At 40.6% G+C, this 72,089-nt stretch overlaps 1 protein-coding gene across 2 annotated transcripts; it reads right to left on the reverse strand.

The window, feature by feature from the left end:
- Positions 1 to 252: 252 nt before the first annotated feature.
- On the reverse strand, positions 253 to 24,749 carry LOC126092085 (kxDL motif-containing protein CG10681). 2 transcript variants are annotated; one of them, XM_049907506.1, is made up of 4 exons: positions 24,533 to 24,749; positions 24,247 to 24,446; positions 625 to 764; positions 253 to 548 (listed from the first exon to the last, which is right to left on the reverse strand). In XM_049907506.1, the coding sequence occupies exons 1-4, from the start codon at positions 24,736 to 24,738 to the stop codon at positions 507 to 509; spliced, it is 588 nt and encodes a 195-aa protein (XP_049763463.1). In that variant the 5' UTR covers positions 24,739 to 24,749; the 3' UTR covers positions 253 to 506. The 2 variants fall into 2 exon arrangements, with proteins under 2 accessions (XP_049763463.1, XP_049763462.1); XM_049907505.1 differs by having other exon boundaries at positions 630 to 764; positions 24,533 to 24,746.
- Between the last annotated feature and the right edge of the window lie 47,340 nt (positions 24,750 to 72,089).

The following is a 72,089-nucleotide window of genomic DNA, read 5'->3' on the forward strand; positions in this document are numbered from 1 at the left end:
TTTCGCTCTTTGGATAAATTTAAAGAACTATTGTGTGTGTCGTGGCACAGGTACAATATCATTCATTTTACTTACATAGTGCTTAAAACATGGCACTGTTCAGCTCTCCAGTTTTAGCTCCTCACACACAACAGACTTCAATTTTGTTAGGTACTCACTTTCATCTGTCAGAACAAATGTTATATAGTTCTTGCAGGTGTTAATACATCTTACTTCACATATGTTTGCTATGTGGAGTTACATTATATTTTATTATCTTATTATTGGTATGTACAATAAAAATTGACTAGAATGTAATGCCCTTTTGTTCTTCATAGCTCCAGTAACACTATATACATTTGTGACTCAATCCAAAAAGAGTAGATGTTCTTGTTAACAGATCGAAACCATTAGAAAAATATTTCTTGCAACATATAGCATAAATCATCCTGTATCAGACGTGCATGGTGATGTGTCATTGTTACTGTTTCCATTGGCACTATCTGTAGAAGAACTGTTGCCTCTCCTTATCCGTTCTCTTCTGTGTGTCTCTTCATCCTCATCATCGTCTGCAAATATTACAAAAATTAAAAACAAAAAAGGTGGTCATAAGCCACAATTGAAATACAAGGAAAATTATTGTACCTCACCATGGTCAGCAAAACTACTGGAGCATGTATCTCCAGGCTCAGACAAACTTCCAACATCAGGTAAATGTTCAGGATCTTTCAGGTACGTAGACTTATTTATGTTCTGATTCTGAGCAGTTTGCTGTTCAGCTGCAGCTGCAACAGTCCACAAAAAGCGAATGAGAACTATAACTTTGTCTTCACTTAAGTGAGTTACACAAATATCCATTACATTACTTATTGGTAATATCTCACTTGTCAGTTACAACATATGAACTAAAATGTGCACACTTTGAATAAGATCTTTTTGAGAGTTAAACCAACATTTTGTCCATCATTTGTAGTGATTCTTTACAGGGTGACTAAACCAAAGTGCATATAAAACATGGAGCACATTGCGAGGAGGAGATGCAGCTGTCTATCAGGAAGTCGACAGTCTTCATATGTGAAAAGCGTGGGACACAACGCATATAAGGGAATTGACAGGCAAACATACACTATGGGAGTAGTCAGGAAGTCATCAGTGGCCAAATAAACTCCATGATCATGGACTGGGTCTAAATTACAGAGCCATAAACCTAAAAACCATAGTCCAGCCAGGAGGAGACCACGGCCCAGTAAATACAGAGAAGAGTAGCACAATATACACACACACACACACACACACACACACACACACACACACACACACGTGGGCAAGGAAGTAATGTGTTAAGCTTGCACATACAACTAGTCTTCAGTTTAATAGGGGCATCCAACACAGCTTTTTTTATCAAACAGGACTGTGCAATAACTTCTAAGTGCTTAGTTCTGGGTCAGGCTGGACCATAGTATGACAGAAATGTGTCTGTCTTTTGGCAGGAGAGAATTGGAAACTGTCCAGGCAGAGATACATTGGATTGTGGCTTGGAGCTGCCATTCAGCAGAGACAAACAGTGCAGGGGTGACCAGTGGTCCAACAGAGGGCACTAGCACACTGTCACTAAGGAAGAGTGTGATACTTAGGACAGAACGCTGTGGGACACCATTCTCTTGGACCATGGAGAGCTGAGTGAACTCTAAAACAACCAGTGATACAAAAATTGGTAGAGCCTCAAAAGCCGCAATCATGGAAGATCAGAAAAATGTGATGACATCAAGCCTTGTCATGTGTTCTGTAGGTCAATAACTGTGACGAGGTGCTGTCATTTAGAAAAAGCCTGTAGGATTGCTGTTTCCAACCAGACCAAATGGTCTGGTTGTGGCTCATCCCTCCCACAAACCATGGTGACAGGAGAACAAGGGGCACCAAGATGAGAACCCAGCATAATTTCAAACAGTTTTCAGATAAAGTTGGTAGCAGACACAGTGTGTTTCTGCCTGGCTTACAGGTTAGGATGGCTCGCCATCGTGAAGGGAAGACACCTTCAAACCAAACACAGTAAAGATCATGAGTAGATGAAGCCTTTGAGTAACATACAGATGCTGGATTATTGGAGACTCAAAGCCTGAGGCCATTCTGTCAGTGAAAGGTTCCTTATGATTCGGCTTGCCTGGGTGGTAAACTTATGGGGACATCGTCAACTTGTCATTTATGTAACAGAAAGGAGAAGAGGATGCCACTGGTGTCAAAGTGAGTTGCAAGGTGTCAGCAAGAACTGACACATCGATAAAGGCCACCCCCAAAGGACAAGACCCAGAACAGTTTTGATTGCTGATGGCAATAATACTATGGAGTGGGCACATACTTAAGATGAAGAGGCATATGTGCCCAGAGATGAGACAGCACTCCCAGCTTTCCTTCTTACTGTGTTCAGTTAAACATCTACAGCTACGTGGTTACTCTGCAATTCACACTTAAGTGCCTGGCAGAGGGTTCATCGAACCATTTTCATACTACTTTTCTACCATTTTGCAGTCGGAAGAGAAAGTTGGTGTCAAAATTTTGTTAATAGATCTTGCCACAAAGAAAACTGCCTTTGTTTCAATGACACTCTCACCCTTATTGTGCGATAACACTAAACTAGCTGCCCTTCTTTACAATTTTTCAATGTCCTCCGTCAATCCTACGAGGTAAGGATCCCTTACTGCGCAGCAATATTCCTGCAGAGATATAGTGTAGGCTGTCTCTTTAGTGGGTTTATTGCATCTTCTAAGTGTTCTGCCAACAAAGCGCAGTCTTTGTTTCGCCTTCCCCATAATATTATCTATGTGGTCTTTCCAATTTAAGTTTATCATAATTGTAATTCCTAGGTATTTAGTCGAATTGACAGCCCTTAGATTTGTACGATTTATCGTATACCCAAAATTTATCTGATTTCTTGTAGTGCCCGTGGATGATATTGCACTTTTCTTTGTTTAGTTCCAATTGCCACTTTTCGGACCATACAAATATTCCCTAGATCATTTTGTAATTGGATTTCATTGTCTGATCATTTTACTAGACGGTAAATTACAGCCTCATTTGCAAACAATCCAAGGGGGCTGCTCAGATTATCACTTAGATCATTTATGTAAATCAGGAACAGCGGAATGCCAGATAGACGGTAAATCATCAAATAGAACGAAGTGCTGTCACTACGAACTGTGACCTCTCCGAGAGGAAATCATGAATCCAGTCACACAATTGAGTCGATACTCCATATGCGCAAAATTTGATTAATAGTCACTTGTGAGGTACGGAATCAAAAAGCCTTTTGGAAATCTAGGAATATGCAATTGATCTGAGATCCCTTGTTAACAGCACTTACTTCATGGGAATAAAGATCTAGCTGTGTTGCACAAGAACAATATTTTCTGAATCCGTGTTGGTTATGTATTAATAAGTCATTTTCTTCAAGCTGATTCATAATGTTACGAGTACAGTATATGCTCCAAAATCCTACTGCAAATTGAGGTCAGTGATTTGGGTCTGTAATTCAATGGGTTACTCCTATTTCTTGAACATTGGTGTGGCTTGTGCTACTTCCCAGTCTTTAGGAACAGCAGACACACAACTACCAGCTGGCTGTTTGAAGCACTCAGTGTGGTAGTTGACTCATCTGCCAATGGCAAAGAAGACACAGGGCCACTGGAAAATGGTCACTGTCCTGAATATCGTCACATAGTAACTAATGCAGTGAAGCTATGAGAATGTAATAAGAGAATATTATCTAAACAGCTGAAAAGGTGCCATGAGCAACACAGAAGTGTGCAGGAATACCAGCATTGAGGGAAACAGATCAGGGTCAGTGAGAAGCTGGACAAGTACAAGGTGGCTACAACAGGAAGTGGTACTCCGCCACATATGGTGGTGTGCAGTGGTATCCGCCTATGGTGGCGGGTGTTCTTGTGCAATAAGCAGGCAGCCCTTGAACCCATGGGTCAGTTCCTTCAGCCTTTGACTAAGCATTTTGGCTGGAAAACTATCAGACTGCAATCCTAAATATATAACTCATGCAATCCTCTCTGGTTGCATCTCTACTAGCTTTTATTATGCTGCTATAGAGTACCATATCAGCACAAGATCAATCCATAATTCAACAACTTGTGCATTACTTGTGCTGTCTGCTTGAAGGAGGTCCAGGGCTTGACAAATCTCAGACAGTTGTTGGAAAAGATGGTGCTTTTATAAGACAATCTAAGATTTTGCTGAAGTTAGGAGTTCAGAATACTCTTATTATTTCTACATATTTTGAATAAAGTAGTTGTAAGAATACGTTTGTGTTTTTAATAAATTAATCATAATAATTACAATTTAATTGTTAATACCAAAAAAGTCCCAAAAACAAAATCCTGATACTCCTAAAGAACTGAAAGCCATGGTGGCATTCACAAAAAAGGTGCCAAATGATTGCAATCATCAGATATGGCACAAATGAATTGTTTTCCTTTTTTATATTCCCGTACCAAAAAGGTCAGATTAAAACCACAATAAAATTTAACCTTGGATGGGGTATGGCCATTTTTTCCTTTATACAAAATCATTAATACATGCATGCACATTGGTAATAGTAACCATAATCCACAAAACAAAATCTAAATTATATTTTTAACATTAATGACACTACATTTCAGTACTGAAAAAAGATTAGTATGATTATTTTTTGCTAGAGTTTCTTTTCTCTAGATATCACCTCCCATTCTTTCAGTCTCTTCTACTCTGAAGATTTGTGGACTCTCAAACATACCTAATGGACTGGGAGTCAATGGGCACAAAGAAAATGGAAGTATTGTCCCAAAGCATCCCTACAGTCAAAATCGTTTAAAAAATCTTTCCGTCATAGCTGCCTTGTCTTATCCTAATATGGTGCTTTGAAATGGAATATCTGCATGTCCATGGGGCAATGTAAGAGAAGCCTTATCAAGTTTTGAAACATACGGATATTTTAACTCAACACGTGATGAGTCTTTTTGAGCTGTACTACTGACAGTTAATTGTATCAATGCCAATAACTGTATAAAAGCAGTATTGACTATGCTTGAAACAAAATGTCCATTTAGTGTTCGCACAGATATGACAATCATAGTCATATCTTTGTGAATACAAAATGGACCTTTTGTGCCAAGCACAGCTGATACCACTGTAAGGACAGTCCTATTCTCTGCTGCCATGGTGAACTTTGCTGGTGTGATTAATGCCCACCTCTCATTCTGCAAGACTAGTGGCAGATCGGTTTTACATCCATGTACTTTAAATCTGATGGTGCCATGTGTTATTGAAAAATAATTTTGCAACCTGGACTGTTTTACATTCTGAAAAATGTGTAGAATGGGGAACGCATAGGTGAGCAAGAGTTGGTACCATTGGAACTGAAGAGGGAAGATCCCCACTTGGTCAAGGAGACTATCTACAAGACTAATCTAGAAGGTGCCAGTGGCCAGTTTAACTCCATAATGATGGACTAGGCCTAACCAAACCAGAACTAGCGAACACTGTCCAAGTGGAACTGGACCACAGATACAAAGGAGGATCGTGCAATCTGCATCCCAAGAGGTGGGGGAAAGGAAGCAGAGTGTGTTTGGATTTTGCATGCGTTGTTGAACATGGAGCAGTGAACATGAGTTCCAAAATAAGGACTGCAGCAACATCCAAGCAGTATGCACCCATGTGAATTCTGGACTATGATACGACGACCTAGAGTATTGGAAACCATGGGAAAGGATCCAAACAGAAGCCTGCTGGATGGCACCTTGGAGGTGGCATTCAGCCAAAGCTACAGAGTGGGAGCAGTACCAAATGCGAAAATCTTATTCATACAGTGCAGGTGTAAATAGTAGCCTGAGAAAGGGCACTAGCCTGTTGATGGCAATGAGGAAGAGACATTCAGCACAGAGCCTTGCAGGATGCCATTCTCTTTGGACCCATGGAGAGCTGAGTGAAGCACAACTTGAACCCTCAACAAGAAGTTTGATAAAAAAAACTGGCTAATAAAAATTGAAGGGAGCCTTGGCAGGCCTGTCATGGAGAGTAAATAAAAAATGATGGTGCCAGGCTGTATTGTATCAACAACCTCCAATGAGGTGCCAGTGTTTGGAAAAAGCCTGTCAGACTGTCACTTCCAACCTAATCAGGTGGTCTGTTGTGGAGTGCCCCTCCCTGAAATCAGTGACAGAGGGACAAAAGGTGCAAAGATTCAGGAACCCAGCATAATTGGCAGACAATTTCCTTTCAAGCAGTTTGCAGAGTACATTGGTGAGGCCAGTCACCCAGTAATTGTCAATGGATGCTGGGGTTTTGCACAGCTTAAGGAATGGAACACTGGTATTGTTTCACCACTGCGAAGGGGAGACACCACTGAGCCAAATACAATTTAACCCCTTAACCTACAACCACATGTGAGACTTGTGTCTGGTATTCAGACCACATGTGATTGTCACAAGCCGGACCTGTGGTACGTCAGGTGGGGAAAATGTAAACTTCATGGGTCTTGCCCACAGTACGTTGTTCAGGTGAAATGTAAGCTGCACAGGCTCAGCTCATGGTACGTCAGCCAGGCAAAATGTAAACTTCATAACTTGTGATATACCCGACCACACACAGCACAGGCCAGGCTCCTGACAGATTCTTATTATCTCTTTGTACCACACTCAGTTACAAGTTATTCTTGGTCACATCCACACACTGAAATGTTCTTAAGTATTACGGACATATCCCCACAACTTCTGCTACAGACAGTAACAGTAGTGTGACATTGTACAACAAAATACAGGTGATCAGTTATTGAGGATGATATCACTGACAAAGATTAACTACTACAGCCCCGGATTTGTAAGAAATAGGAAATAGACCAAATATATAGACCTATATAATGACTACTGGCATGAAAGAAGCAAGCTTACATCAGGTACCAGTAAATAATATGGAACTACATATATTAAATATAATATTTGACAATGTGTTCTGGAAGAACTACCCAGTTCACAGAAAAATTAAGAACGAGGTCTTACTTTGCTCAATTTGTCTGCCTTTCTAAATATGAGAGTTTCTAGAACAGCACTCTTTGACCAATTCTGTTGAATTCTTGTTTTTTTTCCTTCACACATACTATTATTAAGAACAAAGCAAAATATCTTAATTTCAATGCAATCCACAGTAAACCAACAGTTGATTCCTCATAGTCTGCTTCCATGGGCCTATCTGTGATGTGCATGGAACAAGTGAAGAGTGGGCAGTTTTGGATCTACAGGTGGTCCATCAACTGCTGGCTAGCATAAGGCCTACGATCTGTGGGATTCCGGGGAGACGTGTCCTAAGAGAGAGCCCTGTCACCAGTAGACGTTGGAGAAGGAAGTTGCTTCTCTGGTCGGGTGTGGGAAGTGGTTCCTGGAAATGATGCAACAAGAACCACAAGAGACAAGTGCGGGGGGGGGGGGGGGGGGGGGGGAGAACTAGTTTGGAAGAAACTGAGGTAGTGGAATGACGACTGAGTTTTGTGTAAATTAGTCATCATACTGTAAATAAACATTATGTGCTTATACGTTTATACTTCTGTATTGTCTTTTCTTTTTTGAAGACTGGGCAAACTGGTGAACATTGAGTATGGTGTTATGCCCAACTGATCCACAAAGGTGATTGTTCACATTTTTGGTCCGCTATGCAGTAAGATGACAAACTTAAGCATCAGAAGCGCTTCATTGGTGATGAAATGTATGGTTTCAAGACACACGTGTACACCATAACTCTAAATTTTTCCAGGAGCACACTTCCTTCTAAGCCTAAGATAAATGTGCCTGTGCCTGTTCAATTATCCTTGGGACCTTTTTGGATGCATGCCTTGCCATTCAAAATTAACCCATAGCTCCTTATCGGGAATGTACAATCCCTGTGGAAGTTGATTCCTTGGACCATATTCAAAGTTTTGTGTGGGACAAGGGTCACTGGTATGACACATTGACAATCATGGCCTGAATATTTATAGTTTGTGCAGCAGAAGATGATGTAATCAGTAGCAATACATCGAGCATTTTTCCCCAAATCCATCCTCAGTATCTTCCATAAAAATCAATGGTTAATTATAAGTTCACATTGAAATGTCTAGACCTGTCTTATGAGAGGAACAAATCATATATGTTATATGTTGAAAAACGTCCCTCCGATCGAGGGCTCTCCCCATGGGTGCTACCTAGCCACAGCAAAAGCGACCGGGTATGATGGCCATTGCTAAGAGCCCTTGTGCTCCAGTGAGAGTCATTTAGTCTTCGGTACATGTGGGGAGCAAGCAGTTAAGGCATCAGCAATGTGATGCCTGTGTTATTGATGATGATTACTATTATGATTTTGGATGTAGAGCACTCAACAGCTTGGTCATCAGCACCCTAATGAAAAGTCAACATGTCATTCTTACAGGGGAAAGAATTATGAAAGCTGTCCCCACAACTCCACATCATAATTTGTAAACTGTTCCAGAAAGTGCACCTTGTAAACCCTATCAGGAACAGCAACTGAAACACGGGGCTGTATGAACAGTGACAGAAATGTGGTAAGTACTTAAAACTGAAGAAAATAGAATTATAAAAACGTTGTCTGGAGTACAAGTTTTCTTGTTCTCAGTCAAGCTTAAAATTACTTTAAGTATTTGAAGACACCAAGGCAGCAGTTTGTGCCATCTCAGGCTATGTTTTCAGAGGTTATATATAGAGCCAGAATCTTGAGACAGTCAGTGGCAAATAACTATATCACATGAGGCCTATTCCTGAACAACCACTCAAAGTTGAAGTCAACTACCACACTAAAGACTGAGGCAACACTCAAGTTTTTCAGGGCCTGTTGAGGAGGAGCAGCCATTGACTCCAGAGTAGTGGTTCACCAGGCTCTGAAGTGCGCTGGTCTGAAATCCTCCAGTCGATATCTGAATACCCTCATGGTGGACAACGTATATCATAAGATACGAAATACAGGATGATCCATAAATCACATTGCCGTAATCTAACCATGATCTGACAACTGCCCTGTAAAACTGCAGGAAGACAGGAATTTGTCCACAAGTCTTTCAGGTGTGGTAGACAGGTTAATTTGGAGTCAAACAGTAGGCCCAAAAAATGCACGGTGTCTTTAAAATGTAAAATATTGTTCTCCATTGTGGTTGGTTAAACTTCAATGAGTACAGTTAAAACTGACACACTTGGTCTTCACTGGTGAGAACCTAAAGCCAGTGTTATAGGCCCAAGCTTCCAGCCTCCTGATGGTCAGCTGTAGTTGCCTTGTTGTCATTGTGAGATCTGGGGGAAGAGTAGAAGACTCCTAAATCATCCACAAACAAAGAGCATTTAATAGGGGTCCTGACTGCAGAGGAGATGCCACTAATAGCAGTTGCAAACAATGTGACACTGAGTACACTGCCTTGAGGGAACCCACAATCGCCCAAGTCATCACCAAAAATATTGAAAGCATTGATCTTCAAGAAATGATTGGATAAGAGATGGCAGATGTCCATGTAATCCTCATTCATAAAACTGGTGAAGGGTATTGTAGCTCCAAGTGGTGTCATATACTTTTTCAATGTCAAAAAACACACCAACCAAGTGGTTTTAGCATAAGGAGGAATTTCCAGGTGACTTACGTTGTCAAGGACAGAACCGCAGAGGTTGCCCACTAGATTTTTTTTTTTTATCTTAACAGCCTATTACCTTATCAGCACATAGCACACATTGAGGTTGAGGTGTTTGTTATACAGGTGTGTACCTTCCTCACATTCCAGGCAGTGAAGCTAAGGCCCCCATCCTCCGAAATACACAATGTTCCACTGCCACGCTTAACGATAGTTTTTGAAGTATGCTCAGAGTTTACAACAGAATAGGCCTGGCGGTGCTGGACAGACCCCAGCTTGGTAAACCTATTGTCGACATAATCGTATCCAACCACTGCTTTTGGGGCTTCCTGGAAAAAACACAGTCCACCCTTCCCTAAGTTGTGGGATACATGTCATCAGGCCCCTTCGCTAAGGCCTGTCCAGATTGGGTAAGACTGACAGTAGCTTTACTACCACCACAGCTGTCAGTGTTATTGAGGCATGCAAACTCATCTAACCACCTGGTGCTAAAAGTGCCTACAGTAAGACAGTGTCCCCTGAGAGGAGACCTTGTGTTTTCAGGGGGCTCGACTGAAAGGGTACATGATGACCCCATATGTCAGATTGACTACTACGTTGGCTTTGAAGTACATAAAAGAATCTATTTAGGTATTGTGCACAGGTGATCTTTAAGATTTGCATGCATAAACCACTATTAAAAATGTTCTTCCCCATGAAGTCCACGCTACAGAAAAAAGTTTGGAAAATGAAGGTCAAACCCAGGAAAGGACCAAATGTAAAGTAAATGAATGAATATTCCGAGAAAGGAAAGCACAACTAGGTAATAGTTGAATCAATATCAAAGGCTACCAATACCAAACAGAGAGTAAAACCAGGAGGATGCGAGATTGCGTACAGGAGAGAACATAAGTGCTGCAATAGCTGGGGCCCCATGCTCACCACGCACTTACACAAAAAAGGAGTTGAGAAACCCCAGAGGGATGCAATATGGGGAAGAAGGCGATGCTTGAATACGATACTAGATATTTTCTGTCTTATTCCATTCACTTATGGAGTGAATGAAGACTGGCCATCTATACGTTTCTGTGTTTGGTGTAATCTCTTACCACATTTTATTCCAATGAGCCCAATTTCAGTTTCCTGATCATCTATGAACACTTTCATACAGACTGTACAGACATGTTACAGCCCCACACTTTGAATTCATTTTATTTCTGCTGTAATGGGTGATTGATATGGATTTTAAATGTCTAAAGCTAGCCCAAGGTGTTGGAAGAGAAGTGGTGATAACAAACAGAAGCAAGGGAATGACAAAAGTCTGTGGCTGTTGGAGGGCAGGAACTAGCAAAGATTCTAACCCAGAGGTTTGTTTAACCAAAGGATATATTAGAGGAACATGTGAATAATTCACGAAAGCTAGTGTTAGGGATGGAGACACATGTGGCAGGAGCAGTGAAGTAGGTGTGAAGTTTCCCACATTGTGCTGAATAACATGCTCTGCAGCTTGGTGGCTTAGTTGTCATGCCACATTAGTTTGGCTGAGGCCATTCATATGAGTTAACAGTTGTTTTGTAGATAGATAAAGAGTACTAGTTACAGAAAAGTCAATTTATAAAAGTTTTTAACCATAGAGAAGGCCTATCTCTAGTTGGATAGAAGATGCAAGAGTCAGGACAAGACCAGTTTGTAAGTAGATGCCTGGAACAAGCTTAAAGCTGAATATTTCAAAAGAATATGAAACCGTGTGTAAAGGTGAGGAATTAAAGTTATGGCATAAGGACAGACATGGGATTTTGTAGGTCAGATGTGCTTTTAATTACACTCATTTGGGAAGACCATTCCACAATTCAGGGTGCAACAGCATGGAGTTGAATTGTGATTCTGCTGTTAAGGTCCATGCATTAACATATAATGTGGACAATGGGGTATGTTATCTACTGGCATTTCTTATCCTTTTCCTCTCCCTGTCCAGCTCCATCCTTCGTTATTTGCATTTTTATCATTCCTCTGCCCTTCTCCATTTTTGTTAGCTCCTGGTTCCACATTAATGTGTGAACTTGTCTCATTCCTCAAACTAATTTCTTGTAACATCTGTGACACTTTAAAATTACATAGCTGCACTGTGACTTCAAATTGTGTGAACATGGACCCCCTAAATAACACCTCAGCCCAAGAAAGAAATGCAAAGGGAAAGCTAAAGGACACCTTTAGTCAATTATATGTGTATATACACCATTCAAAACTTCATTATTAAGATGAGTAGTTGTCTCTTCTTTTTGGATTTTTCTCTTTTTCATCCACCCTTATCCCCTCCTCTCTCATTCTGATGTAAGGGTTACTCTTCCATTTATACCATTCCTGGTTTTGGTTCATTGTTAATACTGCTTATTTAGTTCTTAAACCTTACTATTATTTTGTTATCGTATTTGCCTGAACTGGGCTTCAGCACATTTTCTTCTTCTCTTTCTTTCTTTTGTTCTCTATGACAAAATTACCTATTCTAAAATCTTGATAGCTATTATCTTTGTTTGTCTGACAGAATTTTTCTTTTACATAGCTTAGTCTGTAACACATTGACTTATCATTCTGTTGTGTCTTGTCTACAGTTTCTCCAACATGTAGTTCATGTAATTACACTAACTGCTTGGCTTGGTTACATATAAATTTACAGTGTTATCATTTCCTAAAGTCACATGGTGTGTGTATGCATTAAGAAAGCACAGAAAATTTACTGAGGAAGCTATGTGTGATTACACCAAGACACAACTAACCGCACTCTTCAAAGCAGATTATTCTCTCTTCAGGAGAAATGGGATGGAAGGATGCTCATATGCAACAAGTTAGGAATTTTTATCAAACATCAATTCAATTGTTGAACCCTGTGCATCCTAGAATGAAAAGTGCATATTCCAACAGTTATCTTAGAGTCCTTTTGTAGAATAATATTTAGCACCACATTTCATCTATATCAAAATACACAGAAGAAGAGTAACAAATGCAAAGACACCAAAGGGAGTGTTTGGAAGCCAGATCTCTATTATGATGACCATGTTCAAACTGCAGAGCCATTTTATCTGGAAGACAAATGCACCTGCCTCACCATCAGACTGTCAACAAAAAGACACTACCATCATAAAAGTTGCAGGAAAGACAGTGGTGAAAATAAATAAATACATGACTTGTAATATTAAAGAAACTTTCACCATACAGGAGAAGAAACATTCAATATTCCACACTGGAAGATTGAAATTTTATACTCTATGACCTATATGGGAGGTTATGCACCCACCTATACCTGTGTCAGAATAAAAAAGAAGGTACGAGATGAGATACTGGCGGAAGTAAAGCTGTTAGGACGGGTCGTGAGTAGTGCTTGTGTTGCTCAGTTCGTAGAGCACTTGTCTGCGAAAGGGAAAGGTCCCGAGTTCGAGTCTCAGTCCAGCACACAGTTTTAATCTGCCACGAAGTTTCAAAAAAGACAGTGACCGACTGATTCACAAATGAGTGGTGATGGTTCACTGTTACCTGCACGCACAATATGGTCACAGCACCATCAGCTGTTTGTAATTCAGTACTGGATTACTTTGTACATTTTCTGTTAATCTACAGTACTAAGTTCGCCTTGTGGAATCATAATAGTCTAGTCACTGTTGCTCACTCTAATAGCTAGAGACATTCTTTTTTATAGAACATAAATATCTGCACTAAGAAACAAAGCATATGATGAAAACTATCACAGCAGTTAGATCAGTGACTGCAGTTGCCATCTGAAGAGCAATATAACAGCAGGCTAAACAGAATGCGCAACCTCAGTCATTCTCTAGTTGGTGTTTCTCTGCCATCTCTCTTAAAATCAACTAGTTATCAATCACTTTGTGGGGTGATCTAGGTACCTAGAGATTTATTGCGTAAATTATGAAATATGCATGGTAACATTTAAGAACAAGAACTTCCTTTGAGCCGAGACATGTGATGCCTTTGTTGGATGTATCAAGTCATTAGTACGAAGTCATGTGGAGTGAATCTAGTTCATTTAAAGAGTGTGGTAACTGCCCTAGGAACAGGTGACTCATCTTATTCACAGTCCGTGAGACAAATATAACACATAAACAAGTCTTCTGAAGTTGCATATGGAACATTGAAGGAGAATAAAGTCGTCATAAAACCTTCATTGACAAACTTGGCAAATGGACAGTGAATGCATTAACACCAACATCTGAAGAAACAGAAGTGAAAGGCAATGCCGAAGTTGAACAACTTCATGGTGATTTTGGTGAGAACTGGTCTGCGACTACCACAAGAAGTACAAGAGAATGACAGAGGATATGACTCAGAAGATGAATTGTCAGTCATACACAAAAAATTTCTATACCTGCATTAACAGCTCATTATTTCTGAAGGTGCCCTTACTCAATTAAAAAACTTCTTTCAACTGTTTGAATTCATGGTCACCTGTGCCAGTAAAATGGGTATATTGTGTTATTCAGCACAAGAAGATGCTTAGCAATGATGTAGGAGGTCTGCTAGAGCATCACCCTACAAAGCAAACTTCCCAGTCCAAGTACAGCTGCAGTTCAGAATACTGAGAATTTTAGATAAGTGATGAAGTCACACACATCAACAGGCCTCCTCATGTCACCCAAACTGGAAGCTGAATACAGCCAGCAAAAAGCAGAAGAATGCTCAACACTACTCTTGTCAAAGGAATTGAGAAACTTCATGTCTGGATGCAAAGTAATGGGCATACTCATGTTGTTGTTGTTGTTGTTGTTGTTGTGGTCTTCAGTCCTGAGACTGGTTTGATGCAGCTCTCCATGCTACTCTATCCTGTGCAAGCTGCTTCATCTCCCAGTACCTACTGCAACCTACATCCTTCTGAATCTGCTTAGTGTATTCATATCTTGGTCTCCCCCTACGATTTTTACCCTCCACGCTGCCCTCCAATACTAAATTGGTGATCCCTTGATGCCTCAACAAATGTCCTACCAACCGATCCCTTCTTCTGGTCAAGTTGTGCCACAAACTTCTCTTCTCCCCAATCCTATTCAATACTTCCTCATTAGTTATGTGATCTACCCATCTACAGCATTCTTCTGTAGCACCACATTTCAAAAGCTTCTATTCTCTTCTTGTCCAAACTATTTACCGTCCATGTTTCACTTCCATACAGGGCTACACTCCATACAAATACTTTCAGAAATGACTTCCTGACGCTTAAATCTATACTCGATGTTAACAAATTTCTCTTCTTCAGAAACGCTTTCCTTGCCATTGCCAGTCTACATTTTATATCCTCTCTACTTCGACCATCATCAGTTATTTTGCTCCCCAAATAGCAAAACTCCTTTACTACTTTAAGTGTCTCATTTCCTAATCTAATACCCTCAACATCACCCGACGTAATTCGACTACATTCCATCATCCTCGTTTTGCTTTTGTTGATGTTCATCTTATATACTCCCTTCAAGACACCATCCATTCCGTTCAACTGCTCTTCCAAGTCCTTTGCTGTCTCTGACAGAATTACAATGTCATCGGCGAACCTCAGCGTTTTTATTTCTTCTCCATGGATTTTAATACCTACTCCGAATTTTTCTTTTGTTTCCTTTACTGCTTGCTCAATATACAGATTGAATAACATCGGGGAGAGGCTACAACCCTGTCTTACTCCCTTCCCAACCACTGCTTCCCTTTCATGTCCCTCGACTCTTATAACTGCCATCTGGTTTCTGTACAAATTGTAAATAGCCTTTCGCTCCCTGTATTTTACCCCTGACACCTTCAGAATTTGAAAGCGAGTATTCCAGTCAACATTGTCAAAAGCTTTCTCTAAGTCTACAAATGCTAGAAATGTAGGTTTGCCTTTCCTTAATCTTTCTTCTAAGATAAGTCGTAAGGTCAGTATTGCCTCACGTGTTCCAGTATTTCTACAGAATCCAAACTGATCTTCCCCGAGGTCGGCTTCTACCAGTTTTTCCATTCGTCTGTAAAGAATTCGTGTTAGTATTTTGCAGCTGTGGCTTATTAAACTGATTGTTCGGTAATTTTCACATCTGTCAACACCTGCTTTCTTTGGGATTGGAATTATTATATTCTTCTTGAAGTCTGAGGGTATTTCGCCTGTTTCATACATCTTGTTCACCAGATGGTAGAGTTTTGTCAGGACTGGCTCTCCCAAGGCCATCAGTGGTTCCAATGGAATGTTGTCTACCCCGGGGGCCTTGTTTCGACTCAGGTCTTTCAGTGCTCGTCAAACTCTTCACACAGTATCGTATCTCCCATTTCATCTTCATCTACATCCTCTCCCATTTCCATAATATTGTCCTCAAGTGCATCGCCCTTGTATAGACCCTCTATATACTCCTTCCACCTTTCTGCTTTCCCTTCTTTGCTTAGAACTGGGTTTCCATCTGAGCTCTTGATGTTCATACAAGTGGTTCTCTTATCTCCAAAGGTCTCTCTAATTTTCCTGTAGGCAGTATCTATCTTACCCCTCGTGAGACAAGCCTCTACATCCTTACATTTGTCCTCTAGCCATCCCTGCTTAGCCATTTTGCACTTCCTGTCGATCTCATTTTTGAGACGTTTGTATTCCTTTTTGCCTGCTTCATTTACTGCATTTTTATATTTTCTCCTTTCATCAATTAAATTCAATATTTCTTCTGTTACCCAAGGATATCTACTAGCCCTCGTCTTTTTACCTACTTGATCCTCTGCTGCCTTCACTACTTCATCCCTCAAAGCTACCCATTCTTCCTCTACTGTATTTCTTTCCCCCATTCCTGTCAATTGTTCCCTTATGCTCTCCCTGAAACTCTGTACAACCTCTGGTTCTTTCAGTTTATCCAGGTCCCATCTCCTGAAATTCCCACCTTTTTGCAGTTTCTTCAGTTTTAATCTACAGGTCATCACCAATAGATTGTGGTCAGAGTCCACATCTGCCCCTGGAAATGTCTTACAATTTAAAACCTGGTTCCTAAATCTCTGTCTTACCATTATATAATCTATCTGATACCTTTTAGTATCTCCAGGGTTCTTCCATGTATACAACCTTCTATCATGATTCTTAAACCAAGTGTTAGTTATGATTAAGTTGTGCTCTGTGCAAAATTCTACCAGGTGGCTTCCTCTTTCATTTCTTAGCCCCAATCCATATTCACCTACTACGTTTCCTTCTCTCCCTTTTCCTACACTCGAATTCCAGTCACCCATGACTATTGGATTTTCGTTTCCCTTCACTATCTGAATAATTTCTTTTATTTCATCATACATCTCTTCAATTTCTTCATCATCTGCAGAGCTAGTTGGCATATAAACTTGTACTACTGTAGTAGGTGTGGGCTTCGTATCTATCTTGGCCACAATAATACGTTCACTATGCTGTTTGTAGTAGCTTACCCGTATTCCTATTTTCCTATTCATTATTAAACGTACTCCTGCATTACCCCTATTTGACTTTGTATTTATAACCCTGTAGTCACCTGACCAGAAGTCTTGTTCCTCCTGCCACCGATCTTCACTAATTCCCACTATATCTAACTTTAACCTATCCATTTCCCTTTTTAAATTTTCTAACCTACCTGCCCGATTAAGGGATCTGACATTCCACGCTCCGATCCGTAGAACGCCAGTTTTCTTTCTCCTGATAACGACATCCTCTTGAGTAGTCCCCGCCCGGAGATCCGAATGGGGGACTATTTTACCTCCGGAATATTTTACCCAAGAGGACGCCATCATCATTTAATCATACAGTAAAGCTGCATGCCCTCGGGAAAAATTACGGCCGTAGTTGCCCCTTGCTTTCAGCCATTCGCAGTACCAGCACAGCAAGGCCGTGTTGGTTATTGTTACGAGGCCAGATCAGTCAATCATCCAGACTGTTGCCCTTGCAACTACTGAAAAGGCTGCTGCCCCTCTTCAGGAACCACACGTTTGTCTGGCCTCTCAACAGATACCCCTCCGTTGTGGTTGTACCTACGATACGGCTATCTGTATCGCTGAGGCTCGCAAGCCTCCCCACCAACGGCAAGGTCCATGGTTCATGGGGGGGGGGGGGGGGGCATACTCATATTGTATGAATTTTAAGGACTAAGGAATTTCATTTGTTCAACCAAGATCTCAGAGGAAGCAAAACATTCAGAGTCACAAGCTATAAAAAAAAGAATGTTTGTGATCTGTGTATATGGCACGACTAATATATTGCAGAGTTTATAAATATCAGTTGTGAGTTAAATGAAATATTGTGATCTGCCCACTGAATATAGATTTCCAACTACAAGACAGCAACACTAACATATGGACTCACTTCCAGCTCACAATGTTTAATGTGTTGTGGGTACTCCGGTTCCTATTTATATAACTGGAAATGTCACCCAGTAAAAAAGGAAGATACTGAATCACTCTAACACATTTAGTTTGTTGAACTGCTAATTTCATTTCTAAGTATTATCCTTTGGAACGTGTGTGGTGTGGTGAATCACAGCTGCATACTACTGCAGCTAACTGTTGGCACGATGAAGTTTAAGTCAGTTGTTGGTACCTAATCAAAATGTTCATGTGTAATTTTGTATAGTTTGTAAATAAGATCAGCTGGTATTTTGTTCTATTAGGTTAGATTTTAACCACATCAACAGAATTTTCAGAAAAATAAGAAACAACACTTGTCTTTAGGTTACTGCATTGACAAAAATTTGTATCTCAGGCGCACTAAACATTAATTTAGGATATTATTTTTCCACATAGAGATCTGATGGCTTTGCCAACTCTCACCCAAATTGTCACATGTAATCTCTTCAACTTTACTGGTGTTTCATTATCTCATTGAGACTGGGTATTCTGTCAATAGTCTGCATCTTCCGAAACTATTTCTAGAGGACCCTGCTTATAATCCACTAGAATGTAACTACACCAATAGGGTGTACAGAAGAACCAACCAGCATCACCCAGAATATATGGGTTACCAATGTCCCACATAGAAAGTGTACCAATGTATCCCATCATGAGCAACATTGGTGCAGCCACCTACCCAACAGCCACTTACCTTGTGGGGACGTCAGCACCACATGTGGCAAAGTGCATGCACCACATCTGCAACCCGGACACATGGCACTTCTCAAAAAACTTGTGTACCTCAGGTGCAGACATCAGGGTCAGTTAGTACATGGAGTCTACTCACCAGGGTACCACTCCAGGACAAACTTTTTGATCAGTGACAGGTTTGCTGGATCTTTTCATCCATATTTAAAAAATGCTGAAGTGATCCAGCAAAGCTTTCCATGTGGAGGCCAATTCTATAAGGAGACTGGAGGAGTGGCAATGGGTAGTTGCTCGCCTCTGGTAATGGCCACTCTCTTTATGGAGAAGTTTGAGAATGAGGCCCTTGCAACTGCTATCAACCAGCCAATGTGTTTCTTCAGTTATGCGGATGACATGTTTGTCATCTGGCCCCAGGGTTGGTAAAGACCCTTGGACCATCTGAACTCACGACATCCCAACATGAAGTTCACCGTGGAGGTACAGAAAGATGATAAACTTCCATTCCTGGAAGTCCTGGTGAAAAGTAAGGCCGACGGCCTTCAGCCAACGTGTATCGAAAGCCAACACACACTGACTCATATCTACAGGCCAGTAGCTGCTGTCAATTAGCACAGAAGACTGGGGTGGTTAGAACACTTCTACACTGAGCCTAGACACTGACTGACTGACAGCTTGATAACAGAATTAGAACATCTACATCTACAGTGACATTCTGGAAAGTGCATGGCTGAGGGTATGTCCGATTGTACCAGTTATTGGTGTTTCTTCCTGTTCCATTCATGTACGCATCGCAAGAAGAATGATTATTTGAATGCCTCTTTACATGCTGTAATTATTCTAATCTTGTCCTCATGATCCTTGTGTGAGTGATGCATAGGGGACAGGGGGTTGTATTCCTAGAGTGACCATTTAAAGGCAGTTCATGGAACTTTTGTTAGTACAATATCTCGGGAGAGGTCATGCCTGTCTTCCAGAGTCTCCCAGTTCAGTTTCTTCGGCGTCACGGTCAAACAAACCTTAGACCATTTGTGCTGCCATTCTCTGTATACATTCAATGTCCCCTGTTAGTCTGAACTAGTATGAGTCCTACACACTTGAGCAATATTCCAGAATGGTCACACAAGTGATTTTTAAGCAGCGTCTTCAACTTATTTTCACAGACAATAGATATTCTGGGACATCTGCAAAGCATTACATACCACCAGACAGCATAATACTCTGCAAGAAGAACAATAAGAAGAGAACAGGAAGATAGATATCTTTCCTGCCGTGTGTAGGACCTATCTCTGTCAAGATCAGCAGAATCCTGAAGAAAGACAAAATGGAAAGTGTGTTCTAGGTGCCCATCAAAATCAAATACACCATGGATTATGATAGAACCAGGATACTGGAACAAACTCCCAGATTCTGGGATAGTGTCATCAAAGAATCAATCGAAACCAAGATGGTGGAAGACTTAATCAACTGGAAAGCAGAATACCAACTCAGCAGTGTGTGAATTCCGAGGTTTGAACTGCTACAGAAGCACCAGAGAAAAGTTCCCAACTCCAGTAACAGCAGGTATGAATGACAGGACCAAACCACATATGGAGCACCAGGTGGCAGTGGCTGCCACATAAGAGATGGATGCAACGGGTGCAGAAGTTATATAGAACAACATTAACAACCCAGAGACCTAAGGGGCTGCACAGGGGCAGAACTAATATGGAAAACTGGATGGCAGTCTCCATTGCAAGAGGCTTCTGCAGCAATAATGAATGTAATACAGAACTCCAGCAGCATGTGGAAGACCAGGAAGCAGCTGCTGCCACTGGAGACAGCCGCGATGGGTGCGAACGGAATAACGAACACCTGGAGCAGTGCAGAAATGCGCTTTGTGGGTGTAGACCGATGAGAAATATCCAAACTGAAGTTGACTGCTGAGGGCACTCCAGGAACGACCCAGGTATAAATGTACGACCCAGTCAGCCAGTCTCAGGGAACACCTGTTGAAGGTGTCGAGTGACCATATTGAAATACTATGTAGGTAAGATGTGGACCAGAAGCAGAACACCTAATCTCAACAAGATGACAAAATGTCACAGTCAAACCAAACCATGCTTTGGGCTTTGTTGCAGTTCAGTCTGTCACCAGATTGCTTTCTTGTTGGTCTCCATATTTAAAGCAAATAGATATATAATAGAAGCTTATCGGCTATGACTGATGGAAAAAAAAAAAAAAGTTGCCTACAGAAGCATGCAATGGAAGAGCCTATTACTCCATAAGTACACTTTAACTGCTTTCAGCATGTTTGATATTTGAAAGATATGTTTTGATAACTTTAAAAAGACCAGATTTTGAATTCATGAGATCAGTGTGAGAGAACATGACAATGGAAACTGGTTTAATGTCTGGCAAAAATTTTAGCTGTTCATAAAAACCTGTTAAAATTAAAAACAGTCACTCCTTTTCTGAGAATGTATTACTGTCTGAAATAGTTAAAAAATATCTTTTAATTCTATTTGGAAAGCTATAACAAAATAAGTCGGACAAACTGAAAATAGATTTGCCAGAAAAATTATAATCTTCCAAACACAAAAAGCAACAAAAATCTTCAATTGTTCCAGAGCTAGAGCATTTCTATATTTTGTTCACATGATGAATGTCACCCAGAGGCATTTTTCATCTACTTAGAGGTCTGTATCTTGGGTCAAGAATTTTTTGGTCGATACAGAAGAAAAAATCAGATTTTGGTTTTAACACACATTAAATTTGGTACAACTATGACTATGAAATAACAGTTTTTGATTGCCTGCCTGAATTTCTTTGGATCATACCTTTGATGCTTTCATGGATCTCTGGCAACCATAAAGTGGCAGGAGTCATCTTGGATCAATGCATCTGTTTGCTCAAACAGAACCCATAACATTTGTTCACAAGAAGCAACAATTTGATGCAGAAACTGTTACTTCCTGCAGAATAAGTGTGAACTGAGAAGTAATTTTAGAAGTATGGTAGAGCTTGCACAAAATTACTTGGCACCAGTGCAAAAACAAATGGTTGTTCTCAATACTGGGCCTGTTAACACCTAAGTTCAGAATGGGGAGCCACATTAGTTTGCCATCATCTGTTGAACTGTGTGCTTCATCGTTAGAAGTTGCTATCTCATTGTTTATATGCAGCTGATTTTTCTTATTCGGTATTCTAATAAGAGACTACTGATTTGTCTAATTATTGGTCATACTGTCACAAACTATTAGTAACATCGTTTTCACTCTCAATAACTGTAGCTGGCATGTTCTGCTTGTGCATGAGCTTTAGTTGTTTAACTGCACCTCCCCTAGCATGCAATGACTGCATGCAACAGAACCCCAGCCACTACTGTTATCCCCTGCCATATCACAGCTACGGCCAAAATTATTTTTTGTGCAATCTAACAGTGTGGCTGCTATTGAAAATAAACTAGGGTACAATTACCTCCCAGGTAAACAACCTTGTTGCAAAGTCTACATGCAATTTCAGGGAAGTTGGTTGAGCCTAAGAGTATGTTGGTGGCAGTGTAATTGCATGAATGCCACAGAGGAGGATACTGCAGCATACACCTGTGAGTGGACCTGTATCTTTCAGCACAAATACTCACTGGATTTTTCCATCCAATACAGAAAGGAAGGAAGATTGGGTTTTTAACGTCCCATCGTCCATCCAATACAGATGGGACTGATCTCAAAGATTCTTTGAAACACTAGTGATCTTTTGTGATGGTATCTAAAGGCAAAGTAAGCTGCACTTGAGCAGGAACAATGTCTACTCTAAAAGAGTATTGAAGATATCTCATTTCAGGAGGATTCCTGTGTGCCAACAATACACACATGAACAAAAATAAAAATGATCTGAGAATATTTCCCTCAAGCAATAAAGCGAAACTAAAGGGACAACCATGGGATGTTGAAAATACACCACCATCCCAAAATAAATATTGTCCACAGCTCAATACCAAAATCTGACACATGCAACTTCAAAATGCAGTATCACAAAATTCCCTTTACCTGTAAAGCTCAACTGAACCCAAGAATACCAAAATCCCACACACAAATCAAAAACCAAAGACCCCCACTCACTTAACCAATTAAAATTCAAGCAACAAACTATATACCAAAAAAAAAACAGACCATAAATAATGCATTAGAAACCAAAAAAATTACTACCAACCAAAGCCACTGATGAACACAACTACGCGATACCACACATAGTCAGAGATCAAGCTAAATCATAGCAAAAACTTATCCTCTTTGTCATGTCACTGCTAGGCACAACCCAGAGCAAATCACTAAAAACTTTTCCACGCCATATCCATCTCAAACAGGAAAAACACTATTACATTCCAGCCCCCTCCCTCCCAAAAAAAGAACCCTTATCACATGTAACACAAACGCATAAACTGGCAAAACAATAGATCAACATAACTCTCTTGTGACACAGCACTCTCTTTCAACAACTATTTCATAAAATGATAACACAAAGTCAAATAATCATATAGCACATGTAATATCTTTGAACACGAACACCCACCACAAGAGGGCACCAACAAATACTACAACATGCACACTGCAAACACAACCTTATTAAAAAAACACCATGCTACAATGACATCATATAACACAACACACAAACAGCACAGTTCAAAGCAGACAGACAGGTAGAATTGGATGCTTCCCTTCTCCCCAGACTACAGTCAAGTATGAAAGCAAAAAAAAAAAAGTGATGAAGCTATTTCTGTTCCATTCCAGTAGTAACTCTTGCTCATAAAAAAGCCGAATATTCTTGGGGGGGGGAGGGGGGGGGGGGCAGGCAGAGGGTACATGCTCAATATGAAGCGAAACAAGTATAGTGACAGTGTTATGGTATGTGAAAGTGTCTGCTCCCTCTACACCACTTCTCTCTCCATCATAGTCAACACAATGGACACTGCTCCCACTCTCTATCAGTGATCAAGAACAGGTTCACTCATGGTTCACAGTACTAGATCTAAAGCAGGAATGTAAACAGAAACTAATACCAAAGTGGTAAATCTATTCAAAATAGTTCCTGAACTGGCTCAAGTTCATGACAATAAGGTTCTTGCATCATTGTGATGGTCCGTTTTTCTTGTACATTATTGTCAACACAAAGAATGACTTCAAATAGAGGATACTTGCACATTTGTCATAACTGAACTGCACGAAACTAAAAATAACGTAAGTGCCTTTAATCATATAAAATTTACAAACACTTCACTCTAAATGCTGAAATCAACTTCACGTTAGTGTATGTTTACATACGAACAGCTCATCTGTGATTTTCCACAGTCCTGAGATTATGTCTAAGAACCGCAGCTTCTTATACCACGAAGTAGCTTCATCTACTGCCCTAACATTATAGACTGATTTAAACAGCGTCAATTTAACCCCACGGGATATTGGTTTAACTGTCAAAATTATTAGCGAAATGTTTCACAAGAACTACACTTGGCTTCACGGTATTCCATTCCACTACAGGCACGCATCATCTCCTCTTGTTGTGGCTAAATTGCTCCGCATAACTGACAATCTAATTAGCTACCATCGTGTATAGCTATCTTACTATGTTATGTTTACCTGCAAAGGCCTGCGGATACTGAGCACTCAGTTTAGTTTTTAATATTCTAATGCGTTTAAAAATATTATCTAAGTCTTTTTTCATCTCCAGAAGCAGCTGCGTATGTTTCTTGAATTCCGACCCTGCAGACTTCAGTCTAGTTACTGAGAGAGCATTGCAGTTCGTCAGCATTTCATTTGTCTTTTCAAATCTTTGTAACCTGTAACAAAACAATATTTTTGGTTAACAAATCATTTGATTTAAAACATTATTCGAATGGAAAAAAACGTGTTATTGTCTACCAACATTTGTTTCTGAGCTCTAATCATTGCTTCAACATCCTGTTGATCAACTATGCCAGCCAAGCCCTGAATGAAAACTTCGGGCGCAGTATAATTCTGAAAACATTCTATACTTCCCAGATCACTCTCTGGCGTATTTTCCGCCATATCGTCTGTCACAACTATGTAAAATTGTAAACATTGAATGATCGAAACAGTGGTTTGAAACATATCGATAGCAAAAATTATCATCAGAGATGTAAGCACTACCAGAAATGAAAAATTTTATTTCATTGGTGCCGCATGCTGCTTTGGCCAAGAAGACAAAGAAACCATCCTTATTGTTTTCCACCTGTACTTACAGTTTACGAAATTAACAAAAAAAAATAATAATTTAATGTAGATGCATGCTTTACGAAACTGAACGTCAAAACGTCCTACAACGAATTTCAAACATTGTTTACACAGGAGCGAAAGAGAATTCTCTGTGCTGTAAACGGTAGGCGAGGGCGAGCGTAGAGTATTCGATCGTAATCAGTTCGCATTTTCATTCGCTGATTGTCAGTTCTTTGAACGGACATTACACATGCAAAGAACTGTTTGCGCACTTCACATCTGCGCAGACAGATCGTTGCGTGTTGACAGAAAATTTGCGCATGTTTGAGATGTTTGAACCTTAAAGTTGGAATTGAAAGGCTGAGCTAAATTGCTAAATCTGTAGGTGTAAATGGGTGCAGATGGAGTGTGTGTACTGGAAATACCGCAAATCTGGCAACGTAATCTGTTGAGTCAGCCGTTTGTTCAGTCTAGCAGCCAGAGGTACTAGTCTTAGAGTACACAGTGAATTCTAAAATGGCAGATATGCGTCAGTGATTCAGGGAGTTAAACTGTTGAATTTACTGAAATACAGGGTGTCTATCGAAAGACACCCAGGAAAGGTCCGCGCGGCGTGTTTGTGGGCTGTTGCCGCTGCGTTTGCCGGTTGTCGCTATGCGCTGTTCTCGGACACCTATACTTTGCGCGTGCTGAGTGTACGGTGTTTTCTTTTGAGTTTTTTGTCAAGTTTAATCGCCTCAAATGTTGTTGCTACATGTCATTATTGCAACTGCGCCGAGTCCAGGGCTTTCCCTGCCCATATGTTGCTGGGCCCGGCCCTCAGACAGAAACACCAAACGCTTGTCTTCTATACTGTGCGATTGAGTGTTCAGGTGTTTTGTTTTAAGTTTCCTGTCGAGATTCCAATCGGTATGGTATACACAAAGGATCAACGAGTGTTTCTTGTGTTGAGCTATGCAAAAACTGAATCATATATGAAGTGTCAGCTTGAATTCATACGAAAACTTACCAGTGTGCATGTTTCCAATGATTCAACGATACACAAATCAATGAAGAAATTTCAGGAGACTGGATCTGTGTTACACGAACAAAGGCCTAGAGAACCTAGTGTTTTAAGTGAAAATAAATTAGACGAGTAGGAGAGGCCTTGGAATGAAGTCCATGAAAGTCTCTGCTCCGTTTGGCACTTCAGACTGGTTTGTCAAGAGCATCTGGTCACAGAGCTGTAGACAAACTGAAATTGAAACCATACAAAATATCGATAGTGCATCAACTGAGAAATTCACATACTGTTGCTCGGTGTAGTCATTACAACAGGCTGTTACAGTCTTTGCATGATGGGGAAGTTGATCCGGAGATGCTTTTATTCTGATGAAGCATGGCTGCATTTGTCATGGTACGTAAATTCTCAGAACTGTCAACGATGGAGCTCCGAAAATCCTCATGAATTATATCAACAACCTCTGCACGATGTGAAAATAGGAATCTAGTGTGCAATTAGTGTGCGATGAATTATTGGATCACTCTTTTTCCACTGATGAATATACTGCATCTTTTTTTCGAGAACTAACACGTAAGAAAAGATGTACGGTTGTTTCATGCAAGACCACACATTGCCAATGCTTCTATGGCAGCATTATGAAATGTTTATGATGATAGGGTAGTCGACTGACCTCCTCTTTCTCCAGATCTAAGTCCGAGTGATTTATATCTTTGGGGAATGTTAAAAGAAAACGTGTATGCAACTAATTCCCATATGCTTGAAGAGCTGGAAGACAGGGTTCGGCTAGACATTTCCCAGATTTCGTCAGCCGAAATTCGTCAAGTGTTTGTTAACATGTTCAGAAGATGATGCTCTACCAAAGAGGGACATCACTTTGAGCACCTACTTTAAATAAAGAATAGCATAAGTTAATCAGATGGCAATGTTGTTTATACTTAACTCAAGGGGAGCGCACACGCAGCCGACTAACAGAAGATTAGTGTTTGAGAGTCAGGCGCGGCGGTGGCTGGTGGATGCAGTGTCGGTGGCCAGTGGCTGTGCTGCGTGACCCAGGGACTCCTCCTGTGTGTCTTTCGTGAGATATCTTGTATATTACAATCTTTAGTGAATTAATGGTTTCCACGATAGCCAGGGATAAACGAGCCGTTAGTATCTGTCACTTTAAATGAAATCACTGCAGCATAGGTTACACAAGCACTACCAAAACGAAAATAACACAGCTGTTGGACCACACCAAATACCCCCCGAAATGTGGAGAATACAGACAACTGAGCCTTAAGGCTGAGGTCACAGTGGCATCGATATTTGTGGATTCCGCTGACGACCGACATCGGCCGAAGACGGCAACTACATGCATGGTCACAATGCAGCTGACCTCATCGCCCAAACATGGAGAAAACGAACGACAATCTTTGAAGTCCGAATTAGTTTGTTTTCTTCAGTCATATTGGCGGACGCAATAAGAAATGTGGACTGTAAGAAACTGATAAGCTCATTCAAATGGCTCTGAGCACTAAGGGACTCAACATCTGAGGTCATCAGTCCCCTAGAACTTAGAACTACTTAAACCTAACTAACCTAAGGACATCACACATATCCACGCCCGAGGCAGGATTCGAACCTGCGACCATAGCGGTCGCGCGGTTTCAGACTGAAGCGCCTAGACCCGCTCGGCCACACCAGCCGGCTAAGCTCACTGAAAGAAGTTTGTGGCATCCTGAGGAGAAAAAGATTATGATCGGGATATAGGACCTTGTTCAAAATTTATGGTTTGAAATTGAGGGTTTATTGGATATTAGAAGTGGGCAAAATCGTTATCGGAAATTTTAAACTTAAATTATAATCTCAAAAAATAATTTGTTCAAGTGAAAAGGGTGGAATGTCTTCTTATGCTGAAAGTTACTGTAGTGTATCTTTTCTGGGAGGTGCTAGGTGGGCATTAACTGTCTACAATTATTATTATTGTTGCTGGCGATTGTTACATGAAGTGTATTGCAACTGAGAAGTACATGTTTCCATTTCTCAGTGCTTTAGGTGTTCAGGGTATCTTATTCTAAACTTTATATTTCTCTTTCACGCATACACTGAATGACAGTCATTGAAGGTTAATTGATGGTTGTCTGCACAACTTTAGAAATAGCAGAACATATTATTTGTAATCTTCGTTTCCAAACTTACCATGAATCATATTGAGTATGTAACAGAAAATTTATATTTCTAAAATTTGTGTGGTATTTCCAGTAAGTGAGGACAGAGTCTACAGTACTCGCCACACTCGTTTCGATAGAGGCGTAGCTCACTCATATGCGCTCAGCATCTTTTTAATAGCAAAAGCCACATTGTGGCACTCTTCTCCAAGCACAGAGGCGTTGTTGTATCCATCCCACCCTGGGGGGGGGGGGGGATAGAATAGATTCTAAATTAACCTAAACTCTTTGGCCCCACCAAAAACTGATGAAGAAGACCAGATGCACTGCAGCCAAGCTGTTGACCAATGTTATCGGGCGACCTCTGGCTACGGTGTCTGTAGACAGTTGGCAGTACCACTGTGAACGCAAACCAAGGCTGTGGTCACATTGGCATCGATTCCGTCTACAATCTTTTCAAATCAGTATACAACTACATATGTGGTCATACTGTAGCTGATCAAATTATCTGAACGTACTGACTTCGGATGAAAATCCATGTTAGTTTGCTTTCTTCAGTAGTATTATCCGACACAATAGGAAATATGAACTGTGAGAAATAGATAAATATAATCAAAGGAGTCTGTGGCATCTTGAGGAAAAAGAACATCATAATCAGGATAGTGCCAAAATCAGAAACTATGAACTGAAATTGAAGGTTTAAAATCTTTATTAGAAATTTTATGTGTAAATTACAACCTCAAAAATAGTTTGTTCAGGTGAGAGGGATGGCATATCATATGCATATAGTTAAAATAGTGGATCCTTTTTAGGTTGTGATAGGCTGAGTTTTAGTTCAAAATAACCTATTTTTAGTGAAGAAGGTATTTTAAGGTACAGCACCTTTCCAAAAATGTAGCTATTTTCTCACATATAGGTCAATATAATCATTTGGGGACATGAAATAAAGCATAATAAGCACAGTTGGCTGTACCTTTTGTGAGATTATTACATTTTGCACATTTCCCCTTCTGCTTTATGCTTAAGCACCTCCCCCCCATTTTTATCTGTTTCAAATAGATTAGATAGAATTTTTTCTTCTTATCGAACAGGATTTTAAAATTTTGTTTAATCGGAAGTGAGAATGGTTGATAAATCTTAAAATAAAATTTATGGAAAGCACTAGTAATTATTCATAGCAGCATCAAAAATGGCCGAACTCAGCAACAATAGTCAACCTCTGTAACAATGATCAACCTGCAGCTGTGAAATCACATAGAATTTAAATAATTATGTTGTAATGGTTGAAACCAATTCAAATAGTGCTGGCATGAATTTAACAGTTCCTCACTTATACTGACTGGCCACTGTCTTGTTGACCACGTTATTGTTTTGGAACAAATACAAATTGCGAATTTGGGAAGAAGTACAAGTGAAGGTACAAAACCACATTCAGCCAAAAACATTTTCTCTTTCTTCTTAAATTGGTATGTATTGGTCATGAGAAATGCAAAATCACATTACACAAGAGATTTTGATGTAGCCAGCCCTTGAATTATCAGATTATACGGACCAGTTAAGATGTCTGAGGTCCTCATCAAAAAGAATTGGTACCCAGACACATCACATACCACGCCCGAGATAATCAATCTCTTTTTCTCTAAGCTCCTGCTGATGTACCAGCAGGCACTCGTGGGAAACTGTGGAGACACTACGGAGTTCTCTAAGTTTGCTCTGTGAGTTAGAATTGATATGTGAGAAACAAGGAATGAAGGATAAGCAAAGAAACAACTAGGGCAACAATCAGCAAACCCGTAAGAATAATGGTAGACATAATGACTGAAATAAACAACATGGAAGGAATGAGGAGAGAGAACCTCAGCCTCACTGCGGAAATTCCAGTAACCAGGGATATGGAAGTGACAATGCGCAGTGGTATGACCACAACTGCCTTGAGACAGGACACAACCAACAAACAACTGGCAGTTGGCACGGGACAACAGAAATCGACAGGGTGGCGAAGCGATTGAACTCCATCCACTGAATCTGTCTCACAGCCAATGTAATTACAATACAGCCAGGCAACAACGGGAGAGGTTCGAATTGCTCCCATTAAGAATTTCGGAAAGAGCCGCATACACTTCATTGGACACAAGGAAATAAGTGACATTTTAATTGAAGGGGGAAAAAAAGAGACTACAAGGCAAGTCTTGCACCCAGTCGTAGAAGACGCTACACTTAATAATTGCTTCCTGTAGCCATGCCAGGTTTTTAAGATTACAACGTTATTTTTGTGTTTCACATATGTCTTTATTTTCATATGTCCTAGTAGTTAGGATATTTGCTTTCCTGTGTTACACTGCGCTCCTGGTTGCAATTTTTTTCCTTGTTTCACACATATTTATTCTGTGAGGTGACGATTAGTATGGTGTAAGCCATCTTGTTTTACGATATCATACAGACTGCCCTAGTATTCTCAGGTTGGCAGCTTTAGTAATGACATGATACGGACTGTCCTTGGATTTCACACCAATGGAATAATGAATCATATCGTATTTTTTAATTTCCTCCCAATTATATCTAGGGGAACAGTCCTACTTCAACAGTGACATTATAAGAGCGGAAAGAAATCTTACGATTTTACATATTGGGCAACTGTTCTATGTCAGAGGGGGGTGGAAGTTTGGCAACAATGCATGACATCACCGATGACGTCATTGGGGGAAATGGGAGAGGGATGGTGGTGCCTTTTGTCCAACAACCGGCATGGCAACCCTATGATGGGATTACAAGTGATCAAAAATTTCCTTTCCTCCTCGTCTCTATTGTGGCACCGTTATAAACAGTGCAGCAGTATATAAGGAAGGATGTATATAAGGAAGTTTAACAATCCTGGAATGTGATCCATAACTTCCTTTCAAGTCCACAGATTTACAATGAGTGAAGTGGATCACTTTTGTTCTTCAGGATACACAGCGCAAAATATGTGTTCTAATGACGTCATTATTACGAATATCAGCCAGTTACACTGCTCTTTGAATGGTTTTTATTTTATAAATTATTCACGATTATCCCATATCGGCATATTTCCATCGTCAGGGTTTCACATACACCAAGAAATACACAATAAAAAATTATAGAACGTTAGCTAAAACAGCAAAGGCATAAAAATACCCCCAAATGCAAGATTTGTATCTTTCGACATTACTAACCTATATACAAACATCCCAAACCAAGAAGCAATAGATATTATAGAATAAAATCTACTCAAATACAGAAAAATCTCTATACAAGGAACTACATAAATTTTACACCTAATAAAACTTGCCTTAAACCAAAATTACTTCACTTTTGATAATAAAACATATACACACAAAAATGGAGTCATGATGCGATGTAGCATTGCTGAAACTATGGCTGACATATTCCTTAACAGGTTGGAAAAAAGATTCTTAGAAACAAAAACCGCAGTTAATCAAACAATCACATACTACTACAGATACGTAGACGACACCTATTGCTCATAGGAGGTAACATTACTGACATTACTGACATTGTTAAGAACACTAACAACAAACATTGTTTCGAAATTTACAAAAAGCCTACCACAACAGACTTTAATCTATGCACACTCATGTCATCCAAAAGGCCACAAACTCGCATTCTTCCTCACAATGTTTAAGAGATTAATAAGTTTGCCTCTAGAAGATGAAGCAGTTCAGAAGGAAATAAAAATCTTATGTAAGGTGTCAGGATCTGGGCACTTACACGTTAGTTTATCAACATTAGTATTAATAATAAAGGGACTGGCAAGGGCATCAGGTCACAACTTCATTGACTTATGACGTATATGAGGCAGTCTCGAGCAGTATTCCCTGCATGTCTGCATGATTAAGTTGCTAACTTAAAGCGTTGGTGAAAAGTGTTGATGTTGATAATTATAGAATATAAAGTCTGCAGCTGGCCGTAGCTAGCCAGGCTGCCAGGCAGGTGGCGGTCACCGGAAATGCGGGGCAATACTTTGGGGGTAGCCCGGCCTCCGGAGCCACCTGTGCTGGACAGCAGGTGGTGAAGGCGGGAATTTCAAAAATGGCGTTGCAGGGATTTCGGCGATCTTAGAGCGTTCGACATTGACCAAACTGAGTATTCTTCCACCGCGTTTTCGTACTCGTGGAAAACGGGAGTATTGTGCAGAAAGTGGACTTCGCCTTTAGCCATCGAGCGGTATGGACTTGGGGAAGGCATCTTGGCCATCGTCTTCGAAGGGAGCGGACCTCAACTTGGATGTCGGCGAGAACTGAGACGCGAATTGTTCCTCTGTGCAGAATAGTGCAGAGAGGGATTTTTCTCATATTTGAGTTACGGGTTTTGTCAAAAGAAAGTTGGCATTTGATTTCTAACTTGCAGAATTTATGCTTTCCTGTGGGGTGGAAGTTTGAGAAGCAACTTTCCATTCAGATTACCTCAGACTGGGAGTGCTGAGGTTCGGAGACGGCAGAAGCATCCGAATTATCGGTATCTTCACCATAGGGCCAGTTTGAGTGATTACCTTCACTATAGGTGTAGTATTGCGCTTTTTTTTTTTTTTTTGTCTACACGATGAGGATCAGCACAGGAGATTAACGGTCTGTATTGCAGCATTGCATCAATGTCGCTATGAAGCAGCCATGGGAACTGTTTACCTCTGCAACGGTGCAAATCGCAGAGCGGACATTCCGGTAGTATGGAAACACAAAACAGTACAAACAGAGGAGACAGTACACCGCCGACACATTACAATATACAGCAGGGTCATGGAAATGAACGTGCTCCAAGATACGAGTAGCAGTTCGACCATGAAAAGTACTTAAGCCTATGAAGATTCCAACGCTATCGAGAGGAGAACAAGGTTATGCACCCACGGACTTTTATCTCCCAATTCGCAGAAGCATTGCCACTGCATTGGCCAGCATGGAAACAGATCGACTTCGTATGTGCACATTTAGAAGGGTTGGGGGCAGAAACGATGCTTTAATGTGGGAAGTACTGCGAATCGTTCAAAGAATTTCGGTCAATAATTCTCAATCATTACTGGTCACAAGGTACTCAGACCAGAATAAAACACGAAATAATGATGGCTAAAGACATGGAAACTGCAAGCTTCAAAAGTGCAGTGAAATTATTTGACCAAGTGGTCAAGAAAAATTAGTTCCTGGAATGCCCGTATACGAATAATGAGATTATCCGTATTTGCTACATGAAGCTGCCCACACGTTACCAACAAAATCTGGTTGGTAAACGCGGAAACGATGTGGAGGGCTTCAGGAATATACTGAAAGAAGTCGAATTCGTGCTGAACGAGGAGCTGGCACGTAACTGTAAGAGAGATAGGGAAACGAAAGTTGTGTCATAAAATTTCAACGCATAAGCAAATGAAAAACGGGAACCAATGACATAGTAGTAACATCTGGCAAACACATAATGGACAACAGGAAGCAAAATGTTATAACGGTAATAAACGGAGGAAAGAAAAGTGGGGCAACAACCAGCCATGGTCACAAGGACCCCCTCAACCTGACTTTGCATCCCACGTGAGACGAGCTAACAATCCTCAGACTATAGATATTAGGGGGCCAAATCCTTGGCGTGCACAGATAGAAGAGATTCACGAACAGCCATGACTAGCCAACGTTGCGGGCACGGTGGCACAAACTCCGCATCATGTATAGGAAACCGCCACAGCTACATGCTCAAGTATGAGGATATTAGGGAATCGCTCTTAAAGGAGAGGGAGGAAGGTGTTATGCGAGATCTTCACAGGTCGTTAAGATTAAACTAGGTGAAATAACAGCTGAGGCTATACTAGACAGTGGGAGCCAAATTTCAGCGATCTTGGAAACCCTATTTGATAGATGCAACATGTTGTTGAAACCTGCGACATTAAAGGTAGAGAACATTAAAATCCGAGATGCTGTCAGAGGGAAACCCACTGAAATTAATCATCAGACAAGACTGGAGTTTAGTTGTCAGGGTTATGTACTCCACAGAAATTTTTTTATCGTTCCCCACCGCACAGCTCAGATGGTCATTGGGATTGATTTAATGACCGAACACAAGGCGATAATCAATATGGGCCTAGGCACACTGACGTTAGGAGAAAAGGGCGAAACGTGCGTTAGGTTCACAGAACAAATGATGAAAGATTAACTACCAATGGATTGTCTGAATCTAAGGATTACTGGAGTCCAGAGTCACGGTGTGTGACTGCACTCTGCACCGGACCAACTACAAACGAGATCTCAGGACAGAGGTGTAACACTGACAGAAATCCATGAGTCAATACAAGCAGAAGTGGCGGTACTGGAAGACATGGCTGTTACAGAGAAAACAGAATTAAATGCGGAGGTATTTCTTCTGAAACCGTGAGCAATAAAAGGATTTCAATATAAGTTCAGAGTAAGGATGCATGTTCCCTTCCGTGTATCTATCTATCCCATACTGCTGATATATTGGAAACAGGTGGCGCTAGAACTTCAATAAATGCTAAGAGACGGAGTAATAGGAGAGGCTACTTCCATGTACAACAGCCCCTTGCGTGATTGTTCTGTTAAGTGCTTTTCCATGCCACCCACATTTCCTTTTGATTGACAGGTACTTAATCTATTAATCTGTTAAGTGCTTTTCCATGTCACCCCCATTTCCTTTTGATTGACAGGCACTTAACCTACTTTTCCCCCAGACCCCTCCCCTTCCTCTAACCCCTCCCCCCTCGCTGCTGCAGGTACACTTTCAGGACTGAGTTATTGGAATAGGCCCCCTCTGACTCTTATCAATTTGATTGACTACTTAATTAAATTGATCAATTAGTTAACCTCTCTGGAGGAAAAGTGCCATGCCCCCTGCCATGCCACCCTGGTGGGAAGTTCAAACTACATCAGGACAACGCAACCTCTACTAACCTAAGAAAATGGTGTGAAGATAATTTAGATCACATTGACTACTTAATTAAATTCATCAATGAATTAACCTCTCTGGTGGGAAAGTGCCACGTCCCCCTGATGGGAAGTTCAAATACCATCAGGACAATGCAACCTCTACTAACCTAAGATAATGGTGGGAAGATAATTTAGGTCACAATGATCATTTAATTCAATTGATCAATTAATTAACCTCTCTGGTGGGGAAGTGCCATGCCCCCTCACGGGAAATTAAATTCCATCAGGACAATGCAACCTCTACTAACCTAAGAAAATGGTGGGAAAAAAGGGCACCTCCATTAACCTAAGTCAGTATATGAAGTATAAAAAATTTTAATCACAGTATCTCGTCCATATTGATGCCTATTCAACTGCATTCAATTCTGATTGCATTTTCTAAATGCAGACTCTTTGACTATCATGTGAGAGATTTTGTCAATACACTGTCATTGAAATTACTTTGCACCTGACAGCCAACGAAAGGGAAGTGCAGCTTTGCCATCTGCTGCTGGTTCTGTCTTAGTGATGGCCATGTGTCGGTTAGGAGGAGGCCAGTTGAGGTCTCCAACCAACCTGTCCATGTGCTGGACCTACATGTGGAGTTATGGTCGAGTGCTCGATTTCATATGACAGTGAGAGCACTCTCTTGGTTATCCCATGCACCCTGGCTACAAATTTGTATGTCAGTCTGTTGACTGGATCTGTTGTGCTGCCAGTCATGATCAGCATTCTAGGGGCTGCTTTCCAACAGGATACAGCTCGCCCATGTACTACTATTGTGACCCAACATCATCTACAGAGTGTTGACATGTTATATTGGACTGTTCGTTCACCAGATGTGTCTCCAGTCGAGCACAATAGGGACATCATTGGACAACTCCAACATCATCTACAAACAGTATTAACAGTCTCTGTACTGACCAAACAAGTGCAAGAGGCGTGGAACTCCATCCCACAAACTGACATCTGACACCTGTACGACTCAGTGAATGCACGTTTACTTTCAACTTTCTTGCAGTTACGCTGGTTATTAATCCGCCAGCATTTCACGTTTTCAGTGGCTTATCTCACACTTACATTAACTCATGATCTTGCAATGTTAATCGCTTGAATATGTTACCTAGACAAATGTGTTCCCAAAATTTCATTACCCTACATTAATTGCTATTTGGTGTTGCGATTTAAGTCTCTGGGTATTCTAATTAACCAATGCCTGCTGTAGATACATGCATAAGACACTACTTTCCATCTATAGAATCAGTCTCTACCTCCTTAGAATCAATGTCAATATTCATTACTTATTCTGCCCCCAGGACTCTAGGCATTTCAATTTGACATTCACAACCAGCTAGACATTGAGAACATAATAGCAGATGCATTATCCTGACTACCATTAGGAAAACCAATTCTAAAGAATATTAGGGCAGGGGGACATAGTTCAGGGTGCTTTATAGGAATAGGAGTATTATTCAGGAATTTTCTGAGACTGCTTTTCTCTTATGTCTCAAAGGAACAATAAAAAGACCCAAAACTATGGGAAATTAAATGGAAATATCGTGACGAGGAACAAGCAGGCATAAGGCAGTTTCATCTGCTAGGAGAAGAAGATTTTCAGATAGTTTTACTATTGGTGTTTACAATAGATATCACCAACTGTCAGAGTCTAGTGGAGAGGAATCTCTAGAAGCTGTAGATGTAGGAAGTATGCAGCAGACCTCAGTAGTTAAGGTGGCTAGAACAGTTGTGAAGTTGAAGAGGAAGAAGAAGGTTCTGCTGTTAGGTAGTTCTCATGGCAGAGGTGTAGGCCAGCAGTTGCAGGAAGTGCTGGGGAGTGAGTACCAGGTCACCAGCATTGTGAAGCCTAATGCAGGATTGGCTCAGGTGACTGTTAACATAGGGGGGTTATGTAGGGATTTTACTAAAGAGGATCAGGTAGTGATAGTGGGTGGGGCTGGTAATAGTATTGATAGGGATGGGGAGTATGACATAGATGGTGACCTGGAAAAGATAGCCGCTCAGACTGGCAACACGAATGTGCATTTCGTGGAACTGTTTCAGCGTCACGATCGGCCTCATCTTAATACAGCCGTCAGGCGTAATAACATGAGACTTAGGGGTGCGCTGATGACAGAAAGCATGGGTCACATTTCAGTGGTGTCGGTGGAGTCTATCAGCAGGACAGGTTTCACCAGACATGGCCTGCACCTCAACAGGTATTGGAAGGGGAGGTTAGCAAAGCTTATAGGTGACAGCATAGGTGGGGTTGGTGGGATCACTCATGGGAAAATTTCTGCAGTAGTGGGTGTTAGAGCTGCACCTTTTTTAGATTGAAGTCAGCTGACAGGTATTCCTGCTTAAGGGAAGTCTCTCTAACAAAGGAACCACTTTTGACAAAGCTTAGGTATCCAAGTAATGAGGGAATTAGTATATTTCATCAAAATATACAAGGTATTAGAGATAAAGTTAGTGAATTGCTTATAGATGTTGACTCTGAAATTATTGGTGTATCTGAACACTTCTTAAATAAGGAGATAATTCAGAGCCTTCCTTTACCAGGATACAGGTTGACTGGCAGCTTTTCGAGGAGCTCTTTGCGGTGTGGGGGAGTAGCCATGTATGTGAAAAACGGCAACCCATTTGAGTCAATTGATGTTTCAAAGTACTGCACTGAAAAGGTGTTTGAATGTTGTGCAGGTGTGGTTAAATTTAATGGAGCTAAACTTTTAACTGTTGTTATTTATAGATCCCCAGACTCCGATTTCACAACATTTTTGCTAAAGCTAGAGGAGGTTCTTGGTTCTCTTTATAGGAAATACAAAAAGTTAGTTATATGTGGTGACTTCAATATTAATTGTATAAGTGATTGTGCAAGGAAGAGGATGCTGGTAGACCTCCTTAATTCATATAATCTTATGCAAATATTCTTTCCAACGAGAGTGCAAGGGAACAGTAGAACAACCATAGACAACATTTTTGTTCATTCCTCATTACTAGAAGGGCATTCTGTTAGCAAAAAGGTGAATGGCCTTTCAGATCATGATGCACAAATTTTAACTCTAAAAGATTTTTGTGCTGCAACACGTGTTAAATATAGTCATCAGCTGTTTAGGAAAGCTGATCCAGTTGCTGTAGAGACCTTTGTAAACCTTATCAAGGAACAAGAGTGGCAAGATGTATATAGCGCTGATACAGTAGACGATAAATATAATGCTTTTCTCAAGACTTTTCTCGTGCTCTTTGAAAGTTGCTTTCTGTTAGAACGTTCAAAACAGGGTACTAGCACAAACAGGCAGCCTGGATGGCTGACTAGAGGGATAAGAATATCTTGTAGAACAAAGTGGCAATTATATCAAAACGTTAGAAACAGTCAAAATCTAAATGCAGCAGCCCATTACAAACAGTATTGTAAGGTGCTTAAAAAAGTTATTAGGAAGGCAAAAAGTATGTGTTATGCAGATAGAATGGCTAAGTCTCAGGATAAAATTAAAACCATATGGTCAGTCGTAAAGGAAGTGTCTGGTCTGCAGAGACAGATCGAGGATAGAGTCAGTGCGTAGTGGGAATGTCCGTGTTACTGATAAGTCGCATATATGTACAGTATTTAATAATCACTTTCTGAATATAGCAGGTGAACTAAATAGAAACCTAGTCCCAACAGGGAATCATATAGCGCTGTTAGAAAAAAGTGTTCTGAGACTGTTACCTGAAATGCTCCTCCATGATACTGACAAGAGGGAGATTGAGTTAATAATTAAATCACGAAAGACCAAGAACTCTCATGGATATGACGGGGTATCTAGCAGAATACTGAAGTATTGTTCTATGTATGTTAGCCCAGTACTTAGCCATATCTGTAACTTTTCCTTTAGGAGTGGTCAGTTCCCTGACCGATTAAAGTACTCGGTAGTGAAGCCACTTTATAAAAGGGGAGACAGGGATAATATTGACAATTATAGACCTATTTCTATGCCATCGGTGTTTGCTAAACTTATCGAGAAGGTTGTATCTACAAGGTTACTGGAGCACTTAAATTCAAATAATTTGCTGTCAAATGTTCAGTTTGGTTTCAGAAATGGTTTAACAACTGAAAATGCAATATTCTCTTTTCTCTGTGAGGTTTTGGACGGATTAAATAAAATGTTGCGATCGCTAGATGTTTTCTTTGATTTAACGAAGGCTTTTGACTGTGTTGACCACAAAATATTACTGCAGAAGTTGGACCATTATGGAGTAAGGGGAGTAGCTTACAATTGGTTCGCCTCTTACTTTAAGAACAGAAAGCAGAAGGTAATTCTCCGCAATATTGAGAGTGGTAGTGATGTTCAGTCCCAATGGGGCACTGTTAAGTGGGGCGTTCCCCAAGGGTCGGTGCTGGGGCCACTGCTGTTTCTTATTTATATAAATGTTATGCCTTCTAGTATTACAGGTGATTCAAAAATATTTCTGTTTGCTGATGACACCAGCTTGGTAGTGAAGGATCTTGTGTGTAATATTGAAACAGTATCAAATAACGTAGTTCATGAAATAAGTTCGTGGCTTGTGGAAAACAATTTGATGCTAAATCACAGTAAGACTCAGTTTTTATAGTTTCTAACTCACAATTCAACAAGAACCGATATTTTGATCAGACAGAATGGGAATATTATAAGCGAGACGGAACAGTTCAAGTTCCTAGGCGTTCAGATAGATAGTAAGCTGTTGTGGAAAGCCCATGTCCAGGATCTTGTTCAGAAACTAAATGCTGCTTTATTTACCATTAGAACAGTATCTGAAATAAGTGACACTCCAACATGAGAAGTAGTGTACTTCGCATATTTTCATATGCTTATGTCGTATGGTATTATTTTTTGGGGTAATTCTTCTGATTCAAAAATGGTATTTTTGGCTCAAAAACGAGCTGTTCGAGCTATATGTGGTGTAAGTTCGAGAACCTCTTGTCGACCCCTATTCAATAATCTGGGAATTCTGACATTGCCCTCACAGTATATATTTTCTTTAATGTCGTTTGTTGTTAGCAATATTAGCCTATTCCCAAGAGTTAGCAGCTTTCACTCAGTTAACACTAGGCAGAAATCCAATCTGCATGTGGAATGCACTTCCTTGACTCTTGTGCAGAAAGGAGTGCAGTATTCTGCTGCATCCATTTTCAATAAGCTACCACAAGAACTCAAAAATCTTAGCAGTAGCCCAAACTCTTTTAAGTCTAAACTGAAGAGTTTCCTCATGGCTCACTCCTTCTATTCTGTCGAGGAGCTCCTGGAAGAGCTAAAAAATTAAGCAAATTCCAGTGTTAGATTGTTGATTTTATTTATTTAAACTTACGACTTGTCACCTGAATATGTTTTTTTATATTTCATTTTATCTGTTTCTAATATCGTGTTATAATTTCATGTATTGACTCGTTCCATGACCATGGGGACTTCTCCTTAATTTGGTCCCACGGAACAATAAATAAGTAAATAAAAAATAAAAATCTTGTGAGTAAAGTTGTGCTGCTTCGTAGCACCTAAGAGCAGACAGACGAGTTATGTGTGTGAATTGTAGAAGATGGAGCAAACAAAGCAATTTGGCCCTCAGGGTTGAGTCACACAAACTTCAAGGCCTTGAAGACTGTGCCAGGTATGGAAGAGCTTGTTTTTGCAGATACGCTATGCAGGACATGCACAGTGCTGTACACGCGTCTTTTGTCTTTTCAGTGCTCAAAACGCTCAAGTCATGACTGTAGGGCCAGCGTAATGCCCAAGAGACACATGTGGGCACTTGAGACATTGAGATTAGAAGGGCACAAGAGGCGCTCAAGTGCAAAATTTGTATACAGAATGTACCTTAATTAGTGGCGAACTCTGACGCATGTGAGAGCATAAAATAAAAGAAGCAAAAACTTTTCACTATTCTTGGGTGGTTACGAGCTGGCAGTGTCTTCAGTATGAAATATTGCCCTATCGCTGTGAGTATATTTGAAACGTAATCTTTTCAGTTGAATAGTTTGTTTTAAAGGAGAATTCTGCAAAATTGAGTTATTAAACTCAGCATGCATTTTACTCTTGCACACACATTCTGTGAAGAAATGGCACTTCTACCAGCGAAATCATGTTTGTTTTTAAGAGGGCACCTCTTATACATTTGTGCCCTTTCAAAAACAAATGAACGATAGAGTAGTTGCTGATGCTACCACCAGAAGCAGTGTATGCAAGATGGCAGACTCCACTGCATCTAAAGTTTGTCCACTCCGAGGCATAATGTAGCATAGCAGCAATTCTTTTAGGAAAAGGAAGAATAGTGTTAGAAACGAAGACTCCTTTAAGGTGACTGTTGCAAATAATGCAAGATTATGTGCTGCAGGGTATGTTGATCACAGGCGAAAACGTGTAGCAGAGAAGATACAAGACTCTAGCGACAGCAAAACATGGAAAGTGACGAGGTTCACAGATGTTAACACATCCAGTTGAAGGTGTTGCGAGTATTATCATTGAAGTCGAAATTTTTTGGCGGGCAGAAAGATCTATGTTTGTTATCGTTTTCGTTGAGGTGGTAGATGCTGAACAGAACAGTTGTAGTAACTCAGCAAAAGGCTATGTGCTAATGTGATTTCTAAGAGTCGAAAAGTGGAGCGCAAAATTGTTGGAGTGAAAATAGGAAACGTGATATACATTCGTATTCTGGGAGGCAAATGAGCTGATCAGTTAAAATGATTGTGGTTAGAATATCGCATTTTCCCATAGAATATAAATGTATACGATTTATTTAATACTGTGACGTATGTACTCATCCTGCATGTGTAGTGTTGTATTCATGAACGTTATAAACGGCAGATTTAGTTTCATAGCTGTGTTGTGTGCAACTTAGTACTGTTATAGTGGCTGTTGGAAGGCTTCTTCAAACGTAACTCTCGTTAAACATGTTGAGATGTTAAGTAATAGAGTTGTTGGATTTTATTATCGTCTATCTTTATTATTTCTCTTCCTTGTTATCTCTTTTGTCTTTCTACATTATGCATCTAAATTTACCCTTGATATCTTTCTTGTTTTTATCCATCTTTCTTATTAATTGCGTGAGAGATCACTCATCTATCTTCACAGTTCCTCCACTACTTCACGGTCTCCAAGAGTGCCTAGCTTTCCCTACCCAATGATTGTTATGGTTGAATTCATGTCTGGTTGGACTTCTTACAGTGCTACCCTGACTTGCCCCAAACGCCGGAGGCCCACTGTATCAACGTCTGGTTGGCATCGGACTATAATTCTCCTGCTGATTCAAATTAATTTTGCTACCATGGTACTCGAGTTCAACTTCAGATTCGGAGTTGTCTCCTCCACCACTAGTATAACCATAACCTCTGCTACTCAAGTTATCCATGTTGGACCGTTCTGCCTGCATTTGCTCACACTCAAATGGAACCTCATGAACTTCTGCGGATTTTCCTCACTCTGGCCTTCCATATTTCTCTCACTAGGCTGCGTTCACTCTTCTGCCTTGGCTTGCCTATACATCCTCATGTACTAACGATTATTACCCCCAAAATAACAATTAACTACACAAAAATGCAGCACATAAAACACAAATCAAATCACAAAAATAATTCTAATAAACTTCCAGCAAAAGATAAGAAGAAGAGAGAAAAAAATTTCGACTATTTCGCGAAAACTACACTTATGCACGGTGTAGGAAGCCCATGACATGTGCAATATCTCTGTCACTATCCCACCAATATTTCAGCATAGTCGTAGGGTACTCTCTCGTGTCAACACATATACAAGAACATACAAACCACATAATATATCAAATATCCTGAAAAACATAAAAAAGAATTAAAAAGTCACAATGATTTAGCAACAACACAAGAAATTATTTATCTTACATCGCACAATTGCTGAATCAAACCTTCTGCCTTATTCAGTAGCGAGAGTTTCCAACCCCACAACCAATAGCTGAAATTATGGTAGCCTTTAACAAAAATTTAGAAAAACCGACTATATCACAAAAAAAGCCTATGTATGAACAATCCTGGCAGGGACACCACGTGTAAACTTATTTGTTCGTCGCTGACATAGAAGATCACCAACCTCCTTTCCTTCCCATCTGGGCAAGCTGTGCAGTGACTAGTGTACATGTAAAGCTTACCGGGACCGGTTAACTGCTAGCTACAATGAAGTCGATAATTCGATTGTAATACTGGCATTGAATTTTGATATTTCCCATAATTGACAAAAATTACAAAAATGTGAATTTTTTGACCACCCACACACTCCTGAGAATGGCACATTAACTAATTTGCAATTATGCACCCCAATTACTGGCAGCTATGTTGATGGATACACGGCACCTTGCAAGGATAACTACGAGATCAAGAATACAAGATAAGTTGTTGGAAGTGGTTAAGCATTGGTGCAGAACTCTGCATGGAACGCGCATTGATGCAATGCTGCAATACAGACCGTTTATCTCCTGCACTGATCCTCATCGTGTAGACAAAAAAAAAAGCGCAATCCTACACCTACAGTGAAGGTAATCACTCAAACTGGCCCTATGGTGAAGATACCGATAATTCGGATGATTCTGCCGTCTCTGAACCTCAGCACTCCCAGTCTGAGGTAATCTGAATGGAAAGTTGCTTCTCAAACTTCCACCCTGCAGGACAGCATAAATTCTGCAAGTTAGAAATCAAATCCAACTTTCTTTTCACAAAACCCGTAACTCGAATATGAGAAAAATCCCTCTCTGCACTATTCTGCACAGAGGAACAATTCGTGTCTTAGTTCTCGCAGGATGCGTCCTGACTTGCCGACATCCAAGTCGAAGTCCACTCCCTTCGAAGACGATGGCCAAGACGCCTTCCCCAAGTCCATACCGCTCGATGGCTGAAGGCGAAGTCCACTTTCTCCACAATACTCCCGTTTTCCACGAGTACGAAAACGCGGTGGAAGAATACTCAGTTTGGTCAATGTCGAACGCTCTAAGATCGCCGAAATCCCTGCAACGCCATTTTTGAAATTCCCGCCTTCACCACCTACTATCCAGCACAGGTGGCTCCGGAGGCCGGGCTACCCCCAAAGTATTGCCCCGCATCAACTTAATCATGCAGACATGCAGGGAATACTGCTCGAGACTGCCTCATATTCGTCATAAGTCAATGAAGTTGTGACCTGATGCCCTTGCCAGTCCCTTTATTATTAATACTAATGTTGATAAACTAACGTGTAAGTGCCCAGATCCTGACAACGTACATAAGATTTTTATTTCCTTCTGAACTGGTTCATCTTCTAGAGGCAAACTTATTAATCTCTTAAACATTGTGAGGAAGAATGCGAGTTTGTGGCCTTTTGGATGACATGAGTTGATTAAAGTCTGTTGTGGTAGGCTTTTTGTAAATTTCGAAGCAGTGTTTGTTGTTAGTGTTCTTAATAGTGTCAGTAATGTTACCTCCTATGAGCAATAGGTGTCATCTACGTATCTGTAGTAGTATGTGACTGTTTGATTAATTGCGTTTTTTGTTTCAAGGAATTTTGTTTCCAACCTGTTAAGGAATATGTCAGCCATAGTTTCAGCAATGCTACATCGCATCATGACTCCATTTTTGTGTGTATATGTTTTATTATCAAAAGTGAAGTAATTTTGGTTTAAGGCAAGTTTTATTAGGTGTAAAATTTCTGTAGTTCTTTGTATAGAGGTTTTTCTGTATTTGAGTAGGTTTTATTCTATAATATATATTGTTTCATGGTTTGGGATGTTCGTATATAGGTTAGTAATGTCAGAAGATACAAATCTTGCATTTGGGGGTATTTTTAAGTCTTTGCTATTTTTAGCTAACGTTCTAGAATTGTTTATTGTATATTTCTTGTTGTATGTGAAACCCTGATGCTGGCAATATGCCGACATGGGATAATCGTGAATGATTTATAAAATAAAAACCATTCAAAGAGCAGTGTAGCTGGCTGATATTCGTAATAATGATGCCGTTAGAATACATATTTTGCACTGTGGACCCTAAAGAATAAAAGTGATCCATCTCACTCATTGTTAATCTGTGGACTTGAAAGGAAGTGATGGATCACATTCCAGGATTGCTAAACTCCTTGCAATCCCTTCATTCCTTATATACTGCTGCACTGCTTATAACAGTGCCACAATAGTGACGAGGGAGAAAGTAAAAATTTGATGACTTATAATCCCATCATAGGATTGCTACGCTGGTTCTTGGATAAACGGCACCACCATCCCCCTCCCATTTCCCCCAATGACATCATCGATGATGTCATGCATTGTTGCCATATTTCCACCTCCCCTCTGACATAGACCAGTTGCCCAATGTATAAAATCGCGAGATTTCTCCCCACTCTTATAATGTCACTGTGGAAGTAGGATTGTTCTCCCAGATATAATGGGCAGGATATTAAAAAACACGATATGATTCATTATTCCATCGGTGTGAAATCCAAGGACAATCCGTATGATGTCAGTATCTAAGCTGCCACTTGTATGATATCGTAATCCAAGATGGCGTACACCATACTAATCGTCACCTCACAGAATAAATATGCGTGAAACAAGGAAAAAATGGTTACTAGGAGTGCAGTGTAACACAGGAAAACAAATACCCTAACTACTATGACATATCAAAATAAAGACATATGAGAAACACAAAAATAAAGTTCTAATCTTAAAAACCTGGCATGGCTGCAGGAAAAAATTATTCCATTACCACCTTTAAGTGTTGCGTCTCCTGTGACTGGGTGCAAGATCTCCCTTGTAGTCTCATTTTTTCCCCCTTCAATTAAAATGTCATTTATGTCCTCGTGTCCAATGAAGTGTATGCAGCTCTTTCCGAAATTCTTAATGGGAGCGATTCGAATCTCTCCCATTGTTGCCTGGCAGTATTGTGATTACATTGGCTGTGACACGGATTCGGTGGATGGAGTCCAATCGCTTCGCCACCCTGTCGATTTCTGTTGTCCCGTACCAACTGCCAGTTGTTTGCTGGTTGTGTCCTGTCTCACGCCAGTTGTGGTCATATCACTGCGCACTGTCTCTTCCATATCCCTGGTTACTGGAATTTGTGCAGTGGGGCTGATGTTCTCTCTCCTCATTCCTTCCATGTTGTTCATTTCAGTCATTATGTCTACCATTATTCTTACGGGTTTGCTGATTGTTGCCCTAGTTGTTTCTTTTCTTATCCTTCATTCCTTGTTTCTCATATATCAATTCTAACTCACAGAGCAAACTTAGAGAACTCCATAGTGTCTCCACAGCTTCCCACGAGCACCTGCTGGTACATCAGTGGGAGCTTAGAAAAACAGAGATGGATTATCTCGGACGTGCTATGTGATGTGTCTGGGTACCGATTCTTTTTGATGAGGACCTCAGACATCTTAACTGGTCCTGATAACCTGATAATTCAAGGGCTGGCTACATCAAAATCTCTTATGTAATGTGATGTTGCATTTCTCATGACCAATAGGTACCAAGAGATGCTTCTGTAAATTCTTCGAAAGTTCTGCAATGACCCTCATGCTGACTCTTCTACGTGCCCACACATAGATTCAAGCTGTGCACTGATAGGCCATGAAGAAGGTAACGACTGACTGAACTGCCCTGTCTAAATTTTAGGATGGAGTATGATACTATTCTCTTTAAAGTTTGGAAATTTAAGAAGAGAGAGAAAATGTTTTTGATTGAATGTGGTTTTGTACCTTCTCTTGTACTTCTTCCTAAATTCGCAATTTGTATTTGTTCCACATGACACGACATCTCGTGCTTCCTGTGGCTGTCGAATCCATCCAGGTCATTGCGGAATGTATTAGGTGTGGTTTCCCATTTTGCTGTAGGGTTATCGCCCAAGTGCGTAATTGGCGTGCCCTGACACATGGCCTGTGTGCAGCTTCCATGTGTAGAGCCTGATGACTGTGTCTGTGGCATGGTGGTTTCACATCTGCATATTTGAGAAGGAATGTCTTTTCTGGACGTTAATGTCGCCAGTTTGCTCAACATGAGCTAAACGATTGTCCATTTTGGAGATGTTTTCATTACACTTGGCAACACACTTTCCACGTGGAAACGCTTCGAGACATTTTTTTGTCATGGTTCTGGCCAGCATTGTGTGACCATCTGCCACAAGAGTAGCTTTCTTCGCTTCTGCAACCTCCATATGTGCCAAGGGTGCATCTTTGTTTTGCCTAGTTTGGTAATGCAGTTCTCAGTCATGGATAGGCGTCTGATTACCTTCCCTTATGATTGTTCAACTGCCTTCCCAATTTTTTTAAATTCGTTCTTTAACTATAACGTCTCCCAACAGGTTTGGGCTGTTGCTCGTGTGACCCCCAGCAGTGGGTGATGCCAACCTTAAGGCAGGAGTGCAACTGTGCTCTCGTTGCATCATTGGCGTGTCTATTACTTTTTCCATAGGATTACTCATTGTATCAATGACTTCACCATGCCTCCGATAGTCACCATAGTCTCTCTCCTCTCTACTGTTGCGTGTCGGTTCCCCCCCCCCCCCCCACCCCCACCCCGTCGTCATCATCTGTTGGTACTGGAAGGCTATGGTTATAACACGTTTTGGACTGCCCCGAGGGGAAGCTTGCCAATTCGTCCACTGGAATGTCCTTCTGTAAGTCACTCACGTGCTCCATATTGCTGCAAGATTATGCTCGCTCTAGTTCTTCTTAGCTTTCATGCATTAATGACATTTCACCACAAGCCAACAAACAAAAAATACCATAGAACAATTCCGTAAGAAAATTCACCTACACGGCTTCCTGACAACATGTAGTAGGCATTAACACTCAATTACACCCATCCATAAACAAATATCAGCAATGCCAGTAACAATGCTAATGTGCAAATTCATGGATGTTGTTCAGTACCCACAAAGCTAAGACATAAACACAAATAAACAATATGCTAGAATGAGATGAAGGTACACAGATTAGATAGAGAAACAATAATTCAAGAACAGTCTTAATCGCATTTATAGTTTCCTGCCGTTATGTAGACAGGAGTGACACTACCAGCAGTCAACCAATGGTGTAAACGCCCAGAAGGAGACCCCTGCATCAGGTTGAAACCGGTTGTCGGTATTATAACAATAATAAATGCGATTAAGACTGTTCTTGAACTTTTGATTAATCATACTAATCGCTACTTCTCCCCAAAACCATGTTGTCCAAAAAAGATAGAGAAACAATTTTTAAAAAAATGCGCCAGCTCTATAACACTAACGCAAAACTAAAAGAAAAGACAAAACTCGTATGTGTGGTAAATCTAACAGCCATCAGAAGATACCAAGGGGAGTTCCATTCTAGGGCAAGCGTCTCCAATTCTGGAAGTCAGCCTGTGGTGGACCATATTTAGGGCTAACTGTTTTATGTTCGTCATTAGCAAAAAGTAAAGAGTTTTGATATCCACCACCCTCCAAGAGGATGCATGCTGATACTGTGGCACAAGGGTTACCGAACACTAATTTACTTTCGCCCTCATACATATACTAATGAGGTGATAATTTCTCATAAAAAAAGTTGTTACAGAAATTGTGATAACCCCTCCAAAATATAATCAGCTGGGAAAGGAAGTTATGATCACTAATCAGGAAGACATGGTCCCAAGCTATAACAAATAAGTTTATTTGTGTAAGCAGAAAATTAGAACTTTTATCTTGATACAGAATATTAGAGAGACAGACTGTACAAAAAACACGAACATGAGCAAGAATTCCTGCTGGTTTGCTAACAATACGCACGTGTATTCCTAGTTTGACTACAGCAAACGTGCTGTTGACTATACTGTGAGTGGAGGGTCGTTAATACTAATGTAGAATTTTCCTAACTCAAAATGATTATTGAGTACACACAGAAAAGACACGGCTTTGCATGCAGACAGTGAGGTACTGACTGTGGCTATTGATGGCAGTAAGGTAGCAAGTGCTGGTAGTGTAGCTCGGAATTCACTATCTGTCGGTGCTGTGACATTTTACCAACACTGTAGATGTATGACCTGAAGTTGACGGGTGTATGGTGATGATATCGAAGCTTCGAGAGTTGTCATCTGCCCAGCGTGCTATTTGTTGTACTCCAAATGGCTCTGAGCACTATGGGACTTCACATCTGTGGTCATCAGTCCCCTAGAACTTAGAACTACTTAACCCTAACTAACCTAAGGACATCACACACATCAATGCCCGAGGCAGGATTCGAACCTGCGACCGTAGCAGTCGCGCGGTTCCGGACTGGGCGCCTAGAACCGCTAGACCACCGCGGCCGGCTGTTCTACTCCAGAGAGAGCATGAGTAATTCACAGCCACGTGAAAAGTTAATTTTCCACTGGTGACCAGACGAGCTCAAATCTGCGCGTATCTCTCCGTGGATGTGGAAGAGATAAAATGGCTCTACTCTATTACCATGCAGAAGTAAATGTCCGATTTTCTAACTTTCGCGCTACAACACAGACACACATGTCATTGTTCTAAAAAATTGACAATCATGATTGCTACAAAACTGGCACCAGTCATGACCCAGAAAAAAAAGGCTCTCTGCTCCCACTATAAAAATGGTAAGACGTCCTGCGCCAATCGCAAATCGTCCTGCCAAAACCAAAAGGCGACTCTGAACGTGGGCAAACGTCGCAGTCTGGCTACCAATTGCGGGCCCCGCCAAGTACCTGCGTGGGACTACTTAAGCACAGGCTGCAATGGCTGGACGTGTAAATTTACTGGTCTATGTGCGGTACCCCACCGGGGGCGTCCCTCAGAGCCAGAGGGCAATTTCTGCTAATTCTAACACACCAAGCAGTGTGAACACTGCAGCCCAGCACTCTGCCTCATGGCAACACAGAGAGTGAACTGTAAAGCGGTTTGGCTGGGGACAAGCTGGGCAACTTGGCAACAGCTTAGAAGGTAGGCTGTGACTGGAGGCTCTTCGCTGCTTTCACATATTGTTCTCGCTTTCGTGTGGGAAAGTCCCAGACTCGCCACATTCGTGTGACTCCTTACCACCCTGCCTTGACCGAATACAGATGTCACTTACAGCAGGCAAAATGTAGTATTAAGAAAAAAAATCCATCCCCTCACCAATCGAAATTTCCCAGACATGCAGGCACTGTGAGTTCAATCATTGATTCGTGCCTCACATTCCCTAACAGAAATAAAATAAAATGACAACATGTAAATTATGATATATTAGCATACTGAATCACTAAAAGCAAAAATATATATAAAGAATGGGAAAGGACGTGGTGGGCGTTCCAGTGAGAGAGTAATGGAGAGGAGCAGGTGTGACGCAAAATTCATTGATTTAGGTACAATATTCATTGACTTCAGTGCAAAATTGAGTAAAAATAAGTGATTTGTTGTATGTGAGCACTATATTGCGACTATGAACTACACTGCGAGCGAATGGAAGAACCACTCCATATCAGTTGATTACAAGCAAAAACCTCTCAAAGATCAGCAACATAGGACTGTTTTGGGATGTTACATGCCGCTGCTAGCCCTGCATTTGTAAGTTGCGTTCTAAGGCAGAGGGTACCACTGATCATGAAGTCAGATGTCAGCCAGGGGAACGCAGCGTACAGCAAGGTGGGGCAAGGGGCTCTTCTCAGCATGAGCGGCAGTGGCCGGTGGTGGCCGTCAGTCTCCCTGAAGCAGGTCCAGTGACAAGCTGAGGGATATGTTTACATTTATGTGCGGGTGCTATTGTAGTATTCTGGATCACTTTGTTCAGCATCCAGTCGCTAGACAGCAGATATTTTTCAGACAGAAATGTCTCATGCCATTAAGTTGTAAATTTATCCTTCTTTCAGACATCTCGGTATGAACTATCTTGATGATGACGTATCGACTTTTCACTTTGTATGCATGTGTTTCGTTCTCAGTGCGCGTGATACGTCTCTGGTGGATATAATCCTCACATATTTGGATATATCAGTAGGACTCTTTCCTGACAAGCTGCTGCCTAAACAATATATCAATTTTTCGTGGTGAATTTTATAGACATAGATTATACCCCCCATGAACCATGGACCTTGCCGTTGGTGGGGAGGCTTGCGTGCCTCAGCGATACAGATGGCCGTACCGTAGGTGCAACCACAACGGAGGGGTATCTGTTGAGAGGCCAGACAAACATGTGGTTCCTGAAGAGGGGCAGCAGCCTTTTCAGTAGTTGCAGGGGCAAAAGTCTGGATGATTGACTGATCTGGCCTTGTAACATTAACCAAAACGGCCTTGCTGTGCTGGTACTGCGAACGGCTGAAAGCAAGGGGAAACTACAGCCGTAATTTTTCCCGAGGACTTGCAGCTCTACTGTACGATTAAATGATGATGGCGTCCTCTTGGGTAAAATATTCCGGAGGTAAAATAGTCCCCCATTCGGATCTCCAGGCGGGGGCTACTCAGGAGGATGTCGTTATCAGGAGAAAGAAAACTGGCGTTCTACGGATCGGAGCGTGGAATGTCAGATCCCTTAATCGGGCAGGTAGGTTAGAAAATTTAAAAAGGGAAATGGATAGGTTAATGTTAGATATAGTGGGAATTAGTGAAGTTCGGTGGCAGGAGGAACAAGACTTCTGGTCAGGTGATTACAGGGTTATAAATACAAAATCAAATAGGGGTAATGCAGGAGTAGGTTTAATAATGAATAAAAAAATAAGAGTGCGGGTTAGCTACTACAAACAGCATAGTGAACGCATTATTGTGGCCAAGATAGACACAAAGCCCATGCCTACTACATTAGTAAGAGTTTATATGCCAACTACCTCTGCAGATGATGAAGAAATAGATGAAATGTATGACGAGATAAAAGAAATTATTCAGGTAGTGAAGGGAGACGAAAATTTAATAGTCATGGGTGACTGGAATTCGAGTGTAGGAAAAGGGAGAGAAGGAAACATAGTAGGTGAATATGGATTGGGGGGAAGGAATGAAAGAGGAAGCCGCCTTGTAGAATTTTGCACAGAGCATAACTTAATCATAGCCAACACTTGGTTCAAGAATCATAAAAGAAGGTTGTATACCTGGAAGAATCCTGGAGATACTAAAAGGTATCAGATAGATTATATAATGGTAAGACAGAGATTTAGGAACCAGGTTTTAAATTGTAAGACATTTCCTGGGGCAGATGTGGATTCTGACCACAATCTATTGGTTATGAACTGCAGATTGAAACTGAAGAAACTGCAAAAAGGTGGGAATTTAAGGAGATGGGACCTGGATAAACTGAAAGAACCAGAGGTTGTAGAGAGTTTCAGGGAGAGCATAAGGGAACAATTGACAGGAATGGGGGAAAGAAATACAGTAGAAGAAGAATGGGTAGCTCTGAGGGATGAAGTAGTGAAGTCAGCAGAGGATCAAGTAGGTAAAAAGACGAGGGCTAATAGAAATCCTTGGGTAACAGAAGAAATATTGAATTTAATTGATGAAAGGAGAAAATATAAAAATGCAGTAAATGAAGCAGGCAAAAAGGAAAACAAACATCTCAAAAATGATGTCGACAGGAAGTGCAAAATGGCTAAGCAGGGATGGCTATAGGACAAATGTAAGGATGTAGAGGCTTATCTCACTAGGGGTAAGATAGATACTGCCTACAGGAAAATTAAAGAGACCTTTGGAGAGAAGTGAACCACTTGTATGAATATCAAGAGCTCAGATGGCAACCCAGTTCTAAGCAAAGAAGGGAAGGCAGAAAGGGGGAAGGAGTATATAGAGGGTTTATACAAGGGCGATGTACTTGAGGACAATATTATGGAAATGGGAGAGGATGTAGATGAAGACGAAATGGGAGATAAGATACTGCGTGAAGAGTTTGACAGAGCACTGAAAGACCTGAGTCGAAACAAGGCCCCGGGAGTAGACAACATTCCATTTGAACTACTGATGGCCTCGGGAGAGCCAGTCATGACAAAACTCTACCATCTGGTAAAGCACGATGTATGAGACAGGCGAAATACCCTCAGACTTCAAGATGAATATAATAATTCCAATCCCAAAGAAAGCAGGTGTTGACAGATGTGAAAATTACCGAACTATCAGTTTAATAAGTCACAGCTGCAAAATACTAACGCGAATTCTTTACAGACGAATGGAAAAACTGGTAGAAGCCGACCTCGGGGAAGATCAGTTTGGATTCCGTAGAAATGTTGGAACACGTGAGGCAATACTGACCTTACGACTTATCTTAGAAGAAAGATTAAGAAAAGGCAAACCTACGTTTCTAGCATTTGTAGACTCAGAGAAAGCTTTTGACAATGTTGACTGGAATACTCTCTTTCAAATTCTGAAGGTGGCAGGGGTAAAATACAGGGAGCGAAAGGCTATTTACAGTTTGTACAGAAACCAGATGGCAATTATAAGAGTCGAGGGGCATGAAAGGGAAGCAGTGGTTGGGAAAGGAGTAAGACAGGGTTGTAGCCTCTCCCCGATGTTATTGAATCTGTATATTGAGCAAGCAGTAAAGGAAACAAAAGAAAAATTCGGAGTAGGTATTAAAATTCATGGAGAAGAAGTAAAAACTTTGAGGTTCGCCGATGACATTGTAATTCTGTCAGAGACAGCAAAGGACTTGGAAGAGCAGTTGAACGGAATGGACAGTGTCTTGAAAGGAGGATATAAGATGAACATCAACAAAAGCAAAACGAGGATAATGGAATGTAGTCAAATTAAGTCGGGTGATGCTGAGGGAATTAGATTAGGAAATGAGACACTTAAAGTAGTAAAGGAGTTTTGCTATTTAGGGAGTAAAATAACCGATGATGGTCGAAGTAGAGAGGATATAAAATGTAGACTGGCAATGGCAAGGAAAGCGTTTCTCAAGAAGAGGAATTTGTTAACATCGAGTATAGATTTAAGTGTCAGGAAGTCGTTTCTGAAAGTATTTGTATGGAGTGTAGCCATGTATGGAAGTGAAACATGGACGATAACTAGTTTGGACAAGAAGGGAATAAAGCTTTCGAAATGTGGTGCTACAGAAGAATGCTGAAGATAAGGTGGGTAGATCACGTAACTAATGAGGAGGTATTGAATAGGATTGGGGAGAAGAGAAGTTTGTGGCACAACTTGACTAGAAGAAGGGATCGGTTGGTAGGACATGTTCTGAGGCATGGAGGGATCACAAATTTAGCATTGGAGGGCAGCGTGGAGGGTAAAAATCGTAGAGGGAGACCAAGAGATGAATACACTAAGCAGATTCAGGAGGATGTAGGTTGCAGTAGATACTGGGAGATGAAGAAGCTTGCACAGGATAGAGTAGCATGGAGAGCTGCATCAAACCAGTCTCAGGACTGAAGACCACAACAACAACAGATTATACTTGCTTTCAGATTCTGAATTACAGCACAAATCTTCCACAAGTAGGGCAAATATGCATCTCCAGAGTTTTGATTTCCCATTGTGGTCTTTAGGTCATTTTAAACTTACAAAGGGGCCATATATAGTTGCCCTCGTCGATTTAATTCATGTTGATGAGTGTGCAGTGCATCGCTAGGTCTTCATCTTACGTAAAGAGGGAAGCACAGCTCTCAACCGCTTTCGAGAAAATCGAACTTGAAAGTTTTAGGCACGCATACTAGTGGGATAATGGAGCTCTAAGCCAACATTTGATATCGAATTCATATCACATTATTATCCAAATTATTTAATTGATCACGTAATTACTCCCAGCCCCCAACGACGTCAGGGGTTTCCCACAGCCAGTGCGGGGTCCCCACTGAGGCATTCCCAGCCTCCTCCCTTCTCCTGCTGTGATGTAACCCAAGATGACAGCCCAGGACAAAAATGGCGGGAAATTCAAATTTATTGGTGGGCATCTCAAATTTTGTGTGTTCATCTTGAGGTTCAGAAATCATCTGTTCTTGTTCACAACACCACCACCAAAGGGTGCTGTTGACCCTCCCCCACTCCCCTCACTCGTCTGAAAATTGGAGGGAAAACATGCTCGGCTACCCAACAGGACTGACGTAAGTATATATTATTTTTATGTGGGGAGGGATATAGTTTATTTACAGATAGATAGCGTGAAAGGTGGCTACACTGAGTCACAGCGCCAGAGATTGCGTCAAAGAGTATTATTCAGCCGCCTCCACTGGCAGTGCTTGTTGAGAAGTTGCCGTGGGCAGTAATAGTTCTGAAGTTGCCGCGACTAGCTGTGAGCATGTCGTGTGCAGTTGTTCTGATGGGCTAGACAGCCGATGCTGTTCGATTGTGGATGTTGTAATGATCAGAGTGTATGTTTCGTCAATATATATGAAGGTAAAGAAAATTTTTTTATTTCAAATTTCCTAACTAACAATGTCTCTTGGTCACAGGTTCAGTCAACAAAGCATCTGGCTTGTGTTCATGTATTAGAGTGTAATTCTGGTTTCTATGTGCAATTATAGAATTTCTGTTTTTTTTAATTACTTCATTGTAAATGGCGTTTAAAGTATATTGTCGTATTGAGGAAGAACCGTGCCAGATGTGTACGTTGAATCACACTTCCACACATAGAACAGTTACACTTATGCTTTGTTGTTTCGTAGCTTTTATAGTTGCTGGGGACTTAATTAATTAATTGTGTTAATGGAAATTTTCTTTCATTCTTTGTTGTTATTCTATGCAGTCAGATTGCGGAGTAATACTAGTCAGGGCCAACCGGTTACGAGACTGCGTAACCGGACAGACAGCTACTAAAATTAAAATTATTTGCATTATATTTAATTAAGCCCCAATGCACGTGGCGACCGCTGCTTCGGATCGTCCCTTGGAATTCTTTTGATTGTAAAAATAGCAGACAGTAGTATTGTTGAAGTAATTTGTAGTTTAGTAATTGTAGTCTATATTTCATGTGTAGATTTGGTAACTGAACATTTGTAGTTGTCTTGTCATTCTTTTAATGGTATTTTGGCAGAATTTAATTTTTGATGTCTTGTATACAGGTCTGACAATTTTGTGAAATTATGAAGGTTTTAATTGTTCGTTAGACGTGTTTGTCGGGAAACATTTCGTGTGAATGGTATTGTTGGTGATAAAGTGTTATATTGTGTGTAATTTTCGTATAGTGACGAGTTTTGTATGTTTTGTAAATTATTACGCGATCGATGAAAAAGGCAAAAATGATGGATAGTCAGAATGACGAAATTGTTGACATGGCGAACTCGCCAACACAGGAGAACAGTATGATTAATAATGAAGTTGAAAACAATTTAATAAGTCGGGAAAATAGGCCGGAACCAATTCAAAATTTTTCACTATCAAAAAATTTTCAGAATACGAGATTAACGACAGAAGATTCTGGAATAGTATCGAACAAAGATAGCTTTACAGCTATGACGAAAGAAGTTGATTTTGCGGGAAATGTTAGGGGTGAAAAGAGTTTGGAACCAGTTATTATGGAGCAGTTGATGATTGCAATATTAAATTTGGGATCACAAAGAGGAACAATGGAAACACGGTTAGACTCACTGGGATCACAGTTACGATCTGAATTGAAAACAGAGATGGGAACTTTGGCAACACGTTTAGAAACTGATATGGGAACAATGGAAACACGGCTAGACTCACGAATAGGGACATGTTTCAAAAAGATGAAAGATGAATTAAAGAAAGAAATTAGAGAAGAAGTACAACCGATTTTGAATGCTCACAATAATAGATTAATTTCAATAGAAATTAGACAAAAGGAACAGGATAGAGAACAGGAAGAAAGAGATCGCGTGATAGTACAAAAATTTTCAGAGTTAAATTTACAACGTGCACACGATAAGGAAGAAATATTTGAAAGAATCGAGGAATCCGTACCAAATGACAGAATATATAACCTAACCCAACAGTATGAACAGTCAACTTCTAAATTTGTCAATACTGAATCCCGAGTCGCGACACTTACGGAAGACGTAAATAAACAGAAAGAAACAATAGGTGACTTATCGGAAAGAGTCAAGTCTTAGTTTAAATGGGGACAGAGATTCAGATGATACAGCTCCATTGCCATTTGCAGAAACAGAAGAGTACCAGAACATAAATAAACATGTTGAAAATCAGGGAAAATTTAACGAACGCGTTAAAAAGGAATTTGAGGCGATTTGAGGCGTTACGAAAGCAAGTCAAACAAATTGAAGGCGAAATCGTAGGAAAAGACAGCAGAAGAAATTTAGAATCACAGATAGCAGAGGGGTTTGGAGAAAGTAATTTATTTCATTTACGAGAAGCAACCAGAGAGCGCCAGGCGCGCGAACTTGACAATAATCGACATTGGGACTGGGACAGACGCGGTAGGTCTTTGTCGCCACGGGGAGAAAACTTTGACTATAAACACTTCTTAACTGTTCGGAAATTTAAGATCTTTCGCAATTCTAAGAACGACATACATCCATGTTCATGGTTAGATCAATTTATGTACGCACTTCCACCAAATTGGCCACTAAGTCACACACTGGAATTTATGTGTGGATATTTAGAAAACGAACCGGCGACGCGCATGCGCGCACTTATTAGAGATTGTAATAATCTAAATGATTTTTATCATGCATTTCTATCGGCATATTGGTCCGAAAACACGCAAGACAGAGTCAAACATAGTCTTATTATGCAGCGTAATTTTAAACAGTCTGAGTTCCGCACGCCGGCAGAATACTTTGAAGACATGATTCGAAAGAATTAATTCCTGTCCAACCCTTATAGCCCGACTGAATTAATTCGCATTTGCTTAACTAAGTTGCCACAATCCATAAGACAAATTGCTTTAGCCGGAATATGTAAAGACGACATTGAGACTTTTAAGACTTTGCTACAAGAACTTGAGTATGACAACGACGACGGAACTTCTTGTAATTTTTTCAGTAACAGTAATTACAATAGATTTTCAGAGAAAATGGATAGTGATCGGAACGGACGTTATAGCGGTAATTTTGAAAATGACAGACGTAACAGACAGGACAATAGATACCAGCCTTATGACAATAACAGACGGTCTAACAGAAATTACACAGACAATTATAATAACGGAAATTCCTACCGGAATGATCAATCATACGGAAACAATAATCGGTATCATCAAGACAGAAATTATTCATACAATAATAGGAATTCTTACTACAGAAATAACCAGGGTAGTAGATATAACAATAATTTCAGAAGTGACAGTCGAAATTACACAAGAAGTAGTCATGCAGATAGCCAGGAAAATAGAAATTTTAATAACAGACGCAACCATGAATTTACATCTAACAGACAGGAGGGACCTAATTGGCATCCTCCGCGTGACAGAAATTCAGGGAGACAAGTGCAAATCGTAGAAATTGATCCGCGAAATGACGGAAATAATCAAAGACGTGACGCGAACAATAGACAATGACTTGTAGCTTCGGCTTCTGGCAGCAATATAGACGGCTCAGAAAGTAATGACACTACGACTTTACACTACATACGCCTGGAAGATATGAGAGACATTTTGCTAGACGAAAAGGAAAATAACGTAGACGCATTTTTACATCCTGTTATTGAAGTATGTGTGGGTAAGAATAAGTTCACTGCAGTTTTAGATTCTGGGAGCCCATTGAATATCATTAGTGAATCAGTTTTTCGTATATGTATAAGAACTATTGCTTGTCCTGTGTTACCTGTTTCTAAAACTACAATTCGAGGCGCTTTTTCTGGAAAAAGTGTGGAAGTCAAACAACAGACCAACTTAAAATTCATTTGTCAAGGATACGAATTTTCTGCTAATTTTATTATTGTTCCATTACTCAGTACACAAATTATATTAGGTATGGAGTTTCTTAACGCACATAAGGCAATTTTAAACTTTAAAGAAGGAGGTGTGAATTTGACTGTTGCCGGGATGCCGAAAAGTTTGAAATTTTTCGAGTGTTTAACAAAATCTGAATCAGACACAAAATGTTTAAGGTTTCATACTTCTGATGTTTTCGCTGAGCATTATGACGACAATGTGTTCATTCATGACAACGACAATAGATACATAGACGGGATGGATGATATAATTAATAGCGAAGAATTAATTAATGAAAAGGTTAAGAAAGCCGAAGTGCCAGATGACTTTGCAAGAGAAGAACTGCACCAAATTTTGACTTCACATGCTACAGTATTTAGCTATCACACAGGAACTATACAAGGTTTACAATATTTATTTAAAGTAAAAGAACACATACCATTTCGGGGGAAAACGTACGCTATTCCTTTGGCTTACAGAGACAAGGTTAAGAGTGAACTTCAATACATGTTAGATCAAGGCATTATTGAGCCAGCAGTCAGTCCTTACGTGTCGTTCTTAAAAAGGATGGGTCGATTCGTTTGATTCTGGATTCCAGACAGATAAATAATATCATCATTCCTGAAATTGACCGTCCACAAAATCTGGATGAACTTATTCAACATTTCCATGGAATTAAGGTTTTATCCGCGATTGATATGCGCGCAAGTTTTTGGCAAATAGAACTCCACCCGGATTGTAGAAAATACACTGCCTTTTTAGCCTTTGGTAACTGTTATCAATTTCGGAAATTACCGTTTGGACTTATTATATCTTCTGCAGCATTCATTCGTAGTTTAAACGAAATTTTACCTATTTATCTTCGTGACAATATTACTTAATATGTTGACGATATTCTTATTGCTAAACGTTCTTGGAGTGAGCATAACAAGATTTTGGATTCATTATTACGTATTTTTGCAAGAGTTGGCATTACAGTGAACTTGAAAAAAATCTGAATTTGGTAGTTCTCAGGTGAAATTTTTTGGTCATATTATTTCTACAGAAGGTATTCTTCCTGATCCAGAGAAACTAGACGCTATTCGTAATTATGCTGTTCCTACTACAAAACGTGATGTTCGTAGTTTCCTTGGTGTCTGTAATTTTCTTAGACGCTTTGTTAAATTGGACGATTTGACCACACCTCGTTTATGTGAACTATCTGGAAAGAATTCTAATTGGTGTTGGGATGAGGAAGCTCAATAAGAATTTGAACAACTTCGTGATGCTTTGGTTGCTGCTCCACTTCTTTCACATCCGGATTTATCTAAAGATTTTTGTTTGGCGACGGACTCATCATACAAAGGGCTAGGTGCACATTTATTTCAAGAGATAGAAGAAAACGGCGTTGTAGTACAGAAAACTATTGCATTTGGAAGTCGTGTTCTCTCTAAATCAGAAAAGAATTATTCGATTACGGAACTCGAAGCCTTGGCTGTTGTTTGGGCTTTCACAAAATTTCGCATCTTTTTGTATGGCAGACATACTGAGGTTTACATCGATCATCGAGCTCTGGAATTTCTTATGTCAGCAAAATTAACACATGGAAGATTGTCACGATGGGCGCTGTATCTACAGGAATTTGATTTTAGTATTGTTTGCATACAGGATTCTTCAAATATTATTGCTGATGCTTTATCACGTGCACCTATGGGTTTGAAACAAAGTGCTGAAGAGGACTGCAAAGAAAACAATTATTGTTTGATGTATATTCAAGGTGTTGCGTTTAAAAACTTTATTTCGTCTTCGCTCCAGGACATCGCTAAGGAGCAAAATAAGGATCCAATCTGGAAGGACATTAAGGAGAAGTGGAGGAGAAAGGAAAGCGTAGCGATTAGACAGTATTATTTAGTTCGCAATGATATTCTTTTTAAACGAAAATCGGTCGACAACTCTGTTTGGTTAGTTTGCATTCCTGATGAGTGGGTTAATAAATTTATTTGGTATACACATTTCAGTTATGCACACTTTGGTCCCAGAAAATGCTTTATAAATTACGAGAAAATTGCTGCTTCAGTAATATGGAAAAACGTATTCGATTTGTTCTTGCCAAATGCAAATTATGTCAAAAGGCTAAGCCACCAACTATTTCACACAGAACACCGTTGTTTCATATCATTCCAGCGAAATTAAAGGACATGGCTGCAGTCGATTTGTTCGGTTCAGTGGTTCGTTCTACTAATGGTTTTGCGTACATTTTGGTAGCAGTGGAATTGACATCAAAATATGTGTGTTTTACACCTTTACGCAAAGCAACAGCTTGTTCAGTATCTAATGCTTTCATCAAATATTTTCTTAAAGAAGTGGGTCATGTTGATAAGGTTATATCAGATAATGGATCACAGTTTCGCTCTAAAATTTGGCTTCGTACTCTACGACGTCATAAGTTTAAACCAGTTTTCATTTCACTTTTTCACCCTCAATCTAACGCTTCAGAGAGATAGATGAAGGAAATCAATAAATTGTGTCGACTTTATTGTCATCAGAATCACAGAACGTGGGATCAGTATCTTCATATTTTTCAAAACATTCTGAATGAACTCCCTAATGATTCAACTTCTTTACCGCCTATATTGATATTAAAAAATAAAGCACCGACAAATCGCATTTCTGAAATCGTTCCTTTTCCGCCTACACGGAAACTGTGGCATTCTGAAGTTGTGAACCTGGCTCTGCAAAATATTGCATCTGCGGCTGCTAGAAGAGAGAAATCAGCTACACGTCCTGGTCGTTTAAAAACCTTGTCAGTTGGTCAAAAGGTGTTAAGTAAGTCTCATCGTTTGTCTCACAAAGGAAAAGGCTTGTGTCGCAAATTTTTTCTGCTTGATAACGTTCCATATAGAGTTCGCAAAATTATTCATGATAACACTGTCGAAGTAGAAACTCTTAAATCTCGGCGCTCTAAGGGAATACATCATATATCAAATGTTAAAATTTTTGTGGAATGACATACTTTTGAGAAACTAACAGTTACACATAAACACACGGAGAGTACAAGGATACCGCGCCGTGTTCCGGCGGCGGCACATACTCAAAGCAACAGTCAAGTCTGCGCGCCGCACAAGGCAGTCGTTGACCGCAAACAATTACTTCCTACGTCACGCGTACCTACAGCTGATCGAGCGCTCAGTGCGAATGCACTGACAGCCGTAAACAAATACACAGTCTAATTTCTCCGAATAAATTCAGTATAAAGCTATAGTGACTTGATAATTATGTTATTAACGTTCAGTACTTTTCAGGATACAGTTGTATAAAATATTTAAAACCTTCAGGTAAATTCTGTGTCTGTCCGACGTTAAGAGGACTTGCTATCGAGAAATTTTCAGGAAGAATGTAATTTCGAAGAAGAAACTAATAAACTAAAAAGGTAACTATTAATTGAGTTTATTTTTCAGGTAACATATTTCCACTTTGGTACGTACTTTAGACGTAATTTGCTGCTCGCGATTACGTGATTTATACTTTGTGTTATCTGATTTTGACAATGATTGATTAATGAACAGGGTTGTTACTTACGTATATTATGCATCGCTTGGCTGCTCTGCTTTTTCACTGGTCATATTTTTTATTATGTCCCTGCTGTGCTTATTTATTTAAATTATAATTGTCACCCGATTAATTGTACTGATATGGTTATTTATGTAAGTTATACTTTGTGATTATCTGCTTGCGCCTTCATGTTTACTTATTAAGATTACATATGAACATTTATTTGTTTATGCTGATATGATGCTAATGACCTGTTTATTATGTAAGATATATACTTGCTGCTTTGCGTATGGATTACATATTTACACATTTCTGTTTTGTTGTCATAACTACTCTTTAATTTGGTATATAAAAATGCTGATATACTGTGTACAAACATTGAGTTTAGGTCACACTATGGTGTTAATTATAGATTGTTTGCTTGGCAGAGCCTCGTTGTAGGGATTGTGCTTGACATTCTGTTCTTTACTGGTATATTTACTCGCTATTGCATGTTTTGCTTACGCTTAATGCCTTATATTTTAAGATAAGAAAATGAACTGCTATAATTCTATGAACGATATTGGTACAAGAAACTTCATTGAAGTCACATGAGCTGGAGATTCTATGGAAGCTGTATAAATTTATGCTAATAGAAAGGAAGCTAACGACATGAAATACCAACACTAGGTTTAGACCATTGACAGTTATTACACTGCATTCTTCGTGAGCAATTGAAATAGCAAGTGACACTTGACGCAAGAAATACTTCATGTTTGCTTCTGTTTTGCCATGATTCTTGAAGTGGTGTACACACAGTGAAATATTACGATCATTCACGCTCTGTACTCGTACTTACTTACTGAAAGTCATTCGAACTAAAGGCTGTTAGAGGTCATGTATGCATTTCTATGGGAAGTGGCGGTGCGGTCCCCTACGGCACTGCGTAGGATCCTACGGTCTTGGCGTGCATCCGTGCGTCGCTGCGGTCCGGTCCCAGGTCGACGGGCACGTGCACCTTCCGCCGACCACTGGCGACAACATCGATGTACTGTGGAGACCTCACGCCCCACGTGTTGAGCAATTCGGCGGTACGTCCACCCGGCCTCCCGCATGCCCACTATACGCCCTCGCTCAAAGTCCGTCAAATGCACATACGGTTCACGTCCACGCTGTCGCGGCATGCTACCAGTGTTAAAGACTGCGATGGAGCTCCGTATGCCACGGCAAACTAGCTGACACTGACGGCGGCGGTGCACAAATGCTGCGCAGCTAGCGCCATTCGACGGCCAACACCGCGGTTCCTGGTGTGTCCGCTGTGCCGTGCGTGTGATCATTGCTTGTACAGCCCTCTCGCAGTGTCCGGAGCAAGTATGGTGGGTCTGACACACCGGTGTCAATGTGTTCTTTTTTCCATTTCCAGGAGTGTATTATAGGTTTATTGATATTTGTGTATTTGTAATATTTAATATGACAATTATCTAATATCATTTGTGTGTTAATATAATTTGTATGTTTAGAGTACGAGCATTGATAATGATTTTGTAAAAGCAATTGTGTGTGCATTCAAACTGTTGTTCGTGCTTACACGTATTAACATTGGTGGGTGCCACTTGGAAATGTTTAATTTGTGCTAATGAACTCTGATGAACTGTCTGATTAGTGATAGTGAATATTATGAACTGTTACCTGCACTTGTTTAACTTTGCTGGGTGCCACTGATGGAACTGCTTCTACTGAAATAATGTCACTTGTTGGTGTCTGCACCTGCTCAACATTACTGGGTGCCACTGATGGACTGCTTCTACTGAAATGATGTCACTTGTTGGTGTCTGCACCTGTTCAACATTGCTGGATGCCACTGATGGAACTGCTTCTAATGAAATGATGTCACTTGTTGCTGTCTGCACCTGTTCAACATTACTGGGTGCCACTGATGGACTGCTTCTACTGAAATAATGTCACTTGTTAGTGCCTGCACCTGTTCAACATTGCTGGATACCACTGATGGAACTGCTTCTACTGAGATGATGTCACTTGTTGCTGTCTGCACCTGTCAACATTACTGGGTGCCACTGATGGACTGCTTCTACTGAAATAATGTCACTTGTTGGTGTCTGCACCTGCTCAACATTGCTGCGTGCCACTGATGGAACTGCTTCTAGTGAGATGATGTCACTTGTCGGTGTCTGCACCTGTTCAACATTGCTAGGTGCCACTGATGGACTGCTTCTACTGAAATGATGTCACTTGTTGGTGTCTGCAACTGTTCAACATTGCTGGATGCCACTGATGGAACTGCTTCTACTGAGATGATGTCACTTGTTGCTGTCTGCACCTGTCAACATTACTGGGTGCCACTGATGGACTGCTTCTACTGAAATAATGTCACTTGTTGGTGTCTGCACCTGCTCAACATTGCTGTGTGCCACTGATGGAACTGCTTCTACTGAGATGATGTCACTTGTTGGTGTCTGCACCTGTTCAACAATGCTGGGTGCCTTTGATGGACTGCTTCTACTGAAATGATGTCACTTGAAGGTGTATGCACCTGTTCAACATTGCTGGGTGTCACTAATGGAACTGCTTCTACTGAGATAATGTCACTTGTTGGTGTCTGCGCCTGCTCGCCATTTTTGGGTGTCACTGTTGGAGCTGTTGAAATACTGCTGATGAAATGTTATGAGAGTGCTATTTGCACCTGTTGATCATTGCTGGGTGCTACTGTTGGAACTATCAACTACTCTGAGGAGTCCTGCTTGTTTATTGAACTATTGAAAGGATTTTATGTGAATATTTGTATAAACTGATTTTTTGTGTGTTTACTGTTTATGAAATGTTATGAGACTCTTACCTGCACCTATTCATCATTGCTGACGCTATTGATTGAATTGTTTTACCACATAATACCCGTGTAAACTATTATGTAAAATCATATGTATGCAAGCATTTGTATTCCTTACTGTATTTTATGTATTAGGTTATTGAAGGCTCAGTGGAAAGCCAAAATTTATTTAGTTATGTGATATTTACTTATTAATATTACTTTATAATTTTTGTCTGTATTTTTTGGACGAATTTGGTGGTATTTTCACCACCAATGCTGGCAAAAATACCATCAAATTCTAGCCGTGGAGGAGGGGCATATGAAAGGTGGCTACACTGAGTTACAGCGCCAGAGATTGCCTCAAAGAGTATTATTCAGCAGCCTCCACTGGCAGTGCTTGTTGAGAAGTTGCCGTGGACAGAAATAGTTCTGAAGTTGCCGCGACTAGCTGTGAGCATGTCGTGTGCAGTTGTTCTGATGGGCTAGATAGCCGATGCTGTTCGATTGCGGATGTTGTAATGATCAGAGTGTATGTTTCGTCAATATATATGAAAGTAAAGAAAATTTTTTTATTTCAAATTTCCTAACTAACAATGTCTCTTGGTCACAGGTTCAGTCAACAAAGCATCTGGCTTGTGTTCATGTATTAGAGTGTAATTCTGGTTTCTATGTGCAATTATAGTATTTCTGTATTTTTTTTTAATTACTTCATTGTAAATGGCGTTTAAAGCATCTTGTCGTATTGAGGAAGAACCGTGCCAGATGTGTACGTTGAATCACACTTCCACACATAGAACAGTTACACTTGTGCTTTGTTGTTTCGTAGCTTTTATAGTTGCTGGGGACTTAATTAATTAATTGTGTTAACGGAAATTTTCTTTCATTCTTTGTTGTTATTCTATGCAGTCAGATTGTGGAGTAATACTAGTCAGGGCCAACCGGTTACGAGACTGCGTAACCGGACAGACAGCTACCAAAATTAAAATTATTTGCATTATATTTAATTAAGCCCCCATGCAAGCGCTCTAAGACATACACAGAACATGTAGTTGTATACAAGTTGAACGCAGGTCACACCACACAACTCATATACCCCCAGAGAACAACGCAAAGAAATGGTTAAATGCATGACAAACGTCCTGCAGCAATATTTCCCTCATTCTAGAATGCATCATCAGTGTACCATTAAACCATACCTCTTTACAACCCATCTCAACCAATCACTCCATCCACTTCCTGTCATCCTTTAATGTAGATCCAAGTCAATTTAGAGGCAGATGTTTCTCTTTCCAGGAAAACATCAAGTAACGAGACTAATAAGCTGCCAGACACCTGAAACTAACGTACACATGTTTTTCACGTGTCACTGCCGAATGCTGGTGGGATATGGAACGGCTCGTCGTAAGAGCAGAGGAGCAAATACAGCGCCTGGTTGGCTTCATGGATTCTGTTCCTTATATGCTCATTATCAACGTAGCAGGCGGCACTTCAAAAACTGAAATGTATTTCTCCAATTCAGTTAAGGAAGGAGCTAAGAGATTACCAGATGACTGACTGTAATTAACAACTTCAGTATTCAACAGTACAGTGAACTCCCTGCAGCATGCTTTTGCAGCACAGTCAAAAAAATTACCCTGTGTTTAAGTTAGAAATTTTCTTCTCTCTTGTTTGTAATTAGAATACTATGCCAGGTGAGAATGAGAGCATTTTATTCTTTCCATTTAGTCACCTAAGACGCGGGCAGTAGTGCTGGAGTTTTGCCAAATATTATTTCATTTCTTTATAAATTAAACGACATTCGAAACTATATTGTTTCTTTGCTCGTCTCTTTTTATGCCTGAACTGCAACTGCTTACATCATTACAGGTTAGTTGGACCGTTGGCTGGCCAGTGCTGTTCCAAGTTTAATACGCCGGTAAAGCTGCTGTCCCGCATTATTGCTCAGTCTATGTAAGTGCAACACAGCAGAAAACATATCCTTATGATTGTACGTGATTGTACTGGACACAGCCTGGCTTCCGCTCCATGTGAAACGAAATCCCATGAGATTCAAGCAGATGTGGAAGAATACATGGCGTAATGTTTACATCATGTTTATTCTTATGGTGAATAGAAATACTCCATCACTATAGGACGCTGTGTGGTATACTTCGGAGTATATGTTAAAGCAGGTTTCCCAACCTTTTCAGCTGGTGGACCCCTTCTTCAGTAGAAAATCCATGGCGGAACCGTAGTCAGTCAAGAGCACAGTAACTTTAAATTTCAGAGCGAAACCCATGGGAACTGAAAGCTTCTTCATGTTCCCGATGACCCCCCCCGAAGTATCAATAGTCTTTGGTTTAGAGATGAATGAAAACAACTTGAAGGTCAAAAATCGACTTATGAAATAGGTAGTGCACTGACAAACCAAGGCCGGCCGGTGTGGCCGTGCGGTTCTAGGTGCTTCAGTCTGGACCCGCGTGACCGCTACGGTCGCAGGTTCGAATCCCGCATCGGGCATGGATGTGTTGCTGTCCTTAGGTTAGTTAGGTTTAAGTAGTTCTAAGTTCTAGGGGACTCATGACCACAGATGTTAAGTCCCATAGTGCTCAGAGCCATTTGAACCATTTTTTTGACAAAGTAAGTTTAACATTTAATGATGCCTGGGGCCGCATACGTGCCAGCGAGCGCTGTGATTGGTAGACAAAGCTCGCTCCGCGCATGCGTAAAAGGTTTCAGCGCATCTAGCGCCGTGAGCCGGCGCACAAACTACCGCCGTACTGTTGCGAAACAGTCGATCAGAGAAGCCGCATTCTCCGGCACTAAACTGTGTATGCGTTCTCACTTAGGAACCGCAAAGGCTGCTGGGGATACGACCTGAAGTAAAAGTACACGTTTTTCACACGAAAAAAAAGTAATGAATTTTATTTTCACATTTTATTCAATGATTTTACTCATTATTTTACACGATTTGGTGAAGGGTGGCCGCGGACCCCCTACAAAGAGACGGCAATGGTCGTACTGCACAGTCTTCTATGTACATTTGTAATCTGGCATATGGTACTCCCAAACTAATTGAGGGGTGGTTTAGCGATGATACAGCGAGTGGTGAGCATGTTGTCGTTTCATCAGCCAGCATTGAAATTACGGAAAAATTAGTAAAATTGCTAAAATTGATCGTAATTTCAGCTGTGGTGCTTATTACAGGACATTGTCCCACATCGACAGTGTCTTATCCATCACATCCGTCCAGTTGTATGTTGTTGAGTATCACATAATGACTGACTGACATTACTTGTATCAGATGGAGAGAAGCATGGTGGGTCAACACCTTCCAGGGATGGCCAGGACTAAAACATACCGAGTGAGGTAATACAGTGGTTAGCACACTGGACTCGCATTTGGGAGGACAGCAGTTCAAACCCGCATCTGGCCATCCTTATTTGGGTTTTCCGTGATTATCCTAAATCTCTTCAGGCTAATCACATTGTTTCCTTTGAAAGGGCACTGCGTACTTCCTTCCCCGTCCTTCCCTAATTCAATGGGATCAGTGACCTCGCTGTTTGGTTCCCTTCGCTGAATCAGCCAACCAACCAACCAATCACTGAAACAATGATCACGTACATGACTGCACTATGGGAATTCAGTCGCAATGGAACACTGAGACATCTGCTTCCCCGTCATTGTGAAAGATGAGGTTAAATATAGAAGTCGGTACTTTTGGGCAGTTGTTTGGAAACACTCCACAATGCCGCAAAAAGTGCAGCAGTATAGATTACATCTTGCAATGTCCGGCTTTCTGTGAGAGCTAATTTATCGAAGCATGTTAATGTCCATTTAACGCCTCACACAGACCTCGAAGTCGTGGTGGAAAAACAGAATGTATGGCGATGTACAAAGCTGCAGTCATACACTGGTTGGATGTGTTATAGCAGAGAAAACGGTAAGAAACTACTTATGAAAGAACAGAGGGATCCTCTCTTGGGATCAGTAGTCTGCGGGATATGGTCCTCCTACAATACGGGTGACAAAACTCTGCACTGATCTGTGCAAGCGACTTCGACCACTGGCCACTTGCTCCAATGGAGCAATACCTGTATATTTAATAGGATCACCACATGTACTCGATATCAGCACACAAACAGTATTTATTTTCGATATATTGGAAGAGAGGCAGGCTGTAATATCTTATCGAGTTCTCTGCCAGGCAATGTTAGCAGAGTTTTTATAGCTTGTAGTTTTTCTCTGTTGGATGGTACAAAATAACAAGGAGAGAGGGAATGTTTGGGTGACAGACATGAAAGCACTCTGAGGGATGCAGATCTTCCTCAGACTGTAGTACATGTATGGAATTTGGAGTGGCACCACAATGCAGTAGCGCAGTCTTTGTCCTTCTTCCAGTTCCTGTGTGATGTCGAATCTTCCTAGTTTTCCTGGTAAGAGACACCCCTGTAACTGCTCGTACTGTCTTTTCTACTACCTGAGATACAGGAGAAAGCTACGTTTAGCGCTGGCCTTGCACTTTGTACACAGTTTGTGGAGCTATGACAACATGTTCCCGTTTCCACTGAATGGTCAAAACACAGTCCTGTCACATTAACTCAGCTCACTCTGTTTCTGCACAGGATGAAGAAGGTGGTGGATATAGCACTCTTCGACTTCCCCTCTGTTCCAAATTAAGTAATATCAATCATATGAACAAAACTGCAGGGAGGGTGGAGCAGAGACTGAGGAGCAGTTACAAGATGCTGGAGTTTTGCTGTATGCAGCCCTTAGCAGACAGGTTCGAAAAAAATGACTCGTTTCGAGGTATGAGAGTCCCACAAATACCAGTGGCTACATTCATTGAAAGACGTCTCCATAGGATTCATTGCAAGTATGTGGTTGAATGGAAAGACATGATTCCAAATCGCAGACAGCATTTCCACCCGAAGGCGTAACACTATAGATCTGAAAATCCAGTGTATTGGTTATAGGATTTTGTACATTTGATAGTCGATATGGTCTTCGTACAGTACAGGCAACAAAATTTTACACAGATCGGTGAAAGCAAATTCTAACGCTGGTTGCTTGCTCCATTGGACCAATACATATATATTTTTAATGGGATCACCACATATGGTTGATACCAACATGGAGACGGTATTTGTTCTCAAATATATCAGAGAAAGACATGGTAAAACCTTATTGAGTTCTCTACCAGTTGATGTTAGCAAAGTTTTCACTATCGCAATTTTATTCAGTTGTGTGTATTTATTGTCAGTCATTCCATACGGATAACTTGTATGCTTTATGTTTCTTTATTTCTTTGTGTAGTTCATGTATACTCTGCTTGGTTATGAATTTCCTACTGTAAGTTAGTGTGTTATTTTCTCATTGTGATTGCTCTGTACCCAGTCTGTGTTGGGCAGAGGGCTAGGCTGTCTGCTAACTAATGGAACAGCGCTGTTAGAGTGTGATGGGATTTCGGGAGAATTTGCAGGGGTCTGTAACTTGGCTGGGGGGACATGTCTTACTCACCGAAACCAGGTAGATTCAAATGCTATATATCGAAAACTGGAAAAATCGTGAGACTCTGGCAGGTAGGTGATGCTGTGACGATTGGGGAGTTGAGAGGTGAGCTCTGTAGCGTTTCTTCTAAGTATTGTGGGCAAACATATTACAACCTCTCACAAACGCCTCGCAGAGTGACTGCAATGAGAAAATTAGCTGCTAATACAAAACTTTCTACAGAGAGACAATCTGCAGAAGTAGTTCCATCTTTTGTTTTCTCGATAAATAAGAGAGAACGCTCTTCAGTGAGTATTGGATGTCTATAAATGGATGGACTGACAGCTTAATAGTTAGACTTAATTTACATCTATATGTTTACTTTGCAGTTCATAGTATGGCTTGATGCGGATTGTATCCTGTAGCATACTAGTCATTCCATTTCCTAGTCCATTCGCAAATACAGCGAAAGGAAAAGGTCACCTACATGTATCCCTGTGATCGCTAATTTCTCATATCTTACCTTCGTGGTCCTTATGCGAAATGTATGTTGACGGTAGTCAGCTTCAAATGTCAGTTCTGAATAGTGTTCCTCGAAAAGAACATCGTCTTCCCTCCAGAGATTGAGATTCGAGTTCTCGAAGCATCCGCCCATTAATTTGGCCGGTGGCAATAGGAACGCTTCTACAGGGCTGTATTCTGAGGGAAACTTAGGTCTGCAGACTCAAACAAGTTTGGGATGTCGTGGTCAGTATACCAGTATTTTGTTATTGCTCATTGTGTCAGCCTTTCTGTGATGTTTCGAAAACACACGTCAGAACGTTTTGGTTTGCAGGGCGGATGAGGGGAAGCATATTGTTCTACAACCCGGTATTTACCACCAACTATATTTAAGTGCCCAGTCATTCTGGGAACGATAGGACAACTTTTGGGGGTCAGGAATCATTAACAGCCATCCAGTACAGCGAGCAATACAGTCCTGGTGCACAGGCGGCAGTTCGCGCCCGAGTGAAGCTGTTCATATCCCATCCGGGGGTGGAGAAGAAACTGAAACATCCTACCGACAGGTCCCAGCAGGATTCGTTCAGGAGCAGAGTACAAGAATTCTGAGTGACTTATTTCCACCAGCATGACAAGTCAACCGAGAGACAGAACGCAAATAGCGTTGGTTACCACCCATTTTGATATCAGAGGAAGTGCTTACCTAGCTTGCGGGAAGCCTCCAGAGACGTCATGGAAGAGTCTGTAACGTTTACCTGGTCAGTGCAAAACGACTGCAGGAAAAATAGTTACTCACGATGCATGGGGGTTCTCACGATCAAATTAATTAATCAGTCTATTAATTTGATATCAATGACATTTGGGCCAGATGAGCAGTCTGAGAGTGAGAGTACCATGGGTATGATTCGATAGCTGGAGCGTTACTCAGGCGTTTTTTTGTTGTGTTGAGATCTTTTAACAGAACGTACTCAGGGCGAGATGATCATAGTATTAAAATAAGCTAGCCGAGCGGTCTGAGGCACTGCAGCTATGGACGAGCGGCTGGTCCCGGCGGAGGTTCGAGTCCTCCCTCGGGTATGGATGTGTGTGTTTGTCCTTAGGATAATTTAGGTTAAGTAGTGATGACCCTAGCAGTTAAGTCCCATAAGATTTCACACACATTTGAACATT

Source organism: Schistocerca cancellata, chromosome 7 (genome assembly GCF_023864275.1).
Source record: "Schistocerca cancellata isolate TAMUIC-IGC-003103 chromosome 7, iqSchCanc2.1, whole genome shotgun sequence".
NCBI classification, from domain to species: Eukaryota; Metazoa; Arthropoda; class Insecta; order Orthoptera; family Acrididae; genus Schistocerca; species Schistocerca cancellata.

What these genes read in the sequence shown, in the direction of transcription:
- LOC126092085 (XM_049907505.1), bottom strand. Translation starts at nt 24,738, where the DNA reads ATGTTTCAAACCACTGTTTCGATCATTCAATGTTTACAATTTTACATA. An exon ending in ATTAGAGCTCAGAAACAAAT is followed by an intron (nt 24,447 to 24,532) that starts GTTGGTAGACAA and finishes GTTTTGTTACAG; the next exon opens with GTTACAAAGATTTGAAAAGA. An exon ending in GTATCCGCAGGCCTTTGCAG is followed by an intron (nt 765 to 24,246) that starts GTAAACATAACA and finishes GGACTGTTGCAG; the next exon opens with CTGCAGCTGAACAGCAAACT.